General features: G+C 43.7%; 1 protein-coding gene, 2 long non-coding RNA genes, 1 other non-coding gene and 1 pseudogene across 6 annotated transcripts; 1 reads left to right on the top strand and 4 right to left on the bottom strand.

Annotated features, from left to right (window-relative positions):
* Window positions 1–524: 524 nt before the first annotated feature.
* On the bottom strand, window positions 525–7704 carry si:ch73-206p6.1 (phospholipid scramblase 1). 2 transcript variants are annotated; one of them, XM_012815193.2, is made up of 7 exons: window positions 7628–7704; window positions 7136–7221; window positions 6931–6973; window positions 6291–6511; window positions 5875–6036; window positions 2014–2172; window positions 525–1923 (listed from the first exon to the last, which is right to left on the bottom strand). In XM_012815193.2, the coding sequence occupies exons 2-7, from the start codon at window positions 7202–7204 to the stop codon at window positions 1894–1896; spliced, it is 684 nt and encodes a 227-aa protein (XP_012670647.1). In that variant the 5' UTR covers window positions 7205–7221; window positions 7628–7704; the 3' UTR covers window positions 525–1893. The 2 variants fall into 2 exon arrangements, with proteins under 2 accessions (XP_012670647.1, XP_031439975.1); XM_031584115.1 differs by lacking the exon at window positions 7628–7704 and adding an exon at window positions 7389–7606.
* A 7065-nt stretch (window positions 7705–14769) lies between these two features.
* LOC116224447 lies at window positions 14770–21225 on the top strand. 2 transcript variants are annotated; one of them, XR_004165590.2, is made up of 4 exons: window positions 14770–14959; window positions 15106–15236; window positions 18417–18632; window positions 20642–21225. It is a non-coding gene; the product is annotated as an uncharacterized LOC116224447 (long non-coding RNA). The 2 variants fall into 2 exon arrangements; XR_004165591.2 differs by lacking the exons at window positions 18417–18632; window positions 20642–21225 and adding an exon at window positions 15408–16191.
* Window positions 17313–20727, bottom strand: LOC122133655. Its single transcript, XR_006152930.1, has 2 exons — window positions 20405–20727; window positions 17313–18339 (listed from the first exon to the last, which is right to left on the bottom strand). It is a non-coding gene; the product is annotated as an uncharacterized LOC122133655 (long non-coding RNA).
* LOC105889254 lies at window positions 21170–34751 on the bottom strand (annotated as a pseudogene).
* A 3768-nt stretch (window positions 34752–38519) lies between these two features.
* On the bottom strand, window positions 38520–38638 carry LOC116224491. The gene has a single exon (XR_004165608.1). It is a non-coding gene; the product is annotated as a 5S ribosomal RNA (ribosomal RNA).
* Window positions 38639–72089: the final 33451 nt, after the last annotated feature.

Genomic DNA, 72089 nt, shown 5'->3' on the forward strand with positions numbered 1-72089 from the left:
GAGGATAAAGCCACAGGGCTCTTCTATTAGAAGGTTCACCACATACTCTTGAGTTAACGTACCCAGGTTTGTCACTAAACCACACACTTGGAATACCCCCCCTGTGCCCTATGTGTTTCATTTTGGAGGGAAAACCAAGAACTCATATTATGAATGAAGAACAGTTGTGCCCAAGAGGTAATGAACAGCCATAAATGATCGAAGGTTAAGTCAGTTCTCATCTACTCCATGCGCATGGCCCATGTGTTTCCATTGCGTCAGTACCAGGCTGTGAGTAATAACATTTCAGCATGTTAGCATCTAGCCATATGGTCGGTTAGCAGCGCAGAGTGACTAAGTGTTTTTGATGTTAATGTGGAAATCTTTGTTCCCTGATACTCGGTGGCTCCCTGACGTGGGATAGGATCATGGCTGGTCACTTCCTTAATAATTCCAGGCTGTTGTGATGAAGCTGATGGTCACTAGCTTGGGAATATAGATTGGGAATTTTTTCCATCAAAATAACCACGGCTATGGGTCGTTGGTATAGGTTAGCAGTTCTTTATTTTGGTGTTAAAAGTCAAAACTGTTCATATTTACTCTTGATAAACTCATGATGCACAAAATTTGAAAATAGTGGAGAGAAAATATATGGCCATTTTAATAACAAAACATTAAACACAGTGCACTTTTTAACTACATTCATAAAATCCACAACTGTCATTTCAATGACAATATAAGCCTATAAATTATCTGCAGCCTACCTGAGTGATAACGTAAATAAATAGATATAATAAATTACAATATGAGTTTTATATGCTTTGGGTTGCAGACAATGATTTGTTCATGTTAAAGTGTAAAAACCCTCTGATAAGAAAATGAGATGAACATCCTGTTCATAGTTAGAGATGTCATAAACTGATGTTCCATAAAGTATGTTGCCCTTGTCACATGCGTTCTTGCATTGCTAATTCACTTACATTTATTCCTTAATCACAAAATATTCATTGTACAAACACTGTTTGCATAAGTTGTATACACATATTATTGTGAACAACAAACAAATAAACCATGGCTATAAAAAAACAATGTTTATGAACTACATTCAAATGCGCAAGGAATCTTGAAATGTGAAACTAAGTTTTCTTTTTTTGTTATTCTTGTGTAGCTCTAGATCATTTTTACTGTTCAGTGTAGTTTCAGAGCGGGATCTTCATGCCTAAACACAACTTCAGAACACAAGCCTTCAGACGTGTAAATATAGAGGTGTTCAAATCCCACCAAAGAAATACAAATGAGTTGCTTTGAAAAAAAACCCTGTTTACAATAAAACATAAATTAATTGAATTAAAAACGACTATTTTTTAAACATTTAAAATATTCAAACCCATAAGTGTGATGTAAAATACCAGACTGACTCATCCTCTTAAAGGCATGTAATTTTGGTCATTCTATGTGTGCTAAAGTTGAGCAGAATAGGATGACTTTTTTTGGTCACTTTATTTTGTCCTTGCAGAGCCTCTTGTCTGGTTATTGTAAGTACCCAGTGTCATAATTCAGCTATCTGTTATGTTACGTTTTACTATCAAAAACTGTTGATGTTGTCTGCATTGTCACACACAGCATACACGGCACAAACACAGGAAGGGTTCTTAGCGATATAATTATTCTTCAAAGGGCTGCGCTCAAGGTAAGACACTGGTTTCCCAACAGTGTGGTAATTTCCCCCTCCTCTGAAGAATGCTCTCTACCACAGAAAAGCTATGCGCTAAAATTCACATGCACCCCACTACTTCTGCCAGCTCTTCATGTCTTTCACCTCCTTGGTCTCGGCTCCAGGCCACCGGAGCGCTGGGATCGGACTCTTCATGGCAACATATCCACAGAAGTGTGTGCCACCTCAGTCACTGTTCCCTAGTTATTGGTCTCAAAGAACATGAAGTCCTGCACGGAGAAGCCACAAAACACATAGTGAATGATGGGGAAATCTTGTGAACAAGGGTGTAAGGTAAGGTCTGTACTGAATGAACTTACGATAAGGAAGCAGGCTCCTATCATGACCGCCTTCATCCTGACATCCAAGTCGAAGGGGAACTGGATACCAAAGTTATCGGAGTCTGTGAATGCCTCTCGAAGTAGTCCTGTCCACTGCTTACTGATCTTCCCAATTTTGATCTCATCCATAGTCAAAATCTGTAAGGTCATAGGGGGGCCATCATCAAAAGAACACAGAGATCACAATTATTTAACAGAGGCTTACATCTGATGAACAAAACAATGAATCTGTAGCAATAATTAGAGATAGAACACTGCTGATGTTAGGCTCATGTGCCCAAACAAGGAAATGTCAGGCAATGTGAAGCTAAAATAAAGATCTCCTGGCGCCATCTGCTGGATGTTACCTAACATTCTCTCCTATCTATAAGCCCTGATATTTCTATACTCCAGCAGTCCTAAAGAAAATTTGAATAAATTATACCAAACTTGTTACAACAAGGCCCATTACTATGCATAAATAATTAAAATAAATAAGCACAATATCTTTTTCAAGACTCATGGGAATACAGGGCATTGTTTTAACAATGTTTTGTTGAATTAACATAAATCGCAAGTGCATCACTATTGAGGCCTACTACAGTATTAACAAGCTTAGAATGGAAAAAAGAGCATGTGGTACTCAGCAATAATTTAGGGGTACACTTTACTTGACCTTTTCCGCACACATGGTCTATATAGAGTGATCTGTTTATCTCCAGTGTACTTAATAGCAGCCATTTCCTGTTCTCCCCCCACCCAACAAAAGAACAAGTCTCTGGTTTGTGGCTTCAAATGCATTTTTTGGTTTATTTCTTTTATATTTCCAAAATCCCATACTACACAGTGCTTTAGCTTAACGCAGTTTATTTACATATGGGTGCCCCGACCCATTTATAGCTGTGTCTGTCTTGACTAAACAGAAATTACGCGAGATTACATGCTCCAGAGCTTTAGAATCTGAAGGTTTACATTAGCTAAAGCCAAATCCATGGTGGGAGTCAATGTTTATTATACAAGTGTCCAGGAACTGTGTGATCTATGACATATGTATTGGTGCTTATACTTACTATCCTAAGAATGTCCAAAATCTAGGACTTTTCAATTTCACAGTCTAGACCTGTGCGACCTCACTGATAAATAAATCATTCTCCCACACATACATTTTACATTTGATCATAGCCTCTACATCTAAGACACAGCAGGAATGACAAGTACTAAATACCAGTGTAGGCTATGACCCCTCCAGTCACTGTCAGTGTAATCTTTCAATGCAGTGTCATTAACTGAATTCCTAGGGACAAAATCACTAACTTTGTCCATCAAGATCATTTTGATTGTTTATTTATTGATTCATAAATAAACCAAGGCAATATGACATGGAACTACTAAATGAACCAGTGAAGAGAACTCTGCAATAGAATGAAACAGGCAACGCACTACTGTGGCAACATTGGCATTGATTTAGAGACATTGGCATTGATTTTGATGTAGACACAAATGTAGAGGCACACAGCAAAAGGCCTCAGCAAGGGCACGTTAAGTCAGCCTGGTCTTTGCTAAGAGGTTTTGCTCCTTCTAAGTGAGGGAACTCCAATGGCATCTTTTCAGAAGAGTTTTTAGTGCCAATGTGCACATCTGCTATGAATCATGAATAATTATGAAGGCTTGCTTCAACATTTGTTAGCTATGAAAACATCTGACATTATTGAATGGTTTCTGTTGGCAGGGGGTCAAAGGGGATGGCATCTGTCACGCTAGAGCTGCTAGAAGGCTTCTATTTAACCTGCTCTTCCTGCTGACAACCAACTGATAGTGCTATACCAACTCACTTTACCACATTGTGATGATTAAAATAGTTCTGACAAGACTTTAAATCCAGCATCTATCTGACATCCATCTATTTGAACTTTCTTTATCTTGACAGTGTCCCAGGTAGTGAATTCTCTACTGTGAATTATCTAATACTGGAGACAGTTGTGAACTCTGCACAGACATGAAGCACCATGATGCTTTGAAATGTAAGCCTACATTGTATGTCTCCAGGCAGTAAGTTTGGGGTCTAAGTCAGTGTGCTCATCCAGCAGTAATGCAGGCGTGGAGACAGACACTACAGCAATTCTATTGCTGAGCAACTCTCAATATGAGTAGGGCATTTATAATCGCTGGTTAACAGCAGCAGAGTTGACAGGCATAGCAGAGTCACAAACAGGCTAATGAAGACACTGATTAATTATTTACAATCTGAGCTCATACCACAATACTAATGCGATGAAATCCTAAACTTGTGGTGTCCTATCTCTAACCACATTTATAAACCACATCAAACAACAAGTGAATAAAATATGGGCCAAGCCTAATACACCACTTATGCCAGTGATGTTCTGCTGGTTCTAACTATTCAAATCTATTACACATAACATTAGGTTATGCTTAAAAGATAAATGTTTGTTTTTAGATTTTCAATTTGTCTGGTGTTGGTTCTTCAAAGACAGTGGACGAGTCATTTTTGGTAGACCCAGGGAGGATTGCAAATTTCAACTACTGGTCATCAGGGTATGTTTACCACAAGGGCCACAGAGGCTGGAACTGGAACTTCATCAATAAGTGATGTTTTCAAAACAAACTTAGGGAGAAGCCCATAGGGATGACTGATAGCCGTCACTCAACCCACCTCCGCTTTCTAGGAGATTTAAACCCTCCTTTTCTGTCCAGCACCCCCACGTCACACGCTCCAGTGTAGCAAAGTATCCCACCTCCTCTCCTTTCTCCTCTTTTCACTAGTAGCTCTAAGCTCACATTACCCCTTAACCATAGGGGCATCTAAGGACCAATGCCAGCTATCAAGCCAAACATGCTTATTGCATCCCGATGGGCTATATATATGCATATACTGTATATATAGGCAAGTCATCCACTTAACACGGTGATGTGATGAACATTCCATCAAATGAAATGCCGAAGTACTTGAGGCTCAAATGTTACAACTGGACCTCAGAGGAAGAGACAGCTGACAACTTATTGACAACTTGCTCAAATGAGGAATTGGACCTCACAAATCGCTCTTCCTCACAAGTATTTTTCCAGTATATTTTCTTGTTGTATGAGTTACTCTCATCTGGTTTGTGGAGTTTGAATTCCTATGTTCAGCCAGAATGTTCCTCAATATTGACAAGGTACGCACTGGGGGATTGTTCAAATGCTGCCTTAGAATATTCAGAATTTCGTTTCTGATATGAAATGACAGCTGGGTTACTCCAATTTGTCTAATAGAATTAAATATGTGAGTTCCAAAAACTGCTGATGAAAAGACCTAGCAAGTTGTCAGGCAAAACCAGCAACTGAGGAGTTTGTTATTGTCATAGTGACTCTCTGGAGCCTAATGTACCATAACTTCTCTGAGTGACTGTCAGCTGTGACACTCGGGGCCGTGAAAATAAAACCCTGGCTATAAATTGAACTGCAATTCTGAATACTTATGGCTAGCAGATCCCTTGGTCTCTCAGATAATTGAGAATGGATTGTAACAGATGAGGTTGTTTGTGCGGCAGCTTCAATCATCTGCTACTCTTTATGGGGCAAAGAGTGACACATTGATCCATAGCTTTTCAGCAAATGGAGCTCTTTGTTTCGGTTGTCAACCTACCACACAGTTACGCTCATGACCCTTGTGTCTTGTCAGATTGATAGCTAACAGAGAGCTGAAAGCCCGGACTGGTAATGCCTTACTTTCTAAGCTGCTTGCTACCTCTTAGCTTCCAAATACTGCTGTTTACCATAATCATGCCATTACATTCATTTTTGAGCAAACTACAACCACAAACAACAACTATATATCATGGTGGTGATTTGACAACTCACCTCAAAATCCACATTAGGTAAGCAGCTCCATCCACAGAAAGGCCCCTGTATTTTCAGGACAGGCTCGTGGTGTTCGTTCTCAACAGTGAACTTGGGGGTAAAAGGGTGCCACTGCTGAAGCACATAGCCTACAGTATTTCCTGGTGGAGCTTGGATCTCAAGCTGAGACAGACAAGGGGAGAATAGCTTAGGCTGCATCTATTCACATAATTCAGGCCATTAAGACCATTCAGCTTTTACACAAATCCCACAGTGGCTTCAGTATTGATTTTCTATGAAAGCACAGCATAAATTAGTCAGGACTAACTGGACACCAGAATTCTTACTACCGACTATCTTACTACAATCACAGACATATAAACAACATAAACTGCTGTGCTTGGTTAAAAGTGTACCCTGATAGCACAAAGTCTCACCTCTTGCAGACAACAGGGGAAGCAGCAGGACATACATTTGAGAGGTCTGGAGACTGTGATGATCTCTTGGCCAAAGTTGTCCAGTACTCGGATAACGAACGAGCGTAGAGGACCACAGCACTGGCGACTTAGGCAGTCATTTTCTTCCACGGCGTAGAACACATTCTGACCCATGGAGTTACGAATCTCATACTTGTTATTGCTTTCAAAACCCACGAGAGCTGCAGGTAAACAAGAAAATGCGATTTAATTAACACAAGTATTTTTCGTCACAATACAGCTCAATATATGAAATATTTTAAGATTCTCATCAAAAACGTCACACAAAGCAGTGGAATTAAAGGAACAATATATTGTTGTTGTTGTTGTTGTTAAACAATGTCAAGTGATGTATTTACATACACCACAATGAGATACCAAAGACACAATAAGAACACATATCATAAATAGTAGTATGTACCATGAGGAATACAAAATAAATGATATTCAACATTGAATGTGCTAGGAGTAAACCCTTTTTTCTGCATTAGCCTAAATCATTACTGTAGATCCTAAAGTAGATATAGCCTACTACACACTACAGATTCATGATTTAAAACTATGCAATAACAAAGTTAAAGTGATTAATATCTTCACATACCTTCTATGAGCTCAACCTTCTGCTTGATCAGTAATTGGTCGACCTATTTGTAGGGTAACATTACCAATTACAAAAATACTGTTATGCATAATGTCAGGCCACAACAGCAAATCTAATCTACACCCAGAACAATGAAAAAGAAGCGTTAGATTTATAATCTTATACTACAATCTACTGTCAATCACTTTGCTTCGAAGTGCCTTACCTGTGTCAGGTATTCCAACCCCGGCGGACAGCCTGGTAAATCAGGATTGGGCACCGCGTACATATTCATTTTGTTTCCGAGATTCCCTACACCAAATGAACAGGTGGTGAGTTTACTCGTTGATAAACCATCAATGCGGTATCGGTTTGGTATCACAGTACAACGCGCTGTGCGTTCATTGAGGTTAATTGAAATAAATGTATTTGCTCCCCAAAAAATATTTTTGTTTTAACTTGTCCGTGGAGTAGCTCACGTTTGATCGTCGTAGGGTATTAGTATGGATCCACACAAGACATAAAATAGGCTACCCTACCCAGGCAGCACAGCAAACAAAATACAAACATCCCCGCCTTATCTGATTATAACGCGCAAGAGATACATATTGACTTTAGAAAGCACACTTAAAAACATAACAAACATGAAAACTTAACCTATGTTAATAACAATAAGCAGTATCTTCGAGGAAATCGAAATAAACAAGATAAATCTCACCAGACCCTCCTTGGAATGAATCCTAACGGATTGAGACAAGTGCCTTCGCCCCATAGTAAACCCTATGTGCGATTGGCTAACGTCACTGTCATTGCTACTATGCTGAACCAGTCATATTGAGCGCCTTTGAAGGGAATTTTGACTGGCCAATAGGCACAGATTGCGCTGGAGATGCCAGGAAGTAGGCGTCAGGAATGGCATTCACACAGATTACAGTTGAGTGGGTGGCCGATACACGACCAATAGCTTCCATTCTGCGAAGAGTCAAAGTGGAATCGCTTACGGTAAACTGCTACTCCCAACACCTTATTAGAGCAGCCTATACATTTATTAGAGTCTCGGATAGTAAAGAGTACAGTTAATCCGTAACTCACAGAAAACTGTAATGATTTGTAAACTTCTATAGGCTGTCTACTCTATACACTATCCTCAGGGATAAACCAAGCATCACTTCATAAACTACAAGTAGTCCAAAATTCGGATTTGATTTGTTTTAGCGTTTGCTCATCTATCTCTGTTATTATTTCACTTGTATTGCTTTTATGTCGTCTATATTTAATGTTTTATACGTTTTAAGTATTTTTTTATCTCAAATTGTATTCTTGTTTTTAAATGTGCTAAAATGCATAAAACATTAATTGTTATTGAAATACATTTTTATTTGAAGTTAATTTGCACAACTTCTTTAGCATAAGATCCTTGTAAACAAAAGGCAAAATATCAATATTACATACTAGTTGTTTCTCTCTTCTACAGTAAGCCACATGTTTTGAAAATAGTAATGGCAAACAAAAATGCTCACGTTGGGAAGATACCATGTACTGAAGCACCCTAGGACATTTTTGAGGGTTTTGAGCCTTATGAGACTGTGCAAGAGGCAGCCATAACACAAGCTGAATGACATTGGCAAAGCATTCGCCCTGCATGCTTTAGATGTTTGAAAATAATATCAATGTTGGCACAAAGGTCTGAGCTCTCAGCGATGGTCTGGCCACTAAAATTATTGGTGCATTACCATATTAAGGGAAACAAATTCCTCTGCAGAATATCCATACTAGATCTCATTTTAACTTGTAAACATTGAAGTCTACACTGGAAGATCTGAGGACTCACTGACAGGGTATGCAATAAGCTGATTTTCGGATCAAGAAGAAATAACATTTTAATGAACTCTCTGACATCTATCCACCCAGGCCAAAAGGCCTACTTATGTAAAAAACTAAAAACAACCCCATCAAAACAATGCTCAAAACAAACTCATCAGATTGAAAGAGGAAGGTGTGTGTGTGTCAACAGTTTGCGCCTTTTAAAAATAACCTCACTATCCCCATAGCATTACTGCATGGCTTGATTCTGGTGCTTTGCGTTGAGTTGTGATTAACTAACCTAGAAGAGCAAGATTTTGGAAGAGTCACAGATAAAAACATAAACTGTTTGACAGTTAACTATGGTCTGGTGGGCATCCAACAACAAATGAGCCATCATGTATAAAAGTGTGCCCATCTGTATTGTTGTTTGAAAAGGATCTGTGTAGCACAGAGTCTATTTGACTGTATTCTGGGCTTGGATATCATAGTTTAGGAGCACAGAGCTTCAACAGGGAAGATGATTAGAGGTTCAGTTGCTTGATGGATTTAGGATGGTTAGGACACACATTCTAAATTTACAGCATCTGTATCTTAGTTTAGATAGTTTAAGACAAATGCAGTACTGTCCATTTGAGGTGAATCTTTTGTTTTAAGAACAACTACACATCCATGATGTCTGCAACTGTCTGTGTGCACGTCCGTAAGTGAGTATAATAAAGGCCTTAAGCAGAAAGTATAGTTCTGTGGACACAGTGTGCATGATGCAGATTTTGTCGTACGGACTTGTTCCCATTGACTACGCATGTGCATGCAGGTTTTAAAGGCAGGACGGGAAAATCTTGATTGGAAAACCACAGATGGCCTTCTTCCACTTGTAATTACTCATTTGGTGTGGGTAAGGTGTTGGTTTATGGTGCCTCTAACAAACATTCCAGGACTGCACTGTACCAGTTGTTGATCTTCCCACCCCCCTGCTGAGACTCTATCCTCTGTCTCTGTCCCTGTGCTTTTCCATGCCGGGAAATTCATTTAAGAGTGCTAAGTGAAATATTGCATTGGAAGATGATTTCTTTGTCATGTTTGGGCTTATTGGAAAGGTCTCAGTCTGAGTGGTCGAGTGGTCTCAGTCCTTCAGCTGCAGAGATTAGTTTTAACATGGATCTCAGAGACATGAGAATTCTGGTCTCTGTGAGTCGTAAGGTAACCTCTCTCTGGAGGGGGCAAACCCCCTCTTTGGGTGAGAACCCCCCTCCATTTGTCTGTTGTAATGTGTGATCCTCAACACGAGAAACCACTGTCCATGTGGTTAATTATTATACCAGCATGCTACAGCAGAACGGTTAATTGTATTATACAGCAGTGGATTGCTGACCAGCCTCTGCACTGGATCGAATGGTTATACGGAATCGTACGCAGGGATGGATTACCGAACGGGCCTACCGGGCCTAGGCCCAGGGGCCCATGAGCTCAGGGGGCCCCTAAGCCAGAGCCTCTGCGTGAAGTCGCTGTTATGTAGGGTGACCAGACGTCCTCTTTTACCCGGAAAAAACTTTGTTGCGGAGGAGGGGCGGGTTCATTTGAATGTGAAAAATATGAAAAATATGGCAAAACTTTGTCGCGGGGGAGGGGGCGTGGTCGGCATGCTATACACTGCCCCGTCCCCTCCCCCCGCGACAAAGTGTCCTCCTTTTCACCAACTCAAATCTGCGCGAAGAGGAGGGGGGCCTTTTACATGTCCAGGCCCAGGGGCCCATAGTTTCATAATCCGTCCATGATCGTACGGCAGCCTGGCGCCCGTCTCTGAACCAAGTTGAACTAACAAGCTGCAAGGTCCCGTAGCAGCACTGTAGGCCTCTGAGGTAAAATTCAGAACTAGATACAGATTGTGCCCGTGGAATATGTCAAGATAAAAAATCGGCTGTGGCAATATCCTGAGCAACACTATCCCTAGAAGAAACCGGTTATTAAAAAGTAACTAAAACAGACAAACAAAACAACAAACAAGGCTGACTTTAGTCAGTTCTTTATTGCCACAAGCGGCACACTGCAACACACACGTGCATTTTATGGAGGCGACACAGGACACACACACACAAACACACGCACACACAGGCCTGAGGTCGCTGTGAAATGTACGCTCTGCATTTCACCCATCCCGGACTGTCCTTCCTCCAGGACCCCCTAGGAGCAGTGGGCAGCTTCTCAGCGCCCGGGGACCAAGTGAACCGTCCGTCTCGGTCACGGACGGACAGGAGAATGTTCTGTTTTTGCATGTTTTTTCTGTTGGGCTTCTTATTGGAGGAAACCCCTTGTGAACACGGGGAGAACATGCAAACTCCACACAGAAAGGCCCGGGAGATAGCCCACCTGAGGACCTGCGAATCCATGACCTTCGATAGGTGTTCAAATAAATTAGTTGGAGATCAGCCTACAAAACCTGGTAGCAATCTACATTAAAATACAGGAGCTAAGGCCGAGTTCCTAATTGAGTGGACTTAGACAATGGAAATTTAGTCAGATTAATTATGGTCGTACCAAGAAAGGTGCTTTAATAAATGCTATGTTTTCAGCAAAATGAAGAGAGACGTACTCACTAAAACCTTCAGAACACTTATTCCGCCATTGGTATAGGAAGTGACGTCTTACAATGCACTGGCTCAGGACTAAGAGAAACAAAATCCATGTATGCTATTTATTCACTCAGCAGGTGCTTTTACCCCAAGCGACTTACTGTACAGATGCACATTTTCATGAGTATGTTTGCTCCCTGCTACTGGAGACCCACTCGTGATTCAGCGAATCAAAGCTGATTAGATCACCAGCAACGGTATTTTAAGGTAGAAAGGTCTCACTATATAGATAGAGGAGTAAACGATTGGAGGGGCAGAGAAAACTATAGATCTGTAAAAAAAAAAGAGGTTTTGCTGTAGATTCACACGACATAGAGATATTACACTGTGATTGAGAGACATGTGTGCAAAAACTAGTATAGTTTGGAGACACCCATGCGAAAGTCCGTGTCAGCATTGCGTGAAGCCGTGTCCGCAGAAGCATATTTAAGCCCTTAGACTTGTTTAGCAAGGGTGGCCAGACCTATTGGGGGCACGACCATCAGAAGTGCAGTACCTTCATCCTCAAGGTCAGAGGTCAGAGCAGTCTCAGACACAGCATGAAAGAGCATCATCCTAGATAGGGACCCAGTCTTCCAGAGTGAACAGCACTCTGAAACATTGGTTGCCATGACCTAGTTTATACTGTAGAACATCCCACTGAGATTCCCGATCCAGTTGTGAGGGGGCGGAGAGGCTAAATCAACTCCAACATTCAGTTGCAAAGATGCTTTAGAAGAAAGTTGGAACATGGCCAACTAATTCAGATTTTTTTTGGTCACATTCCAGCACATTTTTCTGAGTGTGAGGTGCAATTTCTTGTTCTTTATCTCAGCCAGATGTTGCTCTTTTAGTAACATAAACAACAGGGAAGGTTTCCCACAAACTGTGTCAACAAGTAAGAAGCCAAGATGTACACGAATGCCCTAGCCTCAATCTCCAATGTGCTCTGTTCCCAAGACACGTGAAACAACCCCAATAGAACAATGGGTCCCAATGACTACCACTGAAAAGTTTTAACTTTGCACAGAAGAGCTTGATTTTGAATCTGCTGTTTTCAGGTCACTCTTTTATTAACCGAACTGATCAATTTAAAGAATAATGGATAATAAGCACCTCTTTCAGCATATTTTGCAACATGCTGACTTGTGCAGAAAACACTTGGGATAAAAGCAGCTACTATATAATTTAATTTCAACATAAACTTTTGATTATGTTGTCTCTTGTAACACGCTCAATGCATAATGTACAGCAACTACTTGCTTACAAAATGTGAAAAGAAGTTTTCAGCATCATGTTTTCAGAATAGTACAATATAACTGATTAGGTGTTGATATGACAATACTAGGGAATGTCCTCCAATAATATTAAAATAGGAAAAGGTCTAGTTGTGCCTCTTGCACAAGTACAGGAACCCTTGTGTGAAAGATTATCTTGGAGCTTTTCCAGTATCTTGGAAAGTGTAAATGTTGAATTAAAATGGTGGCAGAAAAGCGTTGTGCTGCAGGATGGCTCAGTGGGCGTCAGTCAACATGAAGTCTGCCCAGTCCATGCCGGAGCTGTTGATGCAAGATGTCATGGCCACCCCCAGTTGGCAGAAGGGCAGCATAACACCCAAGCCAAAAGTAGCACCAACCAGGGCTCCTCGTTTGAAGTTGGTCCAGGCCTCGCCCAGCACTACAGTGACAGGTAGAAAGAAAGATAAACAGAAATCTCAATCTTTAGGAAATTAAAGATAAATGCTTTTCAACACCAACTCAGTTATTTTAAAACATAGGCATAAATATGGATGTTGATGAATGACATTACAAACCAGTTGATATATAATACGAAGTTGGATCATGCATGTACCTGTTCCCAGATGCACCCCCTGTTGACAGCTGCCACCATCTCACCATTGGCAATCTCCTTTGCCCTCTGGTGGGTAACTGCTGTCTTGTCAGAGTGGAGAATTTCACTTCAACCTCCTCTTACAGCTCCTTTACTACAGCCTCTAATATGTCCGTGGCCTCTCTCTCAAGGCAAGAGATTCAGCAGCCTTCACTTCTTCATCAAATGCCTCCTCGATGGGTAGATTTCTTTGAGATATCAAGTTACAAAGCAACATGGTGTATAAAATGAGATCATGGTGTGGTGAGGAAATTAAATATTGAGAAATGTTATAAAATAATACATAGCCTGCCAATGGTTGGGTGATAAACGTTCGGGATATCAAAGGCCCTGAGAACCAATCTGAAATCCAGACATAGGGCCAAACTCCTCTGCCAGAAAAAATTATTCCTAGTGGCTGCAGTGGAGCGTTCATCTGAGGCCATGAACATTTCCTGTCCAGCATTGGCAATGCAGATTTCAATTAATTTACAATTATGAAAATATTATGTTTACCGAACAAAACAGGTTAAATAATACAGACACACCGTACACTAAGGTCTATTCTAGCTAGCTCTCCAGGTCCTTAAACTTGTTTTTCAGGTCTTGTAAAAATGAAGGAAAAGAGAAAGGAAATGGAAAGAAAATCAAATTGTTTTAGATCTCTATGTCTCATCTCTCAAACAAATCTCTCACAATGATTTGAAAAGTATTTGAAAAAAAAAAAACTTGGTCAGCTCTTCAATGGAAGCCTTTTGCTTTTGCCAGTGGTGATGGAAATAGGAGGGTGGGCAGTGTCTCATTATAATTTAAAAACACACAAACTCAAACCAGCCTCTCTGAACAGGGCTGTTTTTGACAGGGTGAGAAGGGAACTGTGGTGCTTGATCCTTGTGGTATTTTGACCAAAGCATGTAACAGACATTTCATTAAGACCCCAAGGAAGCTTGTCAACTTGTGTAAAAGGGAGTATAATATATCTCCTTTAAAATATTGTTCTGTTGTCAATGACAGGTGTGATAGGGTCAGCCCACGTAGACGTTCACTGGCTTACACCCACCTGTCAGTTAATTGAGCGATAATGAGCTCGTAACTTCCGCCTAGATAAATTAGGATATGCTGTCGCTACACAATGGTAGTCCTTTGGGGGATCGTAGTCCCTCACATTGCGCATGCTCAGACACAAACGGTTTACGGCATAAGGCTCAACATCAACATCAACATATCTGGCTTGTCTTAACGCATAATGTAGGTTTATTTAACGTAATATTTAATAATGTTGTAAACGGTTTAAACGTCAATATATGGGGCTTGTCTTAACGCATAATGTGGGTATATTTAATGTTATATTTAATTATGTTGTAAACGGCTAACAGCATAAGGCTCTACGTCAACATATGAACGAAACTGGGGAGAGACTTTTTGATCCTCCACCTCATCTGTTTTGTCCACTGTGACATCTTCTTTGTTTTTAAATAAATGGTCATGTTTTCAAAAAACTGGCTTTCGTCGCTTTTCTCCATGATTGAAAACGGATCTGTCGTTGTGACGCATGCGCGCGCGGCTTCGCTGTCGACAGCAGTCGACAGTGTCGCAAAATGACGCATGCGCAATGTGAGGGACTACGATCCCCCAAAGGACTACCATCGCGTAGCGACATATGCTCTCGCCGATTGTTTGAAACGCACGTTGCCGTCACTGGTGGGAGTAAGACGCTAGCTGCACCTCGTCAGGAGTTTCATGCCGGAACTTCACGTTAGGCATTGGTATGTTACTTTCATCACTTTCTACCGGTTAGCCTTGTTTACTACGTGGCCTGATTTAGAATGCTTTGGGGGTAAAACAAACCGAAACAGTTCTCTGTTGTGATCTCGCATAAGGCTAACTGCAGTGTTTGCTTAACTCCTCGTAGCCCCGTTTGACTATAGTATTGCAAGAGGTCTCCCCTGGCTACTGGGGTTAACAAGGGACGCCAAGCTGACGTGGGTCCCTCCTCCCCATGTCCACCTGGGTCCTTCCTTTTGTATGACCGTCAAGGCCAAGGTAGGCAGGGCACTGCTGTAGTGCTTCATATTGTAACTCTTTTAATGTGTCTGAAATGTTTTTTATATTTCAAATGTCTATTTTGTAATTATTAAAGGGATGAGATGGTTATACTGTTTCAGGGAAAATGTGCAATATCTGTCAATGTTTAAAACAATCTCTCTTTTGTAGATCACAGCAGCAATTGACAGTCTGGCCACTGTTTTCCTCCTGTTTATTTCTTTGATTTAGTTCTGTGTGTATTGACTGACCTAGTTGAAGCTACGTGTCTCGTTGTTACATGTAGTTGTATTATTGTCACCCATTTCTGTGGCCTGGGTGCCTAACCCAGGGCGAGTGGCAAGGTAACACTGTATTGGTACATGTATGGTACTATTCTGCCCCTTAAATTGCTGTGTGAACACCCCCCTAGTGGTTGAGTGGAGTTTAACATGACCTGTATAAGGTTGTTCTCTGTGTGATTTATCTTGACCTCACCGTTTTGCACTTTGCAGTATTACACTAGTGTGTGCATGAGTGTGCTATTCATCACGTATGGCTGAATAGTGGTCAGAGGTACTCTAGCCGTGTTACTCTAGTTACTCTTGGTTGGCCCCCTGGGCCTATGTTATGTGTTTTTGCTTTCTTTTCTTTTAAGTCTGATGTATGTATCGTCATCGTGTTTTTGTTACTCTTGCCAAGTAAAGAACAACACAAGATCTGTATTGAAATACATTTATTTATTGCTTATAACAGCCTCGGTTTGAATCCATTTAATTGGGTAACATACAAAGTATTGGGGAACTTACCATATGGTCACACAGGATTCATCACTAATAAAGACATTTTCATAATGTTTAAGATGTTCTGAATATATTCCACCTCACTTTTATCGAGATGCTATCCTGTGTTTCATCAGATGAAAGTGGTATGAGTCACAGGCAGGGACGTGCACAGGAATTTTGAAGGAAAAAAGGGGCAACACGTACATTTTTGCCGCCGCCACGCCCCCGTCCCCTGGACGCTTATTCCGCGATTATTTTATCTAGGCCTACATGAAGTTCTGCAGCCGCGATACTATTTAAAAAATATATATATGTCCTTCGGAGGGGCAACTTCAGTCGTAGAGGGCAAACGGGCAGTTGCCCGAGCAACCTTAGCCCCCTCCTGTGCACGTCCCTGGTCACAGGGTCTATTTATTGAACATGCTATTTCACGTTAGCTATCTTTAAAGTATTGTTGTGTAGTCAATGACGCGATTCATCACTAATAAACACATTTTCCGCAATGTTTAGGATGTTTGTTAAATGTACCACCCCACTTTCACACAATCATTGGTTGAATCATTGAATCACGAGTCTTCCCATTATGCAGAATGCAGTTGCTTTTCTACAATGACTGTTAGAAAACTGGACTGCATATTGTCTACAAAAAGTGATAGAGACTCTAAAAATGTGTAGCTCCGCTCCCTCCATGCGTTTCAATGACAAAATAGCCTATTTCCATGTCACTTTTCTCGCCTAAAATGTCTTTCCATCTACAGTGTCTAATTTAAACAGTTATTAAACTATCAATTTGGAACTCCGATTAATAATTAAATTAATAACTGCAACCAAAGTTACCTAGTGAGGTTGAAGTTCTGAATAGAAGAGATTGGCAACATTCATTCTTGTGTAACATTAAATAGACCAGTGGATATTATCAAAGCATTTATTAACAAAATGATCAGAAATAAAACACACAATATATAATCTAACTAAATGCATCTAGCTAATGAATTAAAGGGCAGTGCGTGTATGAAAGACAGGGAGTGTGTGTGTGTGCAAGCTTATGTGCTCGAGTGTGCGCTGTCGGGTGTGCGCCAGAAAGAATGTGTGTGTGTTCCTTTCCACGTCCATATGTGTGTACGTTAGTGAACATACATGTGACATGAACAAGAGACAAGCCTATGTGAAGCGCAAAGTTTGACTGTTCTCTTTGCGTGTGTGGCTATGTCGAGGCCAATGAATGTGGCCAGGTTAGAAGCGGGAAATGTTTAGTAAAGCATGCAAGACCCTATGTCTCTGGGAAGCAATATTCTTAAGAGGCCACAGTGGGTCAGAGTTTAACAATTTATTTCGTCAGGTACAAGATACTTATACAGTAACATATTCAACAGGTATAAAATGAATAATCTAAAGTTACAAGTCTAAAGGAAACATACGAGACATCCAGGTGAAGGTACGTCACCATTTCTGTTATAAAATTGACAGAGCTGCACAATTATTTGATTAATGAAGTAGTTGTTCTTCTGTACGCTGGTCACAAACAAGTCTTTTAGAGGCCAGACATAAGTAATTGACCTTCTATTTGTAAGTTTCAGATACATAGATTGCTTCTTCTCTCCTTTAGTCAGATGTAAATTGTTAATAGTGGATACTGCCGCCATCAGTCATGCACTAGCACTGTATGGACATTTTATCTCAAGCAGTCCACTATGCCATCCGGTGTGGCTCCAAGAAAGGGGAGACTGGGCTGAAGGGGAGACTGGGCTGAAGGAGTACTCTGGGCTGAAGGAGTACTCTGGGCTGAAGGAGTAGACTGGGCTGAAGGAGTAGACTGGGCTGAAGGGGAGACTGGGCTGAAGGAGTAGACTGGGCTGAAGGGGAGACTGGGCTGAAGGAGTAGACTGGGCTGAAGGGGAGACTGGGCTGAAGGAGTAGACTGGGCTGAAGGAGTAGGCCACATTTGTGTATATGTCTCCCTGGAAACTTTCTTTGGTACTTTTCTTTGGCAAAATGTTCCTTGTTGTTACCAAACTGACTCTGAACAGATGAAGATTTAGAGAAGGGTTTAGACTTGTAACTGAATCAATGAAAGATTCTGTAACTTTTTCTTTTTTATTACTTTTTTTGTTACAAATTGAGGCAGTTATCCTTTAGACTCGTTTTGTGTGCCAACGTTCTGAGGCTGCTTGGTTAGTGGTGTGGTTTTGTATTTGCTTGGCATGCTCAATTGTGAAGTTTGGTTCACTCTGAAGAGCTGGCATTCTGATGTCAGTAGACAGGGGCATTGGGATGTTAACAGCACTACAGAGAGATGTATCCTCCTCTTGGTGGTTTGCAGACAGGTTTGTTAAAGGCATCTAGAAAAATAACAGAGGACATTTTTTTACAATAACCTTTATGTAAATTCCACACTAATCATGTCTCTCTATCCAAGTTTTAGATATGGTGTGTGAGGACCCCCCCCCAGTCCCTACAGGAGACAAAGAACCTATAAGACTGAAGACCCTCTGGCCCTTGCAGAACATGAACACCCTGAGACTGAATTTAAGTCTGAATCAGAAGTAGAGTTCTTGAGGAGGATTGTCGGCCAACAGGCTGAAAAAAAATGAAGCATCTGGGAGAACAGCTGTGAGGTTTCCAAACAGAGGAAGTGAGTTCTCCCTTGTTGTTTGCCTGGTGTGAGACAGTTCTGAGACAGACAAATTGGTAAAGCCAGACTTAAATGGGTACATGAGTTCCAAGCAATGCTGCAAAATGGCCAGTTTTCCAAACAAAGTGACACCTGAAGCAGGTAATAGTGATTCCTACCTACTTTGAATACTCTACAGCAGGGGTTTTCAACTGGTTTTGTCCCAGGGACCACCATTCTGACTAGAAATTAATTTGCGGCCCACTGATGTGCCTGCACGCGCGTGTTTGTAACCCCACGCCCCCCTCCCCCTGCGCACATATTCAGCCTTTAGCATTTGTCAGTGTAATTAGGATTCCTCCGTCAGGAGGAACCCTATTGTTATTGTAGGTATTATTATTATTATTCTGCAATGGGAGTCAATGGCAGCCCCTAGAACCGTATGGTAACTTTTTCTGAAATTTGGCACACTCATTAAGGACAGTCCCTTCATCACTCACACCAAGTTTCATGTCTCCCACTAGACCACACTAGCGCCACCAACGGGTCAAAACGGGACTTTTGTTAACACTGTAACTTTTGAACCGTTTGACCGATTTTCAAAAATGAGGTACCATTGGATTCCTTGGATCAAGACGAATTCAACGTTCAATGGCGCCAATCTTCGGTTGTATAGATTTTCTGTTATTTCCGGTTTTATCAAAAAAACCTTTGAAAGCTTACTCCTCCTACAATTTTGGTCAAATCGTCTTCAAAATCACCAGAGATGATCTTCAGACCAAGCCTCACAAAAAACAGTGAATAGAATTTTGATCCTCACAACCGTTTGCCCGGTATAGCCACTCAAATTCAGCAGAAAAGCAAGAAGTGAAGTAATATCTAAGCAAATCTTTGAGATATTAACCTGGGCGTCAGTGGTGCAGGGGTAGAGAAGTTGTTTGGTAATCAGAAGGTTGTAAGTTCAATTCCCTGTCAAAGTGTCCTTTAGAAAGACACTTCTTTCTTTTCTTCTTTCCCTTCTTCACTCTTCTTTCCAAAATTGTGAAGAATATACATTTTCCCCTGGTTTCGCAATCTTTGGAGGAATCCGCATCGCTGCTTGCAGCTATATTTTCTTCTATATTTTTCACGATATTCAAGAGTAATCTCAAAAAGGTGTTGAAATATCAAAGCGAATTTATAAAAAATAAAAAATTCAATGGTGAACTGATCAACATAGGCTCATGTCGCGGACCCCCTGCAATGCCGTCACGGACCACGAGTGGGCCACGGACCCCCGGTTGAAAACCCCTGCTCTACAGGGTTCACATTTGGCCAATTGAATAATCTATGCTATCTTCTTAGAAACCCCACTAACAGCACAGTGATCCCTCTTACATACAAACATCAAACCTGGCACACACAAATGCACTCATAACTGGCATCCTCTTGCGGTCAGGTTTTGCCTTTGCTGCCACTATGCTGGTTATTGGTCGGGGCTCCACTTTCTCACCCCTGGGTTTGTGCCACTTCTGAGGCAGACTGGTTGATGGCACCTCTTCAGGTGTTTCCTAAATCAGTTTTGCCCGCCAAAAATCAAGGGTGCATATGAGCCCGAAAACATGGGAACAATACCCAGAGGTTCTACAGTAAAGAGAGACTACGTCAGCACCATGGTCTGTAGTCAGTAATAAATACTTTTATCCAAAGCGACCTACATCTGAGAGTTAATGCAACACAAGCAAGGATATAGTCAGCAGAGTACAATGCAATCTGGTGTAATTCAGTGCAGAAGGGGAAAACGGGACACATACCCAGCAGTAAAGGAGCCATGTTGAGTGATAGACTTGCCATCTGTGGTCTCCACACAAATAGACTGGAATGACTTGGCATTTCAATTCGCATTTTACCTTGTTGATAAAACTTAACGTCGTGAATAGATTCCTCCATTGCATACTGTAGTCCTTGCTGTCAGCTTCTTGAAGCTGGGGACATTCTGTAATCCATTCTTGTATGGCTCCAACACTGTGATCTAATCTCTTTTGGCTTAGAGGCAGGTGGCCCATTAAACTGCGGTGCTGATCCAGAATCTTTTACAACTTGCCAACGATTGCACTCTTGGCACAACCACTGCTTTATGTCCGGAGACATCCCTGGAACGAATATCAGAGAGAGTATGGCACAGAAGGACAGATGCCATGGACTGAGTAACAGACATCATTAAGTCCAGGCATGAGGCTTGCTGGAGGGGCATTGGGACCGGAGTGTTGGGAAGGGCGTGTCCCTGGTGCCCCTCCCCATCAATAGTTACGTACACCAGTAGCTATTTAAATATCTTTAATTGACATTGTGTTAAAAATTAGTTTACACATTAACACTTACGTCTTATTCCATAAATCTAGTTGTTGTCCATTGTTGCTTGGATGTGAATCTGCACACATTGACTCTTATTCTGGAGGAGCCATTCATTGTAGTATTCTGTTCACGTTACAATTAGGTTTCACATCCGTTAATATTTTTGTTGTTTTATATGTTAGTCAGCCATTTTTGACTGCACAGATCGACGACAAGAGTTACAATTTAAAAAGATTTTAGTTTATTGAAAATAATACACAGTCATGTATAACTGCAGTTATCAAAAAAGGGAGATCATTCTAGGGGAGAGAAGTGGATGTGTGAGCATGTGTGCGAAAGTGTATGTGGGAGAAAAAAATGTGATCATATGGTGTGTGGTGACAATAGATTGTATGACAGTTAATTCATTTTGAATATATTTGGGCTATCAACATTTATTTATTCCCAATTGAAATATTGTTTTTTGGAAATATCATGGGAACTTGGCCAAATAGAAGCGACAACCTCCCACAAACACTTATGAGGTAAGATGAATGTTTTAGTACAGCAGATGAAAAGTCATGCAGATGAAAAGTAAACTTGTGCTTTATTTATCTTCTGTCTTAATTTTACCATGTGCATCTACCACATTATTCTACCATATGAAGTAAGTTTCTGTGGTAATAAACTTTCATGCACAATCACTGACTGTTCATTGTTCTGTACAATTAAGCAACTAAAATGCAACCCAACAGCTAGGCTAGTAGGGCGGAATGAAGAAAGAAACTTTGTCAGGGACTTATCCATTCAAATTAGACATGAATGTTTTGATTCTGCTGGTATGTTGTCACGGACACAATTTGATTTTGCTACGACAGATGAGCCCAAAGCCAGGATACAGTGGCTCAGTGAATGTGGTGTGTGTTTTGTGCAGAAGAGTCATTGTGTCAGAGACACTGTAGAAAGACAGAGTTCCTGTCTTGTGATCAACATACACTCCTATTCTGGAGGTGGAGGTGGGCTTATGAGGGAGTGACATTTCTTTACCATCATGTATGAATAAGTAGCCAGATGAAGTGCAGTCCAATCTCCAAGACTTGTTATTGTATCCTAGAACACAATTAGCCCTTCCTTTCCTTTTGAGCCCTTTGTACGATACAGCAATGTAAACAGATCCTGACCACTCAACCTCCCAGTAGCTGTGTTTAGATACAGCTTCTCTACACAGCACCTGACCCAATGAATCAAATCTGTCTGGATGGTCAGGATATGAATGATTCACATTAGTGCAATGTTCTACAACTTTGTTTCCCTCTGACAGTGTGAAGACATTATGAGCAGTGTTGGGATCCAGGGTTAGCTGGCAGGCATCTGAGGGAGGATAAAACATGACTCATTGAGCAGTGGTGATTAGGGGTGTACTGGTTTAAATTATCAATATTAATTTATTATCATGTGCACTACCAGATAGAGCAGGGTACTATGCTCTCCTCTTGTATATGTGTGTTTCTATTTTGTATGTGTGTTTATGTATTTGTACATATATGTGTATCATATAGTTACAGGCCAGGAAATCCTCTCTGGTCGTGGGCTCAGGCAGTGATAGAAGGCAAACACGCTCTGCTGTAAAGACAAAAAGACACCTATCAACAACCACATCTTTCTGGGTCACATCAACATTGTATTCAGAAGTGATGTTTTCAAAGTCTTTGTACTAATGCGTCTCATACCAGTTTTAGAAATGTCCTTTAGTCCCTGCTGGAGTGCATCCTCTAGTTTCCTGAGCTGAGAAAGTTTTTCTTTTACTTCATCAAAAGACAGATCTGTGTGGACCATGTGTCTGGATGAGTTGTCAGGAGCAGAGGAGGAACAGAGAGACTGGAAACTCTACAATGAGACAGAAAATTAGCCAAATTAAATTTAACAAACATAAACCTTCCTCCAGGCCCTACTGGAGCATTTTGGCACAGACCAAAGCATCCAGTGCCCTGCATCATAAATATAGACACCGGAATTGGTGTGAAAATGAGGCACTGGTAATTTTGTATTAAACAATTGAGGTGCGGTAGACTAAAGACCACATCAACACTGACATGTCCAGTCTAGTCCTAGTCAGATCAGATTCATGGCACTGGTGTTAGGGGTTATGGAGGTAATATTTAAAATTATATAACAATTACAATGTTTCTGCACTGGACATTGTGTAAATAAAGAAGCGTGCCTTGGTTACCTTTTCATCTCTACTATGTTTACCACATTACCAAGGAGCACCGGAATAGGAAACTGACGTTTTGACTGACAGTTAGAGCGGTCTTAACAGTGACTTTTTACAGACCTGCATAAATAAACTAATATCTTCAGTGATAATGCATCATATCTGAGTCGTGACAGTACCTGAAGGAAACAAATGTGGTTGTCATTGTGTGAAAGGTGCTCCAGCTCAGCATCTCTCTTCTTCACCTCAGCCCTCTCCTGATCTCCGATCAGTTTTGTCACCTCAGAGCGTCTTCTCTCAATGGAGCGGATCATTTCAGTAAAGATCCTCTCACTGTCCTCCACGGCTGCCTGTGCAGAACTCTGTTTGGACATAAGACAAGACACGAGACATGAATTGCTACAGCAGTCACTTGTTATTTCCTCTGGTTGATACAACTCATCTGAAGAGTTTTCACAGCCTGTCTCAGGCCCTGCAGTTCATTCTCTTTTTCCTGGATTATCCGTTGGGATTTTCTCTGAGTATCACCCAACAGTTTCTGTGAACAGGTAAATCTATTAGAGTTGAGTATTTAACGTATTGAGAGAATAAAACATATCATGTACAGATTAAATCACTTTCATGATTAAAAAAGTTAGAACTCAAAGTCATCAACATCAACGCTATTTTCATTTAACCATAACGTCTCGGTTACTTACGTAACCTCGGTTCCTTAAGCAGGAACCAGATATAACAGTATGGTACATGACACTAGTCATGGGCCTAAATCAAAGCATTTATCCATTCACGCCTGAAAGGCCGCGAGATCTGTCAGCGCGCACTCCTGAGCTCGCCCCCTCAGGAGTCTATATCTTGAATCGCGCACCGGATCTCAGTCTTGGAAAGAAAACTGAGCAAGAATATCAAACCAAGGTAACACTGTACACGCCAACTTTGTTATATCTGGTTCCTGCTTAACCTGTTAATTCAGAAGGGTATTTTTGACAATTTCCGCCTATATTGCACTGTCCCATTTAAAACTTGAATATCTATGGTTCTAAACATTGCATAATAACCATTCATGGCTTAAATTAAAGAAGACACTTGGCCCATCAAATGCAATCAGTTAAAGTGTTTTATTATGTCATTTTAGTTTACATTTCAGAGCAGCAAAACCAACATTTTTGTCAGAAAAAAACATAAAACGCCTAGTGTTTTTTTTATGTTTCAGTGTAGAACTGGGTTTTGAATGTCATAGGAAACTAACATTTACATTTCCTGATGCAACAACATCTTGACAGTGTGTGTAAAAAATTTGAAGCAGATAGACAAAAGTTTACAAGTGTTACACATCAGTTTCCATATGATACCTTTAGACGTCTCCAAGTGTCTCATAACCTCTCCAACCTCACCAAATACAAAATCCAGTACCTGTCACTGTACATCAAGAATTCATACTTTTTTCTTGCCTTCTGTACTACAGCAAACCATTCTGAATTAATTTCAGTGTAATATATTGTAATTTATTGTGACAACACATATGATGGTCTATAGCCTCTCCAAAATATACCCAAAAACCTATCCAGATCCATATAAAAGTACATCATGTATGTTTTGTGGTTTTGTACTCAAAAGTACATCATGTATGTTTTGTGGTGGTGTGTGGTGGGGTGTGGAGGTGGTGTAGTGGTGTGTGGAGGTGTGTGGTGGTGGTGTAGGGGTGTGTGGAGGTGTGTAGTGGTGTGTGGAGGTGGTGTAGTGGTGTGTGGAGGTGTCTGGTGGGGTGTGGAGGTGGTGTAGTGGTGTGTGGAGGTGGTGTAGTGGTGTGTGGAGGTGGTGTAGTGGGGTGTGGAGGCGTGTGGAGGTGTTGTAGTGGTGTGTGGAGGCGTGTGGAGGTGGTGTAGTGGTGTGTGGAGGTGGTGTAGTGGGGTGTGGAGGCGTGTGGAGGTGTTGTAGTGGTGTGTGGAGGCGTGTGGAGGTGGTGTAGTGGTGTGTGGAGGCGTGTGGAGGTGGTGTAGTGGTGTGTGGAGGTGTGTGGAGGTGGTGTAGTGGTGTGTGGAGGTGTGTAGTGGTGTGTGGAGGTGTGTAGTGGTGTGTGGAGGTGGTGTAGTGGGGTGTGGAGGTGGTGTGTGGAGGTGGAGGTGTGTGGAGGGGTGTGGTGTGGAGGTGGTGTGTGGAGGTGTGTAGTGGTGTGTGGAGGTGGTGTAGTGGGGTGTGGAGGCGTGTGGAGGTGTTGTAGTGGGGTGTGGAGGTGGTGTAGTGGTGTGTGGAGGTGTGGTAGTGGTGTGTGGAGGTGGTGTAGTGGTGTGTGGAGGTGTGTAGTGGTGTAGTGGGGTGTGGAGGTGGTGTAGTGGTGTGTGGTGGGGTGTGGAGGTGGTGTAGTGGTGTGTGGAGGCGTGTGGAGGTGGTGTAGTGGTGTGTGGTGGGGTGTGGAGGTGGTGTAGTGGTGTGTGGAGGTGGTGTAGTGGGGTGTGGAGGTGGTGTAGTGGGGTTTGGAGGTGGTGTAGTGGTGTGTGGAGGTGGTGTAGTGGTGTGTGGAGGCGTGTGGAGGTGGTGTAGTGGTGTGTGGAGGTGGTGTGGTGTGGTGGTGGTGTGTGAAGGTGTGTGATGGGGTGTGGAAGTGGTGGTGTGTGGTGGAGGTGGTGTGAGGAGGTGTGTGATGGGGTGTGGTGGTGTGTGGAGGTGGTGTAGTGGGGTGTGGAGGTGTGTGGTGGGGTGTGGAGGTGGTGTAGTGGTGTGTGGAGGTGTGTGATGGGGTGTGGAGGAGGTGTAGTGGTGTGTGGAGGTGTGGTAGTGGTGTGTGGAGGTGGTGTAGTGGTGTGTGGAGGTGTGTAGTGGTGTAGTGGGGTGTGGAGGTGGTGTAGTGGTGTGGGGTGTGGAGGTGGTGTAGTGGTGTGTGGAGGCGTGTGGAGGTGGTGTAGTGGTGTGTGGTGGGGTGTGGAGGTGGTGTAGTGGTGTGTGGAGGTGGTGTAGTGGGGTTTGGAGGTGGTGTAGTGGGGTTTGGAGGTGGTGTAGTGGTGTGTGGAGGTGGTGTAGTGGTGTGTGGAGGTGGTGTAGTGGGGTGTGGAGGTGTGTGGTGGGGTGTGGAGGTGGTGTGGTGGTGTAGTGGTGTGTGGAGGTGGTGTGGTGTGGTGGTGGTGTGTGAAGGTGTGTGATGGGGTGTGGAAGTGGTGGTGTGTGGTGGAGGTGGTGTGAGGAGGTGTGTGATGGGGTGTGGTGGTGTGTGGAGGTGGTGTAGTGGGGTGTGGAGGTGTGTGGTGGGGTGTGGAGGAGGTGTAGTGGTGTGTGGAGGTGTGTGATGGGGTGTGGAGGTGGTGTGGTGTGGTGGTGGTGTGTGAAGGTGTGTGATGGGGTGTGGAAGTGGTGGTGTGTGGTGGAGGTGGTGTGTGGTGGTGTGTGGAGGTGGTGTAGTGGGGTGTGGGTGTGGAGGGATAAGATGTGATGAGTTCTGTTCTGATGAGATGAGATCTGTTCAGATCAGATGAGATGAAATGAGTGGGGAGCGGACAGATGCATCTCCTGCAGGGACATCTCTCTGGAAAAAAAAAAAATCAATTGGCAAATGTTACACAAACAACTCAGCAATCCAGCAAAAAAAATAAAGACATTGTAAAATAACCAAACACAATATGCAACTAAAAACAAGAAAGATGCAGACATAGAGAGTACACAACAGGAGAAATATAACATGCCATACATACCAAAATGTATGCTAATAGTATTATGCGTGTGTGAACGAATACATGCAGATATGTATAGTTGTATAGGAGGACACAACACAGCAAAAATAGCATGTAGCTAACGTTAGCGAACTTGCTAGCAGGCTTGCTAATTTGCCAGACAAATACATAGGCAAGCCAATAATTTGGAAACGTACAAAAATGCATACCAATAGTATTATGCGTGTGTGAACGAATACATGCAGATATGTATAGTTGTATAGGAGGACACAACACAGCAAAAATAGCATGTAGCTAACGTTAGCGAACTTGCTAGCAGGCTTGCTAATTTGCCAGACAAATACATAGGCAAGCCAATATTGTGAGAACATACCAAAGTGCATACTAATAGTATTATGCGTGTCTGAAAACATAAATGCAGATATAGATACTTACATGTCATGTCTAGGACACAATCCAGCTGTTCCAATTGTGTCCATAGGCGAACTCCACGTGTTGTGTTGAATGCGCAAAACCTGTGCTTGGAATGACTCCTCTGACGCATGGAAAGCGCACCAGAGAACCTTCGGTTATGTGTGGACCAATCACACCGTAATATTATTCAAAGACAGGCAATGGGCATACCATTGTAAACATGAGAATGGGTACTATTGGATAGAATAGGTGTCAATCAGTTTATAGTAACTGGATTGGAGAAACAGGCATTTTGAATGCGGTCATCTGTTACAGGAAGTGGTTGGTTTGTGGGCACTAGACATGAAAATTACGGTAGAACAAGGAATAAAATGTACTGTGGCCAATAAAAACTACACAGTTTCGTAGAAGAGATATATGGCTTTGATTATTCAGGAATGTTTAAAAAAAATATATATTTGTCATGGCCATGAGGAGCTCGAGAAGATTGAGATCATATGATATGGGAAATGGAGGCATGTTTTGTGATGTGAGTACATAAATAAACCACAATAATATCCTCAGTTAAACTATTCAGTGTCATCATTTAGTTGTTTGGATAGATAACGATTTTTTCATGGCAGAAAACAAGACATTTTGGCAAAGATAGCATGTTTAAATGGACGATTAGTTTGAGGAGGCGTCAGGGGGTGGGGCACAGCAGGGGGCACACCACGTTTTTCTTTTGGTCGTTTTCTAATGACCTGCTGAACACAGGCATTTGATATTACGTGTGCTTGTGGCAGTATTAGTGCTTTTCAGATAAAAGTCTGTTTATGGTAAAATGTTTTTTATTTTTGTGGCTACATGCACGTAATTAAGATGTTATCAGCCCGGTCGCGCCTGCGCGACAGCTAGGGGGCGTATCTGAACTAACAAGTTACGGAACCGAGGTTACGTAAGTAATCGAGACGTTCCTTATCGCAGTTCACTGCGATATAACAGTATGGGACCCTGATAATACAGTGGCAGCCAATCACACACACCAGATTTAATGAAGCCTTTGACCTCCTAGAGGTTCATACGGCCGCTGGCGGTGAACATATTAACAGGGCAACCTTTATCATAGGCGGCATGGATCCGTGATCCTGCGCCTGTAAGAAAACACCCCGGAATGTTTCATGTGCAACATAACATGTAGACACCAATGAACACACTTATCATATATATCGTTCTCAGGCCAGGGGATTCAGAGATCGCTCGCCTGCAGAACGCCATGTAGTAAACTAGGTTCAGCCACATCTAACATATAGAATCTAATGAAAGTGTGGCGAGAACTCCAGCTTGCAGCTTTGCAAATATCTTCCACTGAAACGCCCTTTAGTAAGGCCCAGGAAGACGAGACTCCCCGCGTAGAGTGCGCATGCAACTTCTCCGGGGGATCTAAAGACAAGCTCTTATAAGACAACACGATAGCCTCTACTATCCAACGGGAGAGGCTCTGTTTTGATAGAGGTCTGCCTTTTGCACGTGCACCAAAGCACACAAATAGCTGATCTGACTGTCTGAAAGCTCTAGTGCGCTCTACGTAACAGCGGAGAGCGCGCACTGGACAGAGCTTGTTCAAATGTTCCTCCTCTGCTGACGCAAAAGGAGGAGGCGAGAAAACTGCTAATTCAATCACCTGATTGCGGAATGGGGTTACCACCACTTTAGGTGTGTAAGCAGCATTAGGTCGCATAACCACTCTGTCACCAGCGATCGAGAACTGAAGGCACGATGGGCTGACTGACAGGGCTTGCATGTCACCAACGCGCTTTGCTGACGTTAACGCCAGTAGCAGCGCAGTCTTTAAAGAGACAAACTTTATGTCCACTGACTCCAGGGGCTCGAACGGAGGCCCTGTGAGCGCACGTAACACCACTAGCAGATCCCAAGAGGGTATGAGGTGTCTCTCTGGCACCCTGAGCCGTCTCACCCCCGCCATAAAGCATGACGCTAGCGGGTGACAGGCTGAAATGGCAGCCATGTACACTTTAAGAGTGGAAGCCGCCTTCCCCTCATCAAACAACTGCTGTAGGAATTCTAGAATAACGCCCAGCGCGCAGTTAATGGGGTCATGCTGACGCGCAGCACACCATCGTTCAGAACTGCGCCACTTCAGCGTATACAAAGCCCGTGTCGACACAGCTCGGGCACTGTGTATTGTAGCCACCACCGCATCCGACAAGCCTGACGCTATGAGCCTGCACCGTTCAGGTGCCAGGCTCTGAGACGCCACCACTCCGGATGGGGGTGCCACACTGTCCTGTGCGCCTGCGTTAGGAGGTCTCTCCGCAGAGGCAGCTCTCAAGGCTGCTGCACTGAAATATTGACTAGATCTGCCGCCCACGGCTGATTGGGCCAGTGGGGGGCTATCAATATCAATTCTCTGCCCTCGTCCGCTACCCTGCACAGCACTTGCTGGAGGAGCGGGATCGGGGGAAAAGCATATAGGCGTAGATCTGGCCACTGGTGGCCCAGCGCGTCTATGCCCAGTGGGGGATTGTCGCCCCCTAGCGAGAACCAGAGTGGGCAGCAGGTGTTCTGCCTGTTTGCGAACAGGTCCACCTGCGCCCTGAAAAAACGCACCCAGATCTGTTCTATCACCTGTGGGTGTAGACACCAATCTGCTGCTCGAGGATCGCCCCTCGGTAACAGGTCCGCACCGTAGTTGAGGTGACCTGGTATATGAACTGCCCTGAGGGAAAGGACGTGCCTCGCTGCCCATAGGAGCAGGCGAGTCGCCCAATGGTGCAGTGACTGGGAGTGCACTCCGCCTTGACGGTTTATATACGCCAAGGCCGCAGTGTTGTCCGTCCTCACTAACACATGCTGACCACTCAGTCTGGGCAGAAAGTGTTGTAGAGCCAGGACTACTGTCCGCAGTTCTAACACATTTATATGAGACGCTGCCTCTGTCGCAGACCAGAGACCGTTCACGCCTCTCCCCTCGCAGACCGCCCCCCACCCCTTGGTGGAGGCGTCTGTGGTCACTACTACGCGACGCGACACTATGCCCATAGTGCCCGACGCAGCGAGAAACCAGGGGGTTCTCCAGATCGCCAGGGCTTTCCTGCATCTGGAGGACACCATTATTCTGCGGTGCCTGTCTGTGACTGCGTTGAGCCTCATAGACAGGTACCATATTAGGAACGGCCGCATACGCAACATCCCCAGCGGGAGTGCGATAGCGGCTGACGCCATCATTCCTAACAGGCGTTGGCAGCACAGCGACGAGACTGACTGTCCCAGTCGGAACTGGCGCACGCATGTTTTGATGGCATTTATTCGTTCTCGAGACAGCCTGACCTCCATGGAGGTGGAGTCTAGAACCATGCCTATGAAATGCGTAATTTGCTTTGGGCATAGAACGTTTTTTTCCCTGTTTATCACAAAGCCCAGTCGATACAGGTGCGCCACCACTAGATGGCCGTCCTGCACCGCTGCAGCCTCTGAATGAGCAGCTATTAACCAGTCGTCCAAATAATTGTATTCGCGTAAGCCGCGTAGACGTAATGGGGCGATGGCTGCTTCTACGCACTTTGTGAATACCCTCGGCACCAGAGCTAGGCCGAATGGGAGTGCGTTGAATTGGTACGCTATTCCTCCGAATGCAAACCTCAGATATCTCCGATGTCTGTGGTGGATTGGAACGTGGAAATATGCGTCTTTTAAGTCTATCGTGACAAACCAATCGTTTGGCCTTATAAACTGCACAAGCCGGCGTGGGGTCAGCATTCTGAACCGTAGCGGCATGAGTGCTTTGTTTAACACACGTAGATCTAATATTGGCCGATAATTCCCGTCCTTTTTTGGGACCAGGAAGTGACGGCTGTAGAAGCCTGAAGCATCCTCCTCGGGAGGAACTATGCTTATCGCTTCTTTTCTGAGCAGGGAGACTATCTCTTCCTGTAGGAAGTGAGACTGTTCTCGCTGCACCACAGATTGGATCACTCCGCTGAATGGCGGAGGGGGACGGGCGAATTGCAGCACGTAACCCTTTGTGATCGTTCTTAGCACCCATGGTGAGACTGCGCATGCGCGCCAACTCGCCGCACAACCAGCCAGGTTGTGCTTTGAGTTGAATTTGTCGGGAACTAACCCGCTCATGGTCAATGAGTCTAAACCTAGATCTGCACCCACTCCGCCTAGGGAGGGGGACGAGATCTGGGGTTGCCCCCTCATGGTTTTGAAAAAAATTGGGGGGTGCGATTGCACTGTGTGCATCGCGGGGGGAGTCGCACAAGCATGTCTGGGCACTGCGCCATCTGGGACAGGAGTTAGGACATATGAGGGTGGTGCTTGTGAGAACCTGCTTACCGTGCTGGACATGATTTTCACATGTGAGCGACGGGCTGATTTCTGTGGAGGCGGTGTGGGCTCTACCGCTCCCCCCTGTGTGGCCACTGGCTGACTGTCACCATCAGGAAGCCTGAGGCTTACCTCTGCCCCGCCCGCGGCGAGTGGTGTACTGTCGCGGGGCCTGGGCTGCGCCCTGGGCAGGGCGCGCAGCTGGCTGCTGCTGTGCTGCAGGCTGAGCTGGAGGGCGGAAGGGGTGTCTCTGCCAGCCTCGCCTGGTGGGCACCTTCGCTGGAGGAGCTGGCGAGCGGAACCCGCTTCGCTTCTGGCCCTGTGTGGGTGTGGTGTGTCCTGAGGAGGACGTCTCACCCGGGCCGCTAGAGCGAGGCATCCAAGCCTGGATTACCTCCCTGCTCTTCTGCTGCTCCTCGAACCTGGCAGCCATTGTGACCACGGCTTCACCGAAGACGCCCTGGACAGAGACCGGGGCGTCGAGGAGTGGTGCTTTCTCTCTGTCTGAGAGCTTAGCCAGTGATAGCCACAGAGACCTCTGGGTAGCCACCACAGTACCCATCACCCTCCCCAGTGCCTGTGAGGTGCACCGGGTCAGTCTGAGTGACAGATCCGTCACGTGAAGGAGCTCTGCCACCGACGGGTGACCCTCCCCCAGCGACACAGCAAGCTCAGTCAGGAGCTTTGCCTGATAGCGTTGTAGCAGCGCAGCCGTGTTGGTTGTGCAGGCAGTCTGCCCTTTAGCCAAGTAGGCTTTCTCTGCCAGCTGAGCCTGGTGCCTGGCCACCCGCGTAGGCAGGAGAGGCTTCTGGCCGAGGCGCATCGTGGGGGAGGCGGGCGAGAGGTAGCCCGCTACAGCGTCCTCCACCTGAGGGAAGGAGAGGTAGCCACTCTCACTAGCCCTGTGGAGCTGCATGTAGGGCGCAAACCCCGGCACCGGGGCCCGGCCCGAGTAGGGGGTCGCCCATGTCGCTTGCAGTTCCTCGTGCACCTCCTCAAAGAAGGGGATGCAGCTGGGAACTGGTGCGGCGGGGCCAGCATAAAACTCCCCGTCCAGCAGCGAGGACCGCACACTGGGAGGGAGAGGGAGCCCGAGGCAGCTGGCTGCTCTCAGCGCAACCTCGTGGAGTTGCTGGCCCAGGATCCGAGACGTAGTCGGGGGTGTCTCCACCCGCGGCTTAACGTCCTGGCTAGTCTGCATCGCCTCTGCGATTGAGCTGTGCTCATCGGAGTAGTCCAGCAGACTATCATCATCCAGGCCGATGTCCAGCTCCAATTCGGGCAGGACACCGTCCAGTGGTAGCTCCTCCGCCTCGCTGCCCGCGGCCCTTGGGCTAGCAGGTGGCGGTGACGGGGAGAGGCCAAAGAGTGGAGCTGCGGCTGCAGCTCACACTCACAGAGCCCACGGCTGGAGGCGCACTCGGTCCTACAGGGGCGTTAGCCCCGGATGGAGCCGGTGCAGCCCCCTCAGCGTCCTTGCGCTCCCATAGCGCAAGGCGCCTGGTAGCCTTAGCTAGCGTGAGGCTAGCACAGATGGCACAGACAGGGTCAGCGCCCGAGAGCGCGACCTCTGCGTGGTTCCTGCCGAGGCAGGTCACGCACCGACGGTGGCGGTCACCCTTAACACGGGTGTGCCCGCAGTCGGGGTAGTGTCTGGACATCTTTTTTAATCTGAAAGTAGAAGAAAGTATTAATACACAAGCACACTATCAGCAACGAACACGTTGTTAGCAAGCTAGCAGGCTAGTCAGAAACTTAGCCAGCTAGGCAGCTAGGATAGCAGCTACTACCTCCAAAATTAAGTTGAGCCAACGAATTTTGCAGCGCCCTGAGCTAGTGAGGGTTAAAAAGAACCCGAATAACTCACCAACCCGTAGAGAGCAAAAGCACACAAAACTCTTTGACTTTTGGTAGCGTAGAGGATATTACTCGGAGCTGGCACTTCGTTCTTGCGAAGTTTTCAAAGAGACTGAGATCTGGTGCGCGATTCAAGATATAGACTCCTGAGGGGGCAGGCTCAGGAGTGCGCGCTGACAGATCTTGCGGCCTTTCAGCCGTGAATGGATAAATGCTTCGATTTAGGCCCATGACTAGTGTCATGTACCATACTGTTATATCGCAGTGAAGTGCGATAAGGAACCCTTAACCCTATATATGTTGATGTATCAAATGTGGGAATGAAGTCAAGAAATGAACCTTAGGATCAAAAACTGAGAATAAAGTCAGAGAATGCTGCTGTTATTCTCATTCACGTGTTTATCAGTGCACAATAACACATTTTAGCTGGAAGGCCTTTGTCAGTATCAGGAGTACCGGCTAAGTGAGTCTCACCTGTTTCTCAGTTCTCTCTGCTGCGACTGAAACTGTTTTGTCCATTATGTTCATCCATGACACACAGCATACATATGCATCTCTGATCAGTGCGACAGAAGACCTCTAGTAATTTATCATGATGAGAGCAGATCAGATCTTCTAGTTTACCAGCAGCTTGAATCACTTTGTGTTTCTTCCCTGGGTTGATATCATTATGAACTCTGAAGTGAGTTTCACAGTAAGAGGCCAGACACATCAGACAGGACTTTACTGCCTTTCGTTTTCTCCCAATGCAGACGTCACACTCCACATCTCCAGGTCCAGCATAACAGTGAGCAGATGGAGCAGCCTGGAGTCCCACAATCCTCAGCTTCTCCACCACTTCAGCCAGCATGGTGTTTCTGCCCAGAACTGGCCTTGGTGTGAAGGTCTGTCTGCACTGTGGACTCCCTTCAGATCGTCCTGATCCCAGCAGCTCGTAATACAATCCATACAGAAACTGTGTCCACAAGGAATTGCCACAGGATCCTTCAGTAGATCAAGACAGATTGGACAGCTTAACTGGTCCTGACTCAATACAACACTGGCCTCTGCCATTTTGGGTCACTCTCTGTCTGTCTCTGTGTATTTTCCTCTCTCTCTGTTCCTATCGTTTATTGTTGTGATCTCTTCCTGACAGTCAAGTTAGAGGCAAAACTGATTTTCGTTTCTCTGGAAAGGGCTGAGCACTGAGGGGTGGGAGTGGCTTCCTAAGTCTGTGAGAGTGGGAGGAAGTGGGAGGGGCAGCAGTGCAGAGAGCACAAGAGAACAACACTAGCTCATGTTAACCCAAGTGTTGGATTATGGGAAACAGGACACATAAGAAAAATATCACATCAGACCTTTCAGTCCTTCATTGTTATCATGAGTAGTCCACTAGAACCACGTGTCTTTGCACTAATGTCACAGCTGATCAGGCGGTTCAATCAACATGATTTTACCATTTACAGTGGGGAAAATAAGTATTTGACCCCCTGCCGATTTCGCAAGTTTGGCCACTTGCAAAGAAATACGTGATCTATAATTGTAATGGTAGGTCTATTTTAACAGTGAGAGACAGAATATCAAAAACATCCAGAAAACTTAATTTTATAACAGTTATGAATTGATTTGCATTTGATCGCGGCAAATAGGTATTTGAACCCCTACCAAACAGCAAGAATTCTGGCTCCCACAGACCAGTTATGCGCCCACGAAGCACACAGATTAGTCCTAACAAGGTACACCTGATCTCAACTAGTGACGTGTATAAAAGAAACCTGCCCAAAGAATCATACTTCATACCTTCAACCTCATGATGGGATATCATTTATACCATATATTGGAGACCAGTCTTGGATTTTAGTCAGTCAAGATCCAGGTTTTATTCTTATACAGTGGTGGTCACCAAGGGAGACAAAGCCTGAACGTCCACTCATAGCTTCACCTCAGGCTCATCTGAATTATTCCTTGTAGGATTTGCTCTTAAAAGCTGAGTTTAGGGGTGTTACCGTCTATTCAAATAAGCCCTGGATAGAAAGCTTTGTCCAGGTCCTGGACCTGGGGGGGGAAGGTGAGACCAATGTCGCACCTCACTCCCCTGGTAAAAATCAAGTATATTCACCCAGGATTCACCCATATTCACCCACATTCTCGTGGAATCCAAACAAAAGTAACAATTATAACTAGGCATAATAAACATTGAATTATTGACTATGGCATATTCTTATTAACTATACCGGTCCCTTCACTCACTACCATGGGCTGTCAGAGATAAGATTGTAGACCTGCACAAGGCTGGAATGGGCTACAAAACCATCGGCAAGCTTGGTGAGAAGCAGACAACTGTTGGTGCGATTATTCGCAAATGGATGCAACACCAAACAACTGTCAATCGCTCTCGGTCTGGGGCTCCATGCAAAGTATCCCCTCGTGCAGTATTGGTGATCATCCGAAAGGTGCGGAATAACCCCAGAACTACACAGGGGGAGCTTGCGAATGATCTTAAGGCAGCTGGGACCACAGTCACCCAGAAAACCATTGGCAAAACACTAGGCTGCAATGGTTTGAAGTACTGCAGCACTCGCAAGGTCTCCCTGCTCAAGAAAGCACATGTACAGGGCTGTCTGAAGTTTGCCAATGGACACTTGAATGATTTTAAGGAGGATTGGGAGAATGTGATGTGGTCAGATGAGACCAAAATCAAGCTCTTTGGCATCAACTTGACTCGCCGCGTTTGGAGTGGGAAGAATGCTGAATATGACCCCAAGAACACCATCCCCACAGTCAAGCAAACAATGGGCCTCATTCTCGAACATTTTCCGAAGTTTCTTCTGAAATGTTTCTTACGGACTTCGGGAAATCAACGTAAGGAAAAGACCTCAACCGGATTCATGAACGCCTGAAAATGTGTTCTTACGCAGCAGAAGTGTTCTGAGCTGTGCTCCCACGGAAGAGGTTTCTTAAATTGAAAGCGCGTTCTCGTGCACCTGGATTTGCATACATACACGCCCCGACAGCTCCTTATAAGGGCACGCAACCGTAGTGACGTGTGCAGTCGGAATTGCAGACCGAATCCACGCGAAAGCATGTCAAAGCCGAAAGCGAGCATCGGTCGAGTAAACGCAGATCTAACTTCACTGGTGCAGAGCTGGAGGTACTGTTGCAGGATGTAGATGTGTCCATTCTATTCCACTATGGCTATATCAACGCGATTGAGTTTAGTGCTTATTTATTTATTCACTTACATTTGCAGTGTTTGTGTACATTTACATTTAGCAGACGCTTTTGTCCAAAACGACGTACAAGGGAGAGAACAGTCAAGCTACGAGCAATAGAGACCTAGTGTAACAATAAATACTACTTTAAAAAGAAATAGAAAAACGAAAAAAATTAAAAAAGAAGTGCAGGAATGTAACTGCTGTAAATGCAAGTAAAGCACTAGTCAAAGTGCCAGTTAGGAAGGGAGGTGCTCTCTGAAGAGTTGGGTCTTCAAAAGCTTCTTAAAAGGTAGAGAGGGATGCCCCTGCTCTGGTAGTGCTAGGCAGTTCGTTCCACCAACGTGGAACTACAAATGAGAATAGTCTGGATTGCCGTACTTGCACAGACGGCAGTGCCAAACGACACTCACTAGACGAGTGCAGCATCCTGGTGTAGTCCTTTTATTTATTTTATGACATCACGATGCCTCGTAGAATCATGACTATAAATGTGAAAAGTAATTGTTAATGATACAAATATTCTCGTATATATTATTATTATAATTATTTTAATCCGAGGATGTCTGTAGAGTTGATGTGAATGCAATCACCAACGATTTCTCACAAATTCAGCCCTTAACACTTCTAACATAGAGCGGCCCAGTGGGGCATCTTGTGGTTTTTTGAGGAATCGCATTTAAGAAAACTCTGGCCGATTTACGACTGCTATTTCGCATTCTGAAAGTCTTCTAAAGTTCAGAATAAGTCCCAGATGAGAAAACTTTCATGAATGCCAAATTGTTTCCTAAATCCACCGGAAGTGGAGTTCAGAAGAAATTCCTTCTTAAATTCTTCTCAACTGCGTTTGATAATGAGGCCCATTATGCTTTGGAGCTGTTTCTCTGCCAAGGTTACAGGACGACTCAACCGCATCGAGGGGACTATGGATGGGGCCATGTACCGTGGAATCTTGGGCGAGAACCTCCTTCCCTCAGCCAGGACAATGAAAACGCAACATTAAGGATTTGGAGAGGATCTGCAAAGAGGAGTGGACCAAAATACCTCCTGAGATGTGTGTAAACCTGGTGACCAACTACAACCAACTACCAACTTTCGTCTGACGTCTGTGCTTGCCAACAAGGGTTATTCCACCAAGTACTAAGTCATGTTTTGCTAAGGTTTCAAATACTTATTTTCCGCGATCAAATGCAAATCAATTCATAACTGTTATAAAATGCAGTTTTCTGGAAGTTTTTGTTGATATTCTGTCTCTCACTGTTAAAATAGGTCTACCATTACAATTATAGATCACACATTTCTTTGCAAGTGGGCAAACTTGCGAAATCGGCAGGGGTTCAAATACTTATTTTCCCCACTGTATATGCATATGAGAATAAATCAACAGAACAAGGACTGATTTATCATCTTTTATTACCAAGTATACAAAAAATATGTACATTCAAATACCACTTGGCTTGACTGACACTGTGTACAGTTCTCAGGTAGATTCCACTTATACTGTCAGTCCGCTCTGGTTCTCTCTGTCATCACCCATCACAGTTTTGTGTATTTGGTGTTCTGAAGAGAACTCTCATCACATTTTGGCACTTGATGCGGATTCTTATATGCCAAGAAAGGAAGGACTCTGGTGATTTTATTAAGCCACTGGTGAAACTGATTGTGGTGTGGTTTACATGTTTACATCTGAAATGTTTACATTTGTCTGCGGCGTCTTCTCCACTCCAGGAGGGTTACCGGCCCGGGGTCAGCCCTATGTTCCCACAGCCCTATGTTCCCACATTTCTAAGGATTTTTGAAAATTAGGCCCTATGTTCCCACAGCCCTATGTTCCCACAGACCCATTTTCACAGATTTATTTTAAAAAATTAGTCCCGATGTTCCCACAGCCCTATGTTCTAGGGTTAGGTGTAAGTATATATTTTTTTTCTTACAGCACCTGGTATTCCCAGGCGGTCTCCCATCCAAGTACTAACCAGGCCCGACACTGCTTAGCTTCCGAGATCGGACGAGATCGGGCGTGCTCAGTGTGGTATGGCCGTAAGGCCATTAAGGTTAGGGTTAGAGTTTGGAAGCTAGCTAGCTCCTTCAAATCGCCAGCTACGGAATGGTGAACCCTTAACTACCAGACAGGGGTAGAAATGTGGGAACTGTAGGAACATAGGGCCTAATTTTGTAATGAATATTAGAAATGAGGGAACACAGAGCTGTGGGAACATAAGACCTAATTTTGAAAAAGCTCTTAGAAATGTGGGAACATAGGGCTGTGGGAACATAGGGCTGTGGGAACATTGGGCTGTGGGAACATTGGGCTGTGGGAACATAGGGCTGTGGGAACATAGGCACGCTCCCACCGGCCCACTAGTATGGGTCTCCCCTCCAGCTCTACCAGCTCCACTTCCTTGAGAATGAAGGCTTAGTTTTTTCAGCAAAACACAGTTTGTCGAAATGGCTTTGCGTGTCAATAATCCCCTCACTTTTCAGCTTGTACTGGGGGTAGGGGGGCTTCCACGGTGTTTTCGTCTGACTACCGAACAAACCTAACATGAAGAGAAACACCATGGAAGTCATGGATAAATGTACACACATCTAACTGGGTCAATACACGAAACGAAACCCCAAAGGAATAAGTCTCCTCCTTGCATTAAGTCAAAATAAGTGACCACGACATGTGTGATCAAAGGCTGGTATATTTCATTCAGTTTTTTGTCAACACCCAGTGCTTCTTTTAGAAAATAATAATTTAGAAATGTGAGAGTGAAATGTTTCACCAAATATTTCAAAGAATAAAACATTGGGGAAAAAAATATTTACAGTTCGTAACACCATGGTTTGGCATGACACAGAGATAAAAAGAGAAAATGACTGCCAGAACAATCCAATATGAAACAGCATTTCAGAGATTCAGTCAGTCATTTGGCTGATTCCTAGAAGTTCATGATTATTTTTCTTTCCCTCGCCTTTTTCTTTATGCACTTCTTTCTGATGGTGATCTGTATATTTGCTGATAGGCTATTACTAGCTGTAGCATTTGTGCTGAAGTGCCATTGCTTTCTCTATAGAGAAATCACTCTCATTCTTCTGTTCGTTTTTCTGTGTCAAAAATGACCAGTGTACAACTGCACAGTGGTAAAATCATATTGTCATGAAACTATCTTCTCAGACTCCCCGTGCTGTGATGTCTTCAGCTTCCTTTGAGCCTGCCGAAAGGTCAGGGGTTGCGTCCGAGGTCTCCCACACGGCCGCCCTGCTGGTGAGGCAGGCTAGCACTTAACCCTGGCGTATTTGTAGTTGTCCAGGACTTATGTGGTCTGGTCATCCAGTCCCCACACGTCCATGTCGGAGTCAGGTCCGCCTCCTGACCCATCTTGTCCGTCGATAGTCAACACCTGCAACATTTCCAGAGCTTCGTTCTTGCCATATGACATTGTCAACCCAACTCTGTTTTCGTCCTTGTCAACCACCACAGTCATTTGGGTGAACCGAGAAGCTATTGCCCGAACTGCAAGGGATTTAAAACAGGGAAGAACGCAACTGTGAAGGACCGACTGGTCCCCCATGTTATTTGGGATGTGGCGACTGGACTTGGTGGTGTAGTGAGGAAGAAGAGTGCAGGAGATGGTGGTGTTTCCGTACAAAAATATATATATTTATTAACAAGGGCTTTATAGCACCCCAACACATGTGCCCATGAACTGAAATAAAACAAACAAACCAAACATACCGGCCGTACTCACAGGCACTTCAGTACTCTGCACCCTGGATACCTGCTTGTCCTACTTAGGCCCAAGCCAGGCCCCAAACCTAGGCACAGAGACTAACCTTAAGCTAAGTACATATACTGGCCACCTAGCAAATACATACATACACACACAAGGTCCAACACAAGGCACAAAGACAAGGCACACAGAACCAGGCACACAAAACAAGGCAAACGGTGTCCACACATCTAGACCCAAAACACTTCTCCTCACATCAGGGAAGTGTTTTACCTTCATGCCTCAACCAGTCCTCTTTGGTGCTCTTTCATGCCTCTCTGAAAATGTCTCTCTCAGCCAGTCCTTTTTTCATGCCAATGAGGCACCTGTTAAAATAGGGCAGCCACTTAGGCTAAATTGGACCCCACCATTAACGTGGGGAGCACGGAACCAACCATTACAGTGGGGGAGTCAGTGTCTTAAAGGGCCAAAAGCCCTTTTCTTGCTCCAGTGAGAAGGGAGGAAATTCACCTTCTCGCAGCAACACACCACTAAATACAATATTAATAGGATTAGTCCTATGACATCAAGCACAGAAGCGAGCCAGGTTCCCCACGTTGAACCAAAAACTCGTCTGAACCACTCTGACAACACAGAATTGAACCCATCTGGCCCAGAATTCTCTGCCAGCTCATGACATAGTCGTAACAATTTATTCATGGCTAATGTGAAGTTCCCTGTTGGGGCCGTGTTGTTGGGAATGAAAGTACAACAGTAACTTCCAAACTTAGCACAAACCCCTCCTTCCTTAGCTAACATCCAATCTAACACCATTCTATTTTGCATTGCCATTCTTGAGGTGCCATCCAGCTGTTCTCCCAATGCCTTTAACGCATCTGAAGTGTAATTAATAAATCTCTGCTGATTGTAATAAATGTAATTTTTCCATTCTACATTTTGTTGTTCCCTATCTGTGGAAAGATAGACTCAAACCCCACTGTGACCTCATCTCGAGCTTTATATTCCTGTGGAATTCCCCTAGGCTGCCCTATGGCATTTAAATAACCCTCATTACATTTTTTACATTTAGTCATTTAGCAGACGCTTTTGTCCAAAGCGACGTACAAGGGAGAGAACAGTCAAGCTAAGAGCAATAAAAAAGCATGGTGTAACAATAAATACTACTTTACATGAGAATTAGAAAAACAACAACCTAGAAAATAGGAAAAAGAAGTGCAGGAATGTAACTGCTGAAGTGCAAGTTAAGCGCTAGTCAGGTGCCAGTTAGGAGGGGAGGTGCTCTCTGAAGAGTTGGGTCTTCAAAAGCTTCTTGAAGGTAGAGAGGGACGCCCCTGCTCTGGTAGTACTAGGCAGTTCGTTCCACCAACGTGGAACTACAAATGAAAATAGTCTGGATTGCCGTGCTTGCACGGACGGCAGTGCCAAACGACGCTCACTAGACGAGCGCAGCGTCCTGGGTGTAACATTTGCCCTTACAAGAGCATTTAGGTAGGTGGGAGCAGAACCAGTAAGCACTCTGTAGGCAAGCATAAGTGACTTGAACTTAATGCGAGCAGCTACTGGCAGCCAGTGGAGCTTGATGAGTAGCGGGGTGACGTGTGCCCTTTTCGGTTGGTTGAACACCAGACGCGCCGCCGCGTTCTGGATCATCTGTAGTGGTTTCACCACGCAAGACGGCAGGCCCGTTAGGAGGGCGTTGCAGTAGTCAAGGCGGGAGCTCACCAAGGTTTGCACCAGCAGCTGGGTGGCATACTGGGTTAGGTACGGCCTGATTTTGCGGATGTTGTATAGCGCAAAGCGGCACGACCTGGAGACAGAGGTGATGTGGGCCGTGAAGGTCAGTTGGTCATCAATAATGACCCCGAGGTTTCTTGCTGTTTTGGATGGAGCAAGAGATAAAGGGTCAGTATTGATCTTGCTGTTGTGGTGGATGACCTGTTTGGCTGGGAAGACCATCAGTTCCGTTTTGGCCAGGTTCAGCTGAAGGTGGTGATTTTTCATCCATGTGGATATATCAGCGAGACAGTCCGAAATCCGCGCCGAGACCGTGGTGTCCTCAGGAGGGAAAGACAGAAACAGTTGAGTATCATCGGCATAACAGTGGTAGGAAAAACCATGCGAGCGGATGATAGGGCCCAGCGAAGTGGTGTAAATGGCAAAGAGAAGTGGTCCCATCACCGAGCCTTGGGGCACCCCAGTGGTGAGGTACAGACAGCTGACCTTGCCATGACACGTTGAACGAGCGCCCAGTGAGGTAGGATTCAAACCAGGAGTGCGCATTGCCAGAAATGCCCATACTTGACAGTATGGACAGAAGGATGCGGTGGTTGACTGTATCGAACGCAGCTGATAAGTCAAGCAGGACGAGAGCCGAGGATTGAGCTGCTGCTCTAGCTGTTTTTAAGGCCTCCATTACAGACAACAGGGCTGGAGTGACCGCTTTTGAATCCAGACTGGTTCGGATCGAGGAGATTGTTCTTTGACAGGAACTCGGTGACCTGTTTGGAAGCTGCCCTCTCAATGGTTTTAGATAGGAGCGTGAGAAGTGAGACCGGTCGATAGTTTTCCACCTGAGTGGGATCGAGAGACGGCTTCTTGAGCAGCGGCGTTACCCGAGCCACTTTGAAAAGAGAAGGAAATGTTCCAGAATTAAATGAAGCATTAATCACCTGTGTTATTGCCGGTAAGACGGCAGGCGATATGGCTTGAAGGATGTTGGATGGGATGGGGTCCAGCGGGCATGTAGTTGGACGGCTACCTGTTAGGATTTTGGAGACCTCACTCTCGCTGAGAGGGATGAAAGAAGGAAAAGATGAGCTATTGACGGTTGCGCCCTTAGGGGAGGGGGACAGTTGGTCGAACTGTTGCCCGATGGCTGCCACTTTCTCTGTGAAAAAGGAAGCAAAGTTATCAGCAGTGAGGTTAGTAGCTGGGGGGGAGGAGGAGGGTAGAGCAGAGTTTTGAAGGTGGAGAATAGTTTCCGAGCGTCAGTTGCACCGTTGATTTTGTCATTGAAAAAAGTCTTCTTAGCAGCAGTGATGCTGGATGAGAAGGAGGCCAGCAGTGTCTGGTAGCTTGCAAGATCGTCCAGCGCGGCAGATTTGTGCCACTTTCTCTCAGCCGCTCTGAGATTGGAGCGCTGCGTTCGGAGGGTATCACTCAGCCACGAATGAGACTGGGTAGATCGAGCAGGTCTGGTGGAAAGTGGACACAAGCTGTCCAAGCATGAGCTCAGAGTGGAGCAGAGAGCTTCTGTGGCATCATTGACACCTAGTGAGGAGAAAGTGGATAAAGGTGGAAGAGCAGAAGAAACCAGAGAGGAAAAGTGGGTGGGAGAGAGGTTGCGGAGGTTGCGCCGGAACGAGACCATCGGAGGGGGGACAGAGGGTTGCTCAATGAGCCGAACATCGAAGCGAATGAAGAAGTGGTCCGAGCAATGCAGAGGGGTTACCGTTAGGTTGTCCGTGGTGCAGTTCCGAGCAAGGATGAGGTCAAGCTCTTTTCCTGCTTTGTGAGTTGGAGGAGTGGGGACCTGTTGTAGGTCGAACGAGTGAACCAGGGTTCGAAAGTCAGCTGAGTTGGGATTGTCTAGGTGGATGTTCATGTCGCCAAGGATGAGTGTTGGACACTCCTGCTCAGGGATGGATGACAGCAGGGTGTCCAGCTCATGGACGAAATCACCCTGTTGTCCTGGTGGACGGTAGATAACAATCACATAAGTTTTAACAGGAGCAGTTACCATAATTGCATGATATTCAAAGGAGGCATACCTGTTTGAAGGCAGCAGTGGAGTGAATTTCCAGTTGTCTGAAATCAGCAGCCCCGTCCCACCTCCACGACCAGATGGCCGGGGAGTATGGGAGAAGGCATAGTTGGTGGAGAGTGCTGCCGGGGTAGCATTGTCTTCAGGTGTGATCCATGTCTCCGTGAGAGCTAAGAGCCCTAGGGAGAGGTGGTTGGCATAACCTGAGATGAAATCAGCTTTCTTGACTGCAGACTGACAGTTCCACAGGCCAACAGAGAAGGAGGTTACAGTAGATGAGGTTTGTTGAAGTGAGCGTAGGTTACCCAGGTTGCGCTGCCGTCTGCTGCGCTGTGATCTTTTTTGACAACCAGTGACAACAGAGATGCTACTGTGACACATGGCTATGGCAGAGTCAAAATGAAAAAAAGTTTACCTTGTTTGTGAACCTTGTTTCGGTGGACTTGTACAGGTAGACTTGTACGTCTTTACCCAAAAAGGTCTTCACACGAAAAGGGCTGAGCACGAGGGCTGACGCTTCAGCAGCAGCCCTATGGAAGTAGCATGCTCACTGATTGCACCTGGCTGAAGGCCCTCCCAGATCTTGATTACACAAAAGTGGTTGATTGCTGGAGGTGTGGCTTGACAAACCAGCCAGTGAGTGAAACTAACTTGGCAAACAGGGTAATTGCCAAGATAGTGCAAATTCAGAGTAATCCAAGTAATCTAAGTACAATTTAACTAGCAAAGCAGTACATAACTACACACACACACACACACACACACACAGTCCTTAAAGCCCTCTAGCTTTCTCTGAAGTAATTAAGACTGTAGTAAGTATTTATGTACCTGCTGTCCAGTGAAACAGGCCCTCCCAGATCTTGATTACACAAAAGTGGTTGATTGCTGGAGGTGTGGCTTGACAAACCAGCCAGTGAGTGAAACTAACTTGGCAAACAGGGTAATTGCCAAGATAGTGCATATTGAAACGTCTTCCCCTCGCTCTCTTCCACTTCTCTCCTATACCTAGCAGAATTCTCCCCACCTCCATCAATATCAGAGCCTGTGCCATCCCAGTTAATAATCATAGTACGTTGCATTATGGCCACTCTAGCAAAAAGTTGGACAGGGAAGTGTGCTAGAGTGTGCCAAAAGGGAGAAAAACTTGGACACCCCCACCAAAATGGTTGGGTCCAGGTTTCCCCAGATCAGTGGAGGGGTCCAATTTACTTAATTGGACCAATTTAGCTCCATGGGCAGCCTTATTTAAGGTGTGCCTGATTGTTTACTGAGGAATTGCATTATGGCCACTCTAGCACACTTCCCTGTCCAACTGTTTGGTAGAGTGTTCCTTAATCCCCATCGTTTTCCACAAGCCCACCATAAATCTTGGAACAAGTCCTCTCAGCTCCCATTTTCAAAGATCACCTTATGGTCCTGGATAACCTGGTTGATCAGCAAGAATGTAATGATGAGTCTTTATGACTTGCTTGATGAGCTGCAGGAAGAGGAGGCAGCAGCAGCAGCAGCATCAGTGAGTACATCTGAACCTACAGTCAGGTGGAGAAAGAGAAACATTGATGGAAACAAACTCTATGCAAGACCAAGGTTACGCACAAATCAAACAGTAACGAAACATCAGATAAAATAATGATGCACGCAAGAGACTGTTACCTGGTGTAGGCCTACAGGAGCTCATTAGATCTGTGTAGTGACTCTTCTGATGTAGATGGTAGAACCAGCCCCTGAGGACGACAGCCGTTCAGGATGTGGAGGAGTTATTCAGCAATCAGAAGGTTGCTAGTTCGATCCAGACTCCTCCTGTACAGCTGGTCTGAGGATGCTGTTGAAGCAGGTAAGTGGGAATGGTGAGCCCTCTGGTGTTGGAGACAGCTGGTGGGTACTCTGGAGCTGCAAGAGATGATCACACACACCACTTAATGACCACATGAAAAAAACTCAATTAAACATTAAAGACTGCATTAAAACAAAACAAAAAGTCTGGCGAAAGGCGTTCCTCTGGAGGAACTATGTCAAAATGTAAGATGACCGTCACTGCTACTAAATGAGTGGTCAGATAATGAATTATCTTGGTCATGGGATGGAGATTCAAGGTTACAGGGGGCAGGCCAATCTGTAATTGATCCCCCCATTTTTTGCTAAATAATTTCTGGCTATTTCTGCCTTAGACTTGCCACTACCCACGGGCGGAGATCCCATTTCATTGTTGGGGGGGACAATAAACAGTAACATTTCAGAGAGTAATTCCTGGGGGGGGACATGAAAAAATTGCTGTCTGGCCCTATCTCCCTCTCCCTCTCCCTTACGCTCCTTTGCAACTTGCCTCACATATGCCGTGTAGTTCTTTTTAAAATACTACTCTTACACGGTCAGCGTGGGTTTTTCTCGAACTTTACTGGAGCGACTTTCAACATGTAACCTAACTTCACTGGTGCAAGGGTGGAGGTAGGCTACTGTTGCAGAATGTAGATGTGTCCATTCTATTCCACCATGGCTATATCCACGCGATTGAGTTTAGTGCTTATTTATTTATTCAATGCCATTTGCAGTGTTCCTGTAGTGCTTTTATTTTTTGTTAGGACATCACAATGCCTCGTAGAATCATGACTATAAATGTGAAACGTAATTGTTCATGATACAAATATTCTCGTATTTATTATTATTATAATTATTTAAATCCGAGGATGTTTGTAGAATTGATGTGAACGCAATCACCAACGATTTCTCACAAATTCAGCCCTTAACATGGGCGCACTCCAATCTGGCCAATTTACGCTATTTAGCGTTCTTAAATTTTGTTCAAAGTTAAGAACGAATCCCAGATGAGCAAACTTTCATGAATGCCAGAGTTGTCGCGGGAACTTCGTAAGTGAAGTAACTGCTTTCAAGAATGAGGTCCAATGTCTGTCAACCTCTTTACATATCGTGTAGCATAGCGGCAGTGACAGGGGAGAAAGGAGGAAACAAAGAGCAGGAAAAAGAGGAGTGTGAGGGCTTTGTCCAAAATCAGCACGATGGTTAAGCTACTAGCTAATGATTGTTAACAAGCTCAAGTTTGAGTTTTTGGACAACGCAAGAGAAATGTCACTTTTCATGTTACAAGCTTGTGCTTGTTGAACAAGTGGTGTGATAAATAACTTACTGGCTTTTACTTGTAGAGGTTTTACTGGTGTGCCGGTAGCCCCGCCTGTTGGAAACAGCATGTGAACCAAACCTATTTGAGGAATAGGGGGATCATGATTTTTCAACACTTAAAAAACACATTGTATTACGTTTATAATTAGCACCGCTTGTGTTTTATTTAATATTACTATATTATTCAACATTATTTATTTGTGTTTACAATGATTGTTGGGGGAGACAACTTTATGGTAGGGGGGGGACACTCCCCCCTGTCCCCCCCCGGGATCTCTGCCTATGCCACTACCTCCTTGTTTAGGACATCCACAGGAAGTGTGGAGACATTTGTAACTACCAAAGTGGATTTCTTAAGACTAGAAGAATGGATATGATGAGCAATATACAATTTTTTTTTTTTTTTTAAGAACCAAAATAACACAGGCTAATGGTACATAATTACATCACATCATAGTAACATCTGTGATCTGAAGCTTAACCTGAGCAGCTAAATTGAACCAATGAAATACTTGGCCTCTATCCAACTTGAAAATCTCTAAGAGCAAGCATTTAGGCGCACAGAAAGTTCCCATCATTGTGCAACTGTATACTATAGCTAGCTAGCTAAGTCAGACAGGCAGAGCATCATGCAAAATAGCCAACGTAAGCAAGCTAAATCACGCTCATGCCTACAAATTATTGCACAACCTAAGGGATTAAAGTTACATCATCCAGTCATTCAATGTCATTTAGTTGTGGTGCAAGCGCTACTAGCTATTTATAAGTTGTATGGGATGAGCATTTCAAGCAAAAATGCTACATTTGTAACGAAACGTGGCAGTGTTAATCAGACTACACCACCCAGTTAAAGAGCTGGGACTCTAGGTTTCCTTATATGCACAAGTTATTTTGGTTGGGTGGGAGCCACACAACAGAATCACCCAGACAACACATTTCCAATATAAAATTATAGTATTAAAGTCTTTGGTTAAAAAAAAAAGTACATGTAAGCCTTTGGGGTATAACATCATAATTTTATGTTGATTCATTTATAAATAGAATGAAAAGGTGTGAAATATATTATGATGTAATGTTGTAAAAAATATGTTGATTGAAATGTGTTTTACATTATTTTTATGTAATGGACCAATCAGAGGTGAGGTAAAAGGTCATTGGGTTAGGCCGGAGTGAAAGAGAAGATAGTGGATGGTTAGTCCAATGTCGGTAGTTGAGAAGACATTTAACTGTTATTAGCACCATCTCTAGGTTATTGGAGTGGGGAAGGTTCACTGACAGAAGCTGTCGGATAGATACCTACGTCGTGACTGACCGTATGTATCTAAGAGTTTAATGAGTAAAGTGCAACAAGTGCGGGAGCCATTTTAGCTAGCTGACCTGAGTGAGTCTGCCTAGGCACAATTGCATGTTAAACACGATAATTCATCGTTTAAGTGCTTGGACTTTGCAAAAACGGATTCAACTAGACACTGGAGAGTTCGCAGTTCGCTTGGATAAGGGAATAAAAGGATTAGCTCGACGGAACAGCCAAGAGTTCACCAGCGTGCGCGAGGAGCAACTGTCGGTAGGAAAACTGTATGATCAGGGAAAGTGTATTAAAACCGGATGTCGTCACTTTAAGCCGGTCTCTGGTTGGATAAAGCTTTTCAGCAGAAATGGACAAGGACCTTTACTTTTTAGTTGAGAAGTTGTGTTGATCGCCTGGCATGCAAATGATCGGTTTTCTTTAAATTATTATTATTTTTGTGAAGTTATACGGCTTATGTGAATAAAGCTATCTACACAACTTTTTATATGTCTACATTGACTCGTTTAGTTGTTCATGTGGTACACGTAGGTCTTAACTGAAGCTAACGCTTAGACCAACAATCCATTGGAACACATAGTAGCTAGCTAGCCTCGCTGCTAATAAGTCTAACGTTAGCATGCTAATATGAATAGACCCATTATAGTCAGGTGGCTTAATGCTCAATTGACTTGTTAACCGAACTTTTACGAAGTCATACAACTAAACACACAAGTGACTTGTTAACCGAACTTTTACGAAGCTATATGACCAAACACAAAGCTAGCACTGTTAATTCCGCTATAGCTAGCCAGGTCAATTAGCTCGCCTAAGATACTGCAATTTAAGCTAACCAATTACCTCATTTCCCCCAAAACTCATCGATTACATGTGTTTGTGATGTGTAACATATATCCTTAATCAGTCATTCAAGTTATTAACGTTTATTTACCGCTAGCGATTACACGACACAAGGGTAATTCAATCGCTATTAATGTTGAACTTGAACTTTAACAACGTCACACAATATTAAAAGTCAGGCATCGGCATGGTTCCTACAGAATAAATCAAAGGTCCTTGTCCATTTCTGCTGAAAAGCTTTATCCAACCAGAGACCGGCTTAAAGTGACGACATCCGGTTTTAATACACTTTCCCTGATCATACAGTTTTCCTACCGACAGCAACGTTGCTGCTTGTTTCCGCTGTGATACCGTTGAACAACTCGACGGAACTCCGCTACCATGCCAGTGCAACAAGGTAACTGGTCTTGACATTATTTTTGTTTTGTCCGACTTTGGCCCTACTACATACACCATACGTTTACAAAAGTATATAGCCTAACAGTCCGTGTTGGCTATAGGTGTTGGTATACGTGTTGGCGTTCAGGAGCCCAGTCTGTCAATGTCCGCTACACTGCATCACAGCAACTCAGACGTTGGCCCTATTTTCCCGTGCACACTCACACGAGAGGGAGCGAGCCGCCAGCATCTCCATAAGTAGCAAGAGTTCGTTCACAATAAAACAAAATCAAAATAAACCAACATAAGATAATTCTATAATCAACATATATTTACCCCAAAATGGCTACATATTACAGTCTGTGTGGTTCACCAATTAGTATGGTGCGTAAAGCAATAGTTCGCCATAAAACTGGACATGGCACTCACTCACCATTGAACTGGGAGCAAAACAAATCTAAGTCCCAGTCCTTGCTCAACGTAGCTTCACTCAGTCATTGTCTGACAACTCAGACGATATCCTTAGCTGGCAGCACAACGGACTCAGAAGCGGGGGATCTCCGTACAATGACAGACTTGAAACTCCAGCGCAGCAGTGAAGCAGCCCGACAAGCTTAAAACAGGGATCTCGTACAACATACTTGAACTTCAAGACAGCAACCTAGCAAATCCTAAAGGAAGTCCAGCCAGAACATAGTGTTCATTGTTCCTTTTAAAAGGTGACAATTATAGCGGCAATTACATGCACCTGTTACCGTGCACTCAGCTGCTATTTATAGTCCAGGCAAAATAGCGTTTTACGACAGACTAATTGTAAAAGATTTTTTTTCAGCATAGATCATTTCTATGAGGTGTCCAGAACAACATACTAAAAGTCCTAAGAAATCCTAGTTGAGGAAATATGTTTAATTCTCATCAATCTGAGATGTGTGCTAATAATGCATGGTAAAAATACACCTCAAAAATGTAATTTTTTCCTTTACTCCTATCAAAATGAAACTTTACACAATGAAAGTACACAACAGTATTATATTATGTGTGTAATGTAATGAATGGTATATGATACAGCTGCCAGTTCATTAGGGTGTAAGTACAATAGGTACCAGCCTCACACGGGCACTAGAATAACTATCCTTGCAGCGGGGTGCCACAATAATGTAGGTACCTTACCTCAGATCAGTCACAAATCAGTCTCATAAATCAATCTCATATATCAGTCTTATAAACGATCAATTAGGAACTCTGAAGAAGCGGACAAAAATGAGTGCTCTCGTCAGAGATCGGGGAGAGAAGAGGGATAGGTAGTCTGTGATTTGGGGTCTGTCAGGTCAGGTCAGGGGGTAGTGCAGGTGACATCAGGCTACAGTTACAGTTACATCACACAATGGATAAATTCCACTTTAACTGCAGTATTGCCATTAATCCTAAACTGCCACCTCATTTCCATCCAATGTTATGTTTGAAAGTTGTTGCAGCAAGCCATCTAACCTAAAGTAATACTATGCAACAATTTGACATTTTTTGAGGTATGGTTTTATTATAGGCAACTCATTTTGGTACCATCCTCAAATACATTTTGATAGCATATGGTCATGTGAAGGACAGATAAACACCTGTGTCTTTCCCACTAGCCATCTAGGATATGCCCTATGTAGTTCTGTGTTCTGGGCTGGAACACCCTGCAAAAATGGAAAAAAGTTTTCACAGCATGACATTGCCAGCTATACTGCCAAAAGACACCAGTTAGTGTGTTGGCAAGCTTCTATCAGTGTCAACTGGGCTGTTGGCAGTGTTGTGCATGTTCATGCAACACGTTCATTTTTATGAGAACGATGAACTGAATGCAACTTCATGACAAATAATGAATTTGAACGGTGAACACGTTCATATTATCTGAGGTCTAACTAAAACATTACGGAATGTTTTCCTTTTACTGAGGAAAGACGCTGTCTAAATCGAATGCTTGTACCATGTCGTTGCTCAGTAGGCTATCTGTTAAAAAGGCCATAGTAATTATTTGTTAAATTGCCCAGACAGACCATCTTTCGGTAAATGACCATATTTGGTAATTGCGTTGGTCATGTGACTCCACGTCTCATGGTGCAATGTTTTGATATCGCTTCACGGCATATTTAGATGGAGTAGCAGTTAACTTCGGGCATATTTTCACATACAATTGAACGTTGCACTTTGTTGAAGTTGTGTGCGTCCATGTATACGTGAGTTTGACTTTGTAGCCTACCTTGTCATTAGGTGTTTGTTATAGTTTAGCTTTCTCATAATTGTTACGAGCACTGTCACTTAATTGATCTAGCATGATGCACTGTTCGTGAACTCGCTTAGCATAAGCTGCTAATGTACAAATACGGGTGTTACAGGGTTTACCTATGCTAACTTTTGAGTGGTCTTTCATTTAGTGTACATGCCCTTGTTGATCTGAGATTAAGCCAGTAGCATGTCATTGCTGAAGAGGTTAAATTATTACCTTTAGTTCCATGTATAATTCATTATTTAAATGGTACTACAGGGCTGTGTATTAATGCATATTTTCTGTTTGTACTTGACTTTCACACACACACACACACACACACACACACACACACACACACACACACACACACACACACACAAACATACACCCACCTACAATTTATCCCATTCATTGTTGTTAATGCAATACAAAGAGTGAAGAATCAAACTGAATATCTAAGCCTCCATTCTTTTCCATTCTAATCGGATGACCCTCAGTGATAACACATTTTCCGAACAGTAGGCCTACCCGTATAATTTCTGCGATACCTAAACCAACTAACTCGACTTCGCCCTACATTACCCATGAATCATCGCACACACATGTATATCAAACAAGCAACGTATTCCAAGGCTCTCGGTCTCAATATAAAAAATGGCAAGTGAAAGCGAAAACAGAGACGCAGACTCAGCGAGTACATCCGATCCACCTTATTATTATGTGCGGGATTTTTACACACTGTCTGATAAAGTTTCCGACAGTAAAAATCTCAACTTTCTGTGCAAATGATGTCCTCCTGAAAAATTAGCAATAATTTAAAAAAAAATGAAAATGAACTGAACTATGAACTAGTTCAGAATTTAAATGGTGAACTATGAACGTGAACGATTCATGTTTACTTGTATGAACTGAACTTTGAACTAGTTCATGAGAGGTGTGAACGTGCACAACACTGGCTGTTGGTGGTGTTTGCAAGGCCTTTTAGGTAGTGAGCTTGCTAGTTTTGGAACAGTTTTGGAACATAGCTGCTTTAACAAATATGACAGCTGCTGCTAGCTTACCTCTCAAGGGATCTATCTAATTATTAATAACAATTCATACTTACTGTTACGCCCCCTGGTGGCTCGGAGTAGGACGCAACATAAGGGCAACAAGTTTGGGCAAGTGAGGGTGCAGTCACACAAAAGCCAGGACACGAAAGTGACAAGAAAGTATTTATTTACAAAAAGCAACACAGGGATCAACAAGGACTGTCAGTGGCACCAAAGAAAAGAACATAACAAAACCCACCCCCCATGGACAGGTGCTTTGCACCCAAAAGTACAGTGGGTGGTGCTCACTCTAACCTAGGGTATTAACAACAAGTTAACCTATGGCATGTAATATGTAAACCCCGGAGTATCTTACCTATCCTTATTGACCCTGTGCGCACAACAAAAAGAAGTAACAAAGACAAAACAAAAGTAGGCTGCTAATAACTAAAGTAATAAAGTTTAACAAATGTGTAATAACTAAAGACAAATCCATAACCATCAATAAACCAGCAACAAACCAAGCAATAGCAAACACAAGCCAACAGAGCTCAACCAGAGCTCTGCCACAGCTCAACCCAAAAGCAACCACATAGAGAAACCCTGAGGGAATACTGTCATGCGATTTATATACGGTGCAGTTAATAGTCAGGAAAATATGGTGATGTTATTTAAAAAAAATATCAAGAGGTTTGCCATAAGCCATTGACACTTATTTGCTAACTTTCAGCACTCCCATTTTCAAGTATGTGCCTCTTTACTCAACCATTTACACGGTTAAGCAAGCAAGCTAATTCATCTATTGGTAACGTTAGTCTTCTGTCTTTTAGGTGCTCTCGGCCTTGCTAACTTGCTTGCAGCCCTGCTAACTTAAAAGTGGTTTCATGGGAACTTTAGTTTGCTTTCTGAGTTGACTCATCTTGATAATTTGTATAGTTGGTGAACATGGATCAACTCATGAAAGTATGAACAGCCTCACTCAAAATGGCTGACAAATAATATCAAAAAGGCTGACTGCTGAGAGGCAGACACCAACAAGTTTATTTGACTTCACCATGAGTATCCCGGGAGTGGTACCAAACACGCAACAAGTTCTGATTGGCTATAGGAACAGCCACACACAATATTATGGGAGGAACTAAGTTCCTTTAAAGATAGACTGCTCAGTGATTCCTTCTTTGAGATCATCCATGGACCATCTTCTATTGTGGTTAAGTGAGTGCAATGAACTTCAGATCTGCACATTCAGCGTCCTGACTCTTGATTGTGGAATTGCAAGGTAGTGGTTAGTTTTCGCCTCAACATTAACTTTAGAAACAGTCTTTGCAACCTTTCCCTTTTTACACTTTACCCTTACCCTTTTTCTCAATGATTCCACTTCCACAATCACAGCCTGTCAAATCACTTTGTTTTCCCATTTTTTGACTGAAGTTCCAGTTTTAACTCTTCCAACACCAATTTGTCAACTTTTAAGGCATTAACTCGTCAGTTGTCGGTTACCTGCACTTTCTAGAATCCGTCATTTTAACTAGATTTAATAACACATTGATCTATAGTTTTATTTTATTTTATTTTATTTTATTTTATTTTATTGAACCTGATTCCATATTCATTTCTCTCACTCTTTCCCACAGCTGTTCACATTGTTTTGGGTTTTTGGCTGCTCTACTTCCATCATCTCAGGTATGGGAACATCACGGAACATGAAACTGCGGGTGGTCTTATAATTAAATGCAGTTAGTCCATGTGAAGATATCCATCTCATGTGAGTACATTTATATTTTCTACCCCAGGTGTTATTGCTTTGTCATCTGTTGCCACACACCAGTTTAATAATGGAATTGAATCAGGTAGTGGAATGGAATGAAATTATTAATATTATTTTTCATAATAATTTATTCTGGATATGAACTGATTAAGAAGTTTGATGTTTGTGTGCTAATTGCAAGAATTAAGTTGGCCCATTGAAGGCAATCAAAAATTCAAGGAAAAAAAAAATGGTAATAAATGATAATGATAATTCCTGCACTGACTGATTCCAGACAACTTGCTTTGTTGAAGGTGTTTAGCAAGGTGTTAAATAACATCATCTTCACCATCATTTGATCTGCCTTCATAGCAGTTCCCTTTGGTAGTGTTACCATACCCTGCTTCCACATAGGAATAATGGTTTGAAATAAGATTTGTTATTAATTTATTTATGATGGTGTTTAGTAGTTTAGCTACAGAGGTCACTGAATACATAAAGAAATGACCTTGGACAAATCTTGGGAAATGTGATGTTAAGCCAGATGAAATTTTGTGTTCCAACCACATGAGGGCAGTGTTGCGTTATTTTTCATTGGCAGTTTGAGTAGATATAATACAGTAGAGTCAGTTTCTTAAAAAAGAAAAAAGAAATGTCAGTGGACAATTAAATGTGACAGAGGCAGATTATAGCCCAAGGGCTAATTCACATCCGCAGTCTGCAGGAGTTTATGTTACAATCTTGAAAAATTATAAAATGCAAAGGGACAGGTTGACAAACACACTTCAAATATAATCACAACTACTACAGATAACTAATACACAACACATTACTTGTGACAAATTGTGACAGAGACAAATAAGATAAGAGAGAAGGAAAGGTACATTTCCATTGGTACATAAAACTTTATATATAAAAAAAAGTTAGGAGCTAAGATTGCTGATCATTTGGAAAAAGTGAACATATGTTAGAAAGGAAAAGACAACTCTCAAAAGTAAATAAATCAACGATTTTTTCATATAATATTATAGTGGTTATAGGTATATGTTTTTTTTTTTTAATCCAAAACTTTTAGGGTTTGTATACAATATATCATGGACAGTGTTGCTGTGTTTGCTTGAGACCAGGTTGTCAAACAATATAAAATAGAATGAAAATACTATTTGGCTGCCTCTGTAGTCATTTGACATGTAATGAACTTAAAATTGATAAGATTCGGTTTCACTAACTCAATGCACTATGTATTTAAAAGATTACGTTTAAGTCAATAATGGCCCCTAAGAATTTGAAATCTTTGTGAAATATCATTTGAAATATCACGTCTTCATCCTAACAATTATCTCAGGCTGCTGGGTATTACTGGGTATTACAAGTGAAGTACATGCAAACAGTTTTTGTGATACTTAAAGTTAAGCAGGAATAGTCCAACCAGTCAAAGATTTTGTTCATAGCGCATGTACGTTTGTATCATTTATGTATATACTGAACAAAAAGGGGCCGAGGATTGAACCTTGGGGCAACCCTCTGTAGAACAGACATTATTTGTGGAGAGCTTGCCTTTGACTGTGGTACAGTGTTTCCTGTTAGACAAATATGATGTAATCCACTTGATCGTGCATGGTGAAACAATATGTGTAGATCATTCGTAAACAAAAATACTATGATAAACTGTGCCACATGCTTTCTTCAAATCAAGAATCTTGTATTGAACAGTGAAGAGCTAAATGGTAACTCTTAATAGATGCGAACCAACAGGCACCTACACACACAGACCCATTTGTATTTGAATGTGCACATATATGTAGATTACAATGGGAATGTTCTTTTTATACAATGTTATATGGGGAAATTATACGGGTGTGCTTATTAGAGTTATTTTAAATAATATATTGTCCCCTTGGATGCAATTATTGATTTCTTTGGGTATCTCTAATGAGAACAAATGAAGATGTCAGCTTCGATGAGCTGACTCCTCAGATGGGAGAGCAGTGGCAGCATGCGTAATTAATAAATGAGCAATGAAATTATGCAGGCTGTCTTTGTATAATTTAGCTGGGGTTCCGCCGATGTTTGGTTTCTTCAAATGGTTGTTTTTGAATCATTGCTTTGAATCCTTCCCTTGCCAGGACAAAGGCTTATTAGGACAGAGTCAGCAGCTGTGGCTACATCATATATCAAGTAACTGGAGGATATCTTATCTAGCGGACTAGTGTCCAGCCATACAAGATGCGTATTGGTTTAAAATAACATTGCAGCAATATTTTGGTACGCACACATCATCTGGACCACTGAGACTGGGATCACAGAAAACATGTAAATTATGTAGAGATTTATTCCTTCCTCTCTCTCTCTCTCTCTCTCTCTCTCTCTCCCCAGCAGCTTCATACTTATTTCTGTCCCCCCAAGATCAAACAAAATGATGCAACAACTTTGCAACAGGGGCTCCCCCAAAACACCAACTGAACAAACACATCGAGTCATGAGGGGCCTTTGAAAAGCTCAGCAGGCTACCAGAGCCCCTTGCTCAGCTTACTCCTATTGTGTGCATGTGTGTGTGTTTGTGTGCAAGTGTGTGTGTGTGTGTGTGTGTCCATCTGTGTGTGTATGTGCATGTGTGTGTGTCTCTGGTTGTGTGTTTGCATGTAACCGAAAGAGAGATCAGGGAAGAGACAGAAAGGAGAGAGGAAGTGGTGGGGAAGGGTGGAAAAAGGGGGGAAAGGCAGAAACCGAGAGGGTTCTGCTCTTTATTCACATGGGTAATCGGGCTGGTGGCCCTAACGAGGCTGTCATATTGCCCCTGTAATGAGCAGAGAAAAGATGAATGTAAAAGTGCTCCCATTACTGTGCTTTCATCTTCCTGTTCATTAGCTTAGCATGAGGTTACAATACTCCATTACTCCTCTCCCTAACAACACCATCTCTGTCCCTGAGAAGGGAGGAATTTCACTTAGATGCTGTAACATTGCACACCCTAAACACAACACAGCCCTAGTTGAATACACACACACATACATACACACACACACACACTCACGGAGAGGGCGAGAGGGAAAGAGGAAGAATAAAAGAGAGAAGATTGTGCCTATTAGTGAAACAAATTAGAACATTTCACCAAAATGAACACCGTCAACACAATAACAACACACAGCTACAGCCTTGTGTGTGTGTGTGTGTGTGTGTGTGTGTGTGTGTGTGTGTGTGTGCTGTTTTTTCTCAGGGTGCAGACAGTGTGCCTCACACTGGCACTCTGCCTCAGTTTCCACGGCAACTTTATAATTGTTTTGGAAGCGGTCCAGACGCGACTGGATACCAAGGAATTATTGATGTCAAAAAGAAACATGTATGAAATGAGAAGCTATGTATCCAGACATATGCTCCCTCGCATATCTGCCTGAAAATATAAAATCATTTAGAATCAACACAACAATGAGTCCTCCAAATGGATTTCTGTGGCTATTATGACTATTGCGTTTTGTAAACAAATGAAATGATAATGATAATGAAACAGTGAAAAGAATCGCAATGAATGAAATGAGTGAAGTAAGGTGAATTAGCTCTGAGCAGCCCAACATGGAATAATCACCTCTAAATCACGCTCACAATGACCAGGCAAATGTTTCTGGCCATGAAATTCCAAATTATTCTGAAAACAAGATATTATCACAAGAGATAATGGAGGCTCTCAGAACACAGAGACATTCCCTAACCATTACATAAAAAAAAAACTATGTCTCAGCATTGTAGCAGTTTTAAAGAGGGGGTTGTATCCTTAATCCATAGCTGAGCGCGCTGTGTAGACGTATTTATTTTCTTAATAGTCATTACATCCTCTGCATCCTCTGTTTTCTGGGCGAGTAACGGCCTGCTGAAGTAGAACAGTCTCCACCTTTGACTAAGCATCCTTCCACTGTATGCACTCTGAGGTATGGCTAGTGGATGACCCTTTAGTGTCTGCACGTGATTTACCTCTCCTGTGTTCACATTAGCTGTGGCACTAACCACCGAAGCTTTCATTAAAATAACTTATAAAGCGATCCCTGGTGATTCACCTGCAAATGCTTTACGCACCACAGCACAAATATCTGACACTACCTTTAATACGTGAGCTAAAAATAAGATCAAAACAGAATAGTGGAATAAAAACAATAAAAAAGTCAGTTTTATGGTATTGAAAGCTAAACCCTGCACCTGACTTTTTGATGAACACTAATGGAATACAGAGATGAGGTCCTGATTTATTTTATCTTTCACATCAATGTTGTTTTTGCTTTCCTCTGTATACATCTACCTCTCTCTCTCTCTCTCTCTCTCTCTCTCTGTGTTCCGGGTTAATTTATGAGCTGTGAGGAGCGGTGCTCAGGGTGCGAAGTGAGTGAGAGGAGTGTGAAAGCTCTGAATAGAGCGGGGCCAGCAGGGCTGCCTCAAAAGACAACAAACAGCCAAAAGCCGCGCCACAGCTGCGGAGAGCGGTGAGCGGACACCCGCGACACCAGCATCCAGAGCGGAGATCAAGGCCAGGGGCTCCGCTGTTAATAGGGCAGGAGATTAGGCATTAGGTTGCAGAAATAAAGAAGTGCAGTGTTATATGGGGGGTGCTGATATGATTCGATACATTGGTTAAAAAAAGTGTAAATAAATAAATAAAAGGCTTGAGATGTGAAAGGGTAATTGCAAACGAAGTGGAACGGGTATCGAAATACAACCACAGTCCTAGCCACTATGCGGGGCCAAAGCAAACAGTGAAGGGAAGAGGAAAGAAGTGGGGAAGGAAAGAAAAAAATAAAAGAACGACAGCAGATCACCTTTGCAGGGTCGCCTGATCAGCGCAGAGGGGACCCGCGTGGGGCACAGAAAAGCATCGCCCTGTGTCGGGACCATGCTGTCAGGCGGCGGTTACCGGCTGTCAGCTGCAGCTAAAAATGATTTTCAGAAAAACGGGGTGAGAAGTTCAGCAGGCTGCTTTTTCCTTCATAAGACAGAGGGAAAAAAATGCTGTCACCATTGCTAGGCTTGTGATGATTTATATGCTCCCTTCTACCAACCGCTCTCTCCCTAAGCTCTTAGTCAGTCTCTCTCGATCGCTCTGTTGTTCAGGCTCCCTTCTTGGGGTGTGCTTCGTAGGTTTTCCACTCCCCTCTTGTGAGCTGGACACGTGTAAACTTTATGGTGGGTGTCGATTCTTTCATATGACTTACAATACTAATTGTAGTGTCTAATATGTTGAAAACCAAATGGCAAAAACTGAATTTTTGAAAAATTACTTTGTTGACAATTGATGAAAGTGAGGCCTTTTTTTAAGTATAGTTTTTGTACACAACACTGAGTATCTTTTTTTGCCAGAGTTGCGTCTTTTGATGACAAGCGAGAAATTGTTACACACACACACACACACACACACACACACACACTAGGAGTCCTAAGTTTTACTGTGTGAAGAGGTGGGGAAAAACTGTCCTAAAAGGCGACACAATATGAGCCCTAAACTGTCCACATCATCCCGTAAAATAGTAGGTGGCACTGAGGCCCTATTCAGAAATGAACTCTTTTGCATGGGTATACAACAGAGGATGATCCTCTATATGAGTTCAAAGGCCTCTCTCTCTCTCTCTCACACGCTCTCTCTCTCTCTTACTCTCTCTCACGCACACACATGCACACACACACACACACACACAATCTCTAACCCTTTCTCTGTGTTGTGAGACAGAGAGAGTGCCGTGCAGAACCATCTGCAGACCATGCTCCATCTCTGAACACGGGGGGATCACAAAGGTGTTATTTTTCAAAGCGGGCCTCGTCCACCTCCTGCGGGGCCGCTGCTGCCGCGCTTCAAGGGAAGGTGGGAAAGTTCTGAGGGCCGCGTGGCCCTCCCCGTCGCCAGCCTCCTCTCGGGCTGCCCTTTGAGGGGGTCATAACTGTGGCCTGTATAACATGGCTTACCGCTGACGGTGGTTGGTCACAGTTGATGAAGCCTTTTAAAAGGAAGCCCTCTTCTCTTTCATGGTTTCTGTTCAAAAAAAACTCTCCTCCGCTCCACCATGAAGGAGGCCTGGCTCCCAGACGCTGCAGCTTACGTGAGGGGGGCGGCAGCTATGCGCAGTTCAGGGAGACCACAGCTAGGGGGCACTGTGGGTCCATGTTAAACAAATAACCCCCCCCACCCCCCCTCAACAAAACCATCCTTTCATTCCCCCCACCCCAACCAAAAACCACTCCACGCCTCTTCCATCTGAAAACAGGAAGAGAAAAAAAAATCCCCTCTCCATTTTAGTTTGAGCCTCTACGCCGGCACGCTCATGCTTCAACATCGCCTGCACAAAATGAGGGCCTCCTGGCTGCAGCCATGTCCATGTGCTTGCTAGGCATGTTACCGCTCCTTCGAAACTGGGCAGCAGTGCAACTTGCCAGTGGCCACTCCATGTACCACGCGGCGGTTTTTGGCATGGCATGCACTATCTGCACCTCATAACACGACTCAAGTGTGTTGCAGGTAGAGATGTTAGGTCATTATGGAGTTCTGGGAGATTACCCAAGAAAACATGTTGAGAAGGAACAACATCCTTCACACACCTCCACTGGGTCTAGAGGAAAAATCTTGGATCAAAACAACAAAAACCAAACGATGATGTGCCGAGCTTTAATGAAAAATACAAACCCATGCAGTGATGTCAGTATTGATCCTAACAGTATTTATTTTTGTAATTAGATTTTTTTCACTACTATTCACTTTGTAGAAGAAACTAAACTTTGAACAGCTACAGTTCATGTGAGAGAAAAATATGTTATAAAACAACACGAGAGACATTTATTAAAGGCATCGATTTACCTTACACATGTTGCCACATAGGATCAATTATATAAATATAAAACACTATGTTACCCTTGTGTTCATGACTGAATGATTTATCACAGGAATATGAGTCTTTGTCCACTATATTAAAATCACAAAATATTAAGCCATTAAAATAAAATATGTTAGTAAATTTTATAATTTGAGTCAATTATGGCTTACATTTATTTTATTAAACCAATAGGGACATATTTCAATAAAGCTGTATTGTATGCATACTGTGTGTATGAGATGGATTCAGAGAAAAAGACAGCGGACGACTACATCCACTGCTGTTTAATTAAAAATGGGGATTTTATATACACAATTCATTTGCAGACATTAGTTAGGATTTTAATTTAGTTTTGAATGAATTAATTATTGTTTTAGGATGTTTGACAATTGAAGGAAAATATGGTCCACTCTCAATTGCATGCAAATGTTCAGTTGTGGCAAGCATTTCATGACTTGTTTTAGTATAAATTTAGTAAAAATTCACGATAATATTTCAAATAAATTGTGTCCTACGACTGAAAATGCAAGCATGAAATTTATAATAATTACTTATTAATTACTTACTAAATATATTGCCTTATTCATACTGAATAAATGTCATCTTATAGAATAAATAGCATATTTATTAAAAAAAAATGTAAAACATATTTACAGTTGTCAATTTGTAAGATTACAGAGACAGAGAATCCCTACCATCTTTAATTTTAATCATCTTAACTATGTCAACCTGGTTAATAAAGAATTTTAATGTGTGTGTAAATAACAAAATAAATATTCAGCTGAATTTGTGATTTGTATAAAACTCAGCTCACTTAGTATACAGTTATTTTATCACATTTATTTTGATGTGCCGTATTTGGTCTTTTATAACTACTGTTTTGCATAATCACCTTTTACGATCATCAGGTGAGGGAAGAGCAATGCCTTACAATGACAAGCGAGTAGAACAGTACACTAGTCAGGTTACAGCCTACACTGTCCAGGGACAGGGCATTGTGTGTGTGTGTGTGTGTGTGTGTGTGTGTGTGTGTTTGTGTGTTTACATGTATGTGTACCTTTGTCAATGGCCATGACCAAACAGAAGGGAACCGTGGGTGGAGGCCTCTGTACAGGAGAGAGAGAGGGGGGGGGGGAGGAGAGAGAGAGAGCAGTCCAGCATTGCAGAATGCCTTGCCCAGCACAATGCTCCACTGTCCTCTTCAGTTTTGCCACTTTCACACAGAGCACAGCAGGACAGGCAGAGGTCGCTGACTGAACAACTCCCGGCCAGCCTCTCCTGAGGCTCCAGTCGACAGCACACTGACAAACACACGCACATGTGGTGCTAACATCCTGTGACATCATGAAAGGCTCTTTTACGTGCCACCAGAGCCACAGAAAATGCCTGGAGAGTGTGAAAAAAATCTGTGTATATTTCTTACTGAAGAGGCGATAGGAAGAGTTAAATTTATATGCAGCTGCATGTTAGAAATCAGAGATGGGGAAAGGTGAAACTTTTGTACCTTTTGCATGTTCCATTTAGACACGCTCAAACTTATTCATGAGGAACTGTTCCAACTAATTACGTCTGCAGTATTTCCAATTACCAACAGGGAATTCTTATAAACTAAAGTCCAGATAGTGCACCGAAGGTGGACTGTATGCTCTAAAGGGGTATCATTATTTAACACGTTTCAGAGCCTAATGTCAGTAAAAGGACTGCGTAAACATTTATTGCCAGTGGAATTCATCGTCTCAAAATGCACTTATTTGTCATTTTAGGCATTTTTGATTTTGATGTATTGACAAGCGTCATACACAGTGTTAATATTAGTTACACCGCTTGCCTTTGCCATCATGTTGTGATACAGTATTAATACACTCCTGCCTTTTTCTCTGTCTGTGTCAAGGAGAAGAGTTATGAGGCAGATGGAGAATTACGTAGCAGGTGGGGAACATTTCAGACGCAAGGTAAAGCGGAAGGCCTATCCGTCTACCGGTGGACGTCAAACATCCATCTCCTTGTGTTATTCCTTAATCCGATTCATTTGGCCTCGGTGCGGGCCGACGTTGCCCGTTGGAAGGGTTTCATGCGCATGATGGATGCTATTGTCAAAAATGCCAAGGTCAATACGCGACGCTTGCACGGAGAGAAAAAAAGAGAAAGGCAGAGAGAACTTACTTATTTCAAAAGCGCCTCCCATGTATCACCTCTGCAATCTGACCTTGCATCTCTGTAATAACATTAAGAGGGAAGACAACTGCTGTGAGGGTTCTCTAAGGCTGCCGTCAAAGTTTTTAAAATCGGCTTGGAGCAGTACTGAATGGAGCCGCGGTGAGTCAGTCCATACAGTATGTCAAGGGTCTTAGGTTCTGAGAAAGACTCGCTTTGAATGCTAAAACCAGTGTGATGGGCTGGAATTACATGGTTGGGTTCTGTAAAAGCAATGTGAACTGGGGTTCTGGACTAGTCTTGTGAATGGTTGGCGGTTTGTTGGTCGGAAGAAGCATTTTTACACAAGCCACACAGATACACATGGGGTATATATATTAAAGATCTTTGTAAAACATTGCACATAATAATAACAGATTTCTGTCTGGACCTGGCTAGCACCCAAGCCAAAACGATCTCTGAGGAGAAGGAATGTTTATTACTTTGGGTAGCACTAAGTGTCACTGAAGGTTAGCTCTGTTACGGATATAGGGCATGAATATTGCCCTGCTTCTGATTTTATTTGGATTGTTTGCAATGCAGCATACAGCTGTACGGACCCAAGAGTCTAATGTTTCCTTTCTTATATACACTTAGTTTAGCTCAGTACAGCCATTTGCTATTAAGATCCATTTTAATTAGGACCTGTGCCTAATAAATCTTCACTTGAAGTATGATTCTAGAGTGATATCTTGATTTTTGTGGCAATCAACAGAGGAATCAACTCAGTTGAAATTAGAGTCTCTCTCGCTCTCTCGCTCTCTCTCTCTCTTTGTGTGCGGCTTTGTGTGTGTTAATGTGTGTGTGTGGTTTCTTTCCTTTGTCTCAAGAGAGACTTAGTCAGGCCTGAGCCTTGTCCACCCACTGGGTCATCAGCCCATGTGGAGTCCCCCATGCCGCGCGGGCTGGAGGGAATAACCTCTCCAAGCATCAGGGGAAGCCCTCCAACAGACAATTAAATGAAGCCAGACATCACACAGAAGGAAATCTTTTATTAAAATTCTTAGAGACCCTTTAGAGCACCGAGTCACCCTCCAGGATGGAGAAAGGGGGGAAAAAGAAATACCCAGAGTCTCAGAAAATGACTTCAATTAACCATAATGTTAATCACTAAAGCTCAGAACAAAAGTCACACTGAGAAGTCCCTTGATGGAAATTGTTATAATTGCCCCTAACTACGGGGATGAATATTTCTCTTCGCTTAATTACATGTGACTTAATATTTAAATATACCATTTGCGGATTTTAAAGTATCTTAATCATGCTCATTAATTTTTAATATCTAACATTTGGATTGGCGGGAGCGCAGATAAACACCTTTTACTGTTTGACTGGTTACATGCTGCAGGTAACAGTAACAGAATGTCAGGTATTCATTATGTATGAGGTGCCGCTGACAGCACCTGTATTCCCTGACGAGGGAAAGGTAATTGTGCTTTCTGCCAAGAAGGTGCAGAACAATCAGAGCCACGTCCGACCAGGCAGCCATTCCGTTTCAAACCTCCCGCTAGTTTCCAGGCCACCACATGATGGACTCTGACAAAAGGTGTCAGTCATATTTCTTTAGTTTTATTTTCTCCCTCCCTGGTCTTTTCAGTCACTCCTGACAAACAGCCTCTGAGGTCTCTCGCCTTTTAGTTTGAATTTTCCTCCAATTTTCTCCTGTTGTTTGTGAATGTGGCCTTTAAAAAAAAAAAGACTAAAAATCATTGAAATACATTCCTCACAAAGACTCCACAAGCCGTGTTGGGTTCGAGAGAACAGTTGTGTCTGGCAGAGGCGCTGCAAATGGGTGGCCATATGAAGCCCGGCCATCCCTCATTATCTAGGCCTGGTTCTCAGGGGCCGGCTGGAGTGGTGGTGCATCATGGTCATTAACGCAGCCCCCTCGACTCCTCGGGCAGAGGAGCAGGGGTGCTAACCCCAGTGTCCTGGACGTGCTCCAAGAGTGGCTCTCTCAATCTGGCCACCTTAATCATGCCCTTGTCTAATTGGCTAAATTAGCCATGGCCTCTGCACCCCAGCTGATGCAAAGGCGAGCAGTTCTGGCGCTCACCCTGAGCGGCGGGCTCCGGCTACAGGAGGGCGTGTGAGGGCGGGGGTGGGGCGGCTGGCAGGCAGGCGAAGAAAGGATTTAGGCTCGTCTCAGTCGCCTAGGAGAACACATAATCTCAGATCTTTACTGAACGCGTGATAAATGTACTGTAAACAGTTATAGCGTGGTTGTGGTTTACTTGTGTCATTCACTACATATCTGCAGATTAAACCAACACATTTTGTTAACTAGGGAACATATGCCTCTCCATTGCCCAGGTTAAGCAAATGTATAAATAAAACTGTAAACAAAATGAATGCGGAGCATAGTCATCGAAAGTAAGCAGCCTCTGCCTCCTGGTGGAAAAAGGGGTAGAGGTCTGAGATTTTTCCGTTATTATTTATATATTAAAACAATCTAACACACTAATCCATGCCCTGAGGGCCTTGTTTACATCATGTTGTCAACATCTCTCTCTCTCTCTCTCTCTCTCTCTCTCTCTCCCCCTCCCTCCCTCTCTCTCTCTCGTTCTCTCTCTCTGTGTGATAACACAGAGTGCATATAGAGCCGTGGCATTAGTCAGTGGGGCAGCGGGCTTGTGGTGTGAGTGGCTGTAGGGAGTGCTGTCTCCAAGCCAGGCTTTTTAATTGGATCTCATTTACTCTGCCGAGATGCAGGACACAACTCCAGGGATGTCCTGCTTATCAGCAGCAGCACCTCCAGTCCCCCACGGCCCACACCTCTCCTCTTCCTTACCTCCCTGTCTTCAGTCTCCTCCTTTCCTTTGCTTTTCCTTTTGCCTAGTCTTACTTCTTATTTCCATGTCTCTTTTCTTCTATTCTATCTTGCTATTGTTTTGATACTCTATCTAGCCTTCTCGCTATTCGTTTTACATCTCCTCTCCAACAGATATTTTCTTACAATTTGTAAACCATGCATCTCCCTAATCTTTCGGCTTCTTCTCTTGTCACTTCTTTTCTCCTTTGTTTCTCTCCAGAGCTCCGTTGTGTTTCCAACCAATTTTGAGCTCATTCCCATTCCTGTCTCTCTCTGCTGGTCTTGTCTTTCTCTACATCTGTTACTGTTCATTGACCTGTCTCTCTAACTGTGTCTGTTTGTCTATTTGTTTCTTTCTCTCTCTCTTTCCCTCCTTCTCCCTCCCTCTCTCTCTCTCTCTCTCTCTCTCTTTGCCCCTTTCTGTCTCTCTCGCCGTAATCAGCAGTCCCTCGACTTGCCTTTCACTTCTCCACTGCTGTGTTCACCCTCCATGCAGTGGCACCAGAGAACCACCGAGCAGAACAGAGCCCCAGCGAGCCCCAGCTTCCCTGCATCCACCCTCCTCCTTAACAACCCAACAGAAGGCCAGGTTAAGGGGAAGAGCGAGGAAGAAAAGAAGCAGAGCGAGCGAGGGACCAGGGGGGCATGGCGTACTGTAATCAAACTCGCTTCAGTGCTCCTTTTCAATCAGACACCTGCTATTAAGCTGATAAATACACTTTTCCCAGTCAGGGGCACGAGACGTTTGAGTACCCCTAGGTACTGTTCTTCCTCATCCTCCTCCTCTTCTTCTCCCTCTTCCTCTTCCTCTTCTTTTAATCCGCCCAGTCTGAGTTCTTAACTCTAAAAACCTCCCTCATTCTCATGATCTCACATGTCATAGAAGTGGCAAAGGCAGAAGATGCCCCAATGGCCGTCCCTCCCACCTGAAAACCCACTCCTCGCACACCTAGGGTAGCTAGACACAACACATCACTGGCTCACCACAATCTAAGCTGAGTGCATCTCAAAGAAAGGAAAAGAGACTCTAAGGTGGATAATGCTTTTTTGGAGAGCTCCATATGTACTTTGTGTTCTTCTTCCACTCCCTCCCCCCCTCCTCTTCTCTGCTTCTCTCTCTTTCTCAGTATGTATTTTCCCCTCTTCTCTTCCTGTCCCTGACTTTTCTACTTTTTTTTGATAATCATGAAAAATTGGGCGAGCAACTCATTTGTCTCCCCTTTTCAGCTACAGTGGGTGCCCTGGCACATGCTGCTCTTTCGTGGGTGTCGGGAGGGGAGGCGTGAAGAGGCCGCCCCCCGCTGAGAATCTTACTCAGCACAGCGTCATGCCTGCTTCCTGGCCTGATAAACACTAAATAGTCATGGCCACAAGAGAGGCTTTTTTGGGGTCTTTTTTTTTTTATTTTTTACTTATTTTTCTACCTCCGCTGCAGCGGCCCACATTGGCCATCTAAGAGCCGCCAATTCAGAAATGGTCCATTATGGACAGTTTGTAATGGTGAGCAGGCATTACCTGGAGAAAGGTAGCCCACGTTTGAGTCCACTTTTTCCCCTTTCTCACTCGAAGTTCCTCCTTGTCCTTCTGCACTCTCCCACACTAACAGGCTGGATTAATCTCTGCCTCTGTCTGTCTGTCTGACTGTTAGATGGTAACACTACTAATGTTTCTCTTTAGCTCAGAGAAGAGTGATGGCAGAAACAGCGCAAATCATCTTTTTCACCTTGTGGGAAGTCTCTTCAATGAGCCCTGAGCACAGAGAACTAACAACTGGAACCACGAAACCCTCTTCAGTGGTTGCTCTGATAAAGGCCACAGCATTGCACCTTCAGCCTGGTCTGAGGCCCAGGGTAGAGGGAAGCTGTTTCTGTCATCACTCTTCTCTGAGCTAAAGAGAAGCATTAGTAGTGTTACCATCATGGGGAACTATACTACGAATAAATTGCTCTGCACTTTTAGTTCTTAGGTGCATTTCTTAATCCTCTGAATGACCTGCACAGAATGATCTCTCATCTTTCATAAAATGAAAGGAAACTAAATGGTTCAGGGGAAATGGGCAGTCTTGTTAAAGAGCATTTGGTGAGACCTTCCTTACGTTGTCATTATCATATGGATGCAGTTGTACTTACATAGATGGTGTTGACTTACATAAACAATAGTCCAAAGATGACTTCTACCTGCTGGGGCTGATTATTGACATTGATAGTAAATACAGTGGGTTAATACATAGTTTGTATTTGAAACAGGAAAACCATTACCGGCAAGCATGTGTGTCTAATAACACATCCCTTTATTGCATAGTTCCCTCTCTGAATCATAGCATTGCCCCAGGTTATTAATATGATATAAAGGTGTTATAACAGTGTTTTTGAAGCACTGAGTAAATGTTGTGGATATGTCAGTGATTGGATTAGTGGCCAGCAGAGTTATTGAACCAGGCACTACAAGGGACAGAAGTCCTCAATCATGTAAGTTTGTGATGTATCACTTTTCCAAATTTCCCTGTAGATTTATAGTTCAAACAGTCCCTCACCCTTTCCACCGAGAGCAAAAACAACGTCTCTGAAATGACCCAAAGGGAAATAAAGAGTAATTTCCTTTCCTCTTATAGAAAACATAAACCTGCTCTGAAATGTGAACATCCTGGTCTCTGTAGCTCCTTAAGATATTTTCACATTCCCATCCCTGCGTTCAAAGAGAAAATTCATAACTTTGTGGTCAAAGTTCAAATGGTTGAGTTCACTCTGAAAGCATTGACGAAAACACACACACACACACACACACACACACACAACATAGCATAACATAACGTACAAGCGCCCGCTTGAAGATGGCATATGTCACTGATTGAGTTTGCAAACCTGATCGCAGACGTCTAGGCCCGCCGACGCTCGAGTGGAATCCATCACGGCGCGTTGGTGCCGCGGTGAGGGGGCTTCGCCTGATAAGCGCACTATATCACCGCCAGCGAGCTGGCGACCCCGCTCTGACCCAGCCAGGGGAGGAAAACACATGTTCACCGGCTCGGCGCGGGCCGACTACCCGCCGAGAGGGCTGGGAACTCCTCCAGCAGGAGGCCGAAGGGGAGGAGAGGCCGAACTCAGCCCCTCGCAGCTCAGGGTGGCCATTAGTCTGAGGGGGGTGGTGGTGGTGGTGGGGGGGGGGGGGGGGGGAGTTGAACGTGGATGCACTGTCAATTTCACAGACACCCCCTCATCACTGAGAGCTTTACATGGGAGCAGTTTAATTGATATTTGCTGTACAAAAATGAGGGGGGGGGGGGGTTGGGAAGTGTATGAGGGATGATTGTAAGGGGGTGAAGAGGGGAGCAAAGAGCAAGTGGGAAGGCTCTGTCATTCTGGGTTACATAAATTTGGGGCAGCTGACAGCGGCTTTTGAGAGAACAAAGGCAATTGTTTAAAAAAGAGCTAACCACATTTAAATGTGACATTAATTGTGGACTTGAAACCTGCTGAATTTGATCTATGATCTACTGAGTTGGGGGGGTGGGGGGTGTAACAAATGAATGAGAGCTCAAATTTGAGAGCTCTCTGGCTTGCACACCATGCGTTCAACCATTTGCTCCTCTCAGCACGGCCCGTGTCTACCCCTCAGATTTTTTACTGTCCGTAAAATTTCCACCTCCCTCCAAAACATGTTTGAACCTAAGCATCTGTCCACCATTTTGGCAGCAGCCATTTTGGAAGCTCCTCCATTTTCTTCCCTCATATTTATATATTCCCCCTTCTTGCCTGGTGACTGCAACCTCTGGATCTCATTACCCACCCTCAAGCTTTTTAGACGCTTGTCTGTCACCCTGACACTGTGTGTGTGTGTGTGTGTGTGTGTGTGTGTGTGTGTGTGTGTTTATATTTCAGACGATGAGGTAGGAGGGAGGAGAGGGGTGGACTGGAACACGAGATGTCATGAGTGGGGTGGGACAGAAGCACGGGGGTTTGTCAGAACGGGTCTTGGGGTGGGCGTGTCCCTACAGCATGGGCAGGATGAGCTCCTGCGATGGGGTGTAGGGGTGGCTAAGGTGGAGGGGGAGGTGGAGGGTGAGGGTGGTGGCATTGCCCCCCGCTATTTACTTTGACCCCTCGATTGATGGGGAGCCCTGCAGGGGCACATGCCAAACTCCACAGGTGGGCAAAGCTTCTCTGCCCTTTTGCTCACCTCTGGTCCAGCAGACTATCCCCAGATACACACACACACACGCGCACACACACACACACACACACACACACACACACACACACACACACACACACACACACACACACACACATAACCACAACATGCAAGTAATGATCTCCTAGCTTTTTACACTCCTTTTAGGTACAATACACTTTCACATACAATACACTTTTACAATGCACATTCCCGTGTTACTTCTCTCCAGATGTTACAACATTTTTTAAACTTCCAATAGCAGCAGCTGTTTGCAGAACTCTGTGGGTCTTGGTAAATATTTTTGGAGAAATGTTTTCCATTTGTCATGCCGGGACTGTGACAGGGAAGTTAGTAATCCAAAGAAGATCCACTAGACCTTCATTAAGCCCTAAATGCTTTTCTAGACCTTTAATTTTTCCTCAATCACTTGTTTTAGCACATGTACCAGTCAGAATCTGTTTGGAAAGTTTGAATTCAGATTCCACCAAACAATTCCCATTACCCAGAATCTCTTGTTTCTTTTCCACTGTCTTACTAAATCATCTAAATGAGTCACTCCTTCCTGGTCTCTATAGCCATCGCCGACGGAGCTGAACACTCTGTTCTGTGTGCTGTAATGCTCATAAGTGTCATTTGACACTACAGTACACTCAGTTGCACTCGAAAGGGGCTTCATTTTAAATGAGGACAACTGTTCAGGCTTTTCATTTGCATGGTTTTAAATGGCAAGACATATGCCTCCTTAACCACCTTCACTGAGGTTATTTGCAGTTGCGAATATAACCCATACCCAGGTTTAGATTGTTTATCTCTCTTTCTCCCCTCTCTCTCTCGCCAAGATCCTTGATGAACAGACTTGAAGGAGTGTTGGACCCCACCATAGCTGGGGGACACAATTACCTAAATCAATTTTACAGGAACAATCCTCAGCATAGCAAGAGCCATTAAAATTTAATCCTAAATAAACGTAACATTTGTAATTCGATGAGACAATTTCATAAACGCATGTAAAACTGATCTAATAAATTATGCATGGCTTCAACTTCATCGCATAAATAAACTGGCAATTAAAAACAGGAGTGGAGGAGAGAGACAGGCAGAGGGATGGAGAGAGAGAGAGAGAGAAAGAGGGAGATAAGGCCAGAGAGTAGGAGGAGGATTAAAAAAACTGAGCATCAGTTTTAAGATGTTAATTATTCAAATGAAGGACGGGAATGCACTGTACCTGTCTGGGGTTTATGTCATCACTGTGATTAATACTGCTATATTACCATGGTAATGCCATGGCGACGGACTGGAGCGGACTT

Source organism: Clupea harengus, chromosome 17, assembly GCF_900700415.2.
Source record: "Clupea harengus chromosome 17, Ch_v2.0.2, whole genome shotgun sequence".
NCBI lineage: Eukaryota > Metazoa > Chordata > Actinopteri > Clupeiformes > Clupeidae > Clupea > Clupea harengus.

Excerpts from the sequence above, each read along its gene's own strand:
- si:ch73-206p6.1 (XM_012815193.2), bottom strand. The coding sequence starts at position 7,204 with ATGAATATGTACGCGGTGCCCAATCCTGATTTACCAGGCTGTCCGCCG. Across the intron at positions 6,974-7,135 it reads GGTTGGAATACCTGACACAG|GTCGACCAATTACTGATCAA; the intron begins GTAAGGCACTTC and ends CCCTACAAATAG. Across the intron at positions 1,924-2,013 it reads TAGGAGCCTGCTTCCTTATC|GACTTCATGTTCTTTGAGAC; the intron begins GTAAGTTCATTC and ends TTCTCCGTGCAG.